This window comes from the organism of the source record quoted next, unplaced genomic scaffold (genome assembly GCF_019419815.1).
Source record: "Pyrus x bretschneideri cultivar Hongxiangsu unplaced genomic scaffold, Pyrus_bretschneideri_v1 Contig60, whole genome shotgun sequence".
NCBI classification, from domain to species: domain Eukaryota; kingdom Viridiplantae; phylum Streptophyta; class Magnoliopsida; order Rosales; family Rosaceae; genus Pyrus; species Pyrus x bretschneideri.
Window position 1 is genome coordinate 1,883,278 of NW_025999799.1, and position 72,089 is coordinate 1,955,366.

The window sequence follows — 72,089 nt, forward strand, 5'->3', positions numbered from 1 at the left end:
GGTTAGCCGGTCATTCTTTTTATTGTTTTCTTGATGGATATTCGAGATATAATCAAATTGTCATAGCTCCGGACGACCAAGAAAAGACCACTTTCACGTGCCCTTTTGGTACTTTTGCTTATCGTCGCATGCCATTCGGTTTATGCAATGCACCGGCCACCTTTCAAAGATGCATGGTAAGTATATTTTCAGATTTTGTGGAGAAAATAATTGAAGTTTTTATGGATGATTTTAGTGAATTTGGAGATTCGTTTGATGATTGCTTACATAATCTCACTTTAATCTTAGAACGATGCATTGAAACTAACCTTGTTTTAAATTGGGAAAAATGTCATTTCATGGTAAAACAAGGCATAGTTTTAGGGCATATAATTTCGCCCAAAGGGATTGAAGTTGACAAATCAAAAATAGATCTTGTACGCTACTTACCCTCTCCTACTTCGGTTAGAGAGGTTCGTTCTTTTCTTGGACATGCAGGATTCTATAGGCGATTCATCAAGGACTTTATAAAAATCTCCAACCCCCTTTGTCGACTTCTCCAAAAGGATGTGCCATTCAAGTTCGATGAGGAGTGTGAGAAGGCCTTCAAATATCTCAAGGAAATGCTCACTTCGGCCCCCATAATTATTCCACCAGATTGGAGCCTTCCTTTTGAGCTTATGTGCGATGCCTCAGATTATGCATTAGGAGCCGTTTTAGGCCAAAGAAAGAACAAGCAGCCTCATGTCATCTATTATGCATCCCGAACCTTGAATGATGCCCAATTGAACTACTCCACAACGGAAAAAGAACTTCTTGCTGTTGTTTTTGCTTTAGATAAATTTCGTTCTTATTTACTTGGTACTAAAGTTATCATTTACACTGATCATGCAGCTTTGAAGTACTTACTCACCAAAAAGGAGGCTAAACCAAGGCTTATTCGATGGATGCTTCTACTTCAAGAGTTCGATATCGAAATCCGGGACAAGAAAGGAAGTGAAAATGTGGTGGCTGACCACTTGAGCCGCATGGTACATGAAGAAGAAGCCGTACCTATCCCAAAGACATTCCCAGATGAGCAATTGATGTCCGTCGAGGTAAGTGAGCCATGGTATGCCGATTTAGTGAATTATTTGGTGTCTAAACAAATTCCAAGCAACCTAAATAAACACCAACGTGATAAACTTAAAAGGGAGGCTCGGTTTTATGTGTGGGGTGATCCTTATTTGTGGAAATATTGTGCGGATCAAATCATTCGTAGGTGTGTGCATGAATCGGAGTTTAATTCAATTTTAACGTTTTGTCACACTTATGCATGTGGAGGTCACTTTGGCACTCAAAGGACGGCACGTAAAGTACTTGAATGTGGTTTTTATTGGCCTACTATATTTAAAGATGCAAGAACTTTTTGTATAACATGTGATCGATGCCAAAGAACCGGAAATATAGGTCCAAATGACCAAATGCCGCAGACACCTATCCATGGTGTCGAAATGTTTGATGTTTGGGGTATTGATTTTATGGGTCCTTTTCCTTCATCTCATGGTTTCCTTTATATTTTACTTGCGGTTGATTATGTGTCGAAATGGGTGGAAGCAAAAGCCACCCGTACTAATGATTCCAAAATGGTTGCAGATTTTGTCAAAACTAACATATTTGCTAGGTTTGGAATGCCAAGAGTTCTTATAAGTGATGGAGGATCACATTTTTGCAATCGAACCATTGAAGCTTTGCTCAAGAGATATAATGTCACACATAAGGTGGCAAAACCTTACCATCCTCAAACAAGTGGGCAAGCCGAGGTTTCTAATCGGGAAATCAAGCAAATTTTGGAGAAGACCGTTGGGCCAAACCGGAAGGATTGGAGCTTGCGTTTGAATGATGCATTGTGGGCATATCGTACGGCCTACAAAACACCAATTGGAATGTCCCCATTTCGGCTCATCTATGGGAAACCATGTCATCTTCCCGTGGAGTTGGAGCACAAAGCACATTGGGCCGTCAGAACATTCAACATGGACATTGATGCCGCTGGAATCCATAGGAAGCTTCAACTAAACGAGCTTGAGAAGATAAGGCATGAAGCATACGAGAACGCGTTGATTTACAAGGAAAAGTCAAAAGCATTCCATAACAAGATGATTTGTAGCAAGACATTTGTTTTAGGGCAGAAAGTGCTACTCTTCAATTCCCGCCTTCGCTTGTTTCCAGGTAAGTTACGTTCTAAGTGGATTGGCCCGTTTGTTGTTATTAATGTATTTCCTTATGGTGCAGTCCAAATTCAAAGCTTAAAGATCGGCCAAGAGTTCACAGTTAACGGACATCGCTTGAAGCCATACTATGAGAACTTTGAAGAGCATGTCGTGGATGGAGAAAGCTTCCATGCCATGGGCCCAATTGAAGTTTAAGAGGAAGGATCGTCCGGCTGGAAGACGTTAAAGTAAGCGCTTCTTGGGAGGCAACCCATGCAAATAAAGAAGAACTAGGAAGCTCTAGCACTCCATAACCTGATTTGCGTTCCTAAACCCTACTCTTTATTGTTTTTATTTTTCCATGATTGTCGTGTTTGTTAGTTGTGTTATGTGTTTGTTTGTTTGTGAGTCTATACTTAAAACATTGAGGACAATATTTGGTTTAAGTGTGGGGGGGGTAAACAAAGTATTCTTTTATGCAAATTCGTGGGATTTTATCACCTATCATTTCTAAAGTTGTTTTTCACTGTTTTTAAGAGTTTTTAATGTGTTTTGAAGTGTTTTTATGTGTCTTAAACAGAAAATCCGAAAATTTGAAAAAAAAAATCGAAAAATAGTGTTTTAAAAACCCAAAAAGAGTTTTTTTTCGAGTCGTTTTGTTTTTGTGTTTGTGTCTTAGGGTACCTTCCAACACAATGATGAGGATTTGGTTTTTAATTGCATGACTATTAAAGAAAGTTACAAACATAGATGGAAGTTTGATATGCTCCTTGGTTTATGCTTGGTTATAGTTGACATGTATGAATTCACATGTAATCACAAATAAAAAAAATCAGTTTTTGTAACATGCTTGAAGGAAGAAACTCAAACTAACGCTACAACCCTGAGAGATTTGAGCCTAAACATTCTTTGGAGAGTTATTAATCGTGATTCCTTGTTTTCTAAAGTCGTTGCATGATCTCATCATTCTTTCCTTGGTTACTACTTAGAATGCGTTTCATCACTATAGTTCCAAATACTAGAACTCACACCCATTTCATTCAAAGCATAAAATTGATTAGCATATGATAGGAGCATATTCATGCGACTTAAATGGCTTGTTCTCGTGCATTTACGTTATGTTTCTTTAGTTATTTTAGTACTTTAAGCTATTTTCGTGTGTTTGTAGGTCCAAAGGGCTAAAGGAGCAAAAAGATGCATTTTGGAGACTTTTGGAGCACTTTTGGGCTAAGGATGGATAGCTTATGCTTGGCGCCAAAGTGTTGGACGAAATTGAAGATTTAATTGAAGACCAAAGTGTTGAAACCTTGTTCTCTTTAGTTATAGGACATTTAAACCTTTCCTATATCCATTGCACATAATCCACATTCATCACCACTTCAACACATGCATCCATAATCATCTCTCCTACCCATGCCGTGCATCCCCTCACCAAATAATCATTCAACATTTCAGAAATGAAGCCATTTCACATGCATATTCAACCTAGCTATCATTCCACTTTATTGCACATGCATCTTCATAAATCTACACATGCATTCACATGCATTCATCAACATATCTAGTTGTCACTCACATGCATTTCCTTCATCATTAGTCACATGCATTCATCATAACCATGCCGTGCACTCCTATCCCATTTCAGATTGCATTTCATTCATTTCACATGCATTCCATCCTTTAATTCACTCACATACACTCATAATCATTCACATTTTGCAATCACATGCACTTCCTTTAATTAATTCATCCTAGCTGTCAAAGCACATGCACACTCACCCTAATCATTCACTTTAGTTTTAATTCACATGCATTTCAGATTTCATTCCATTCATTCCACCCTTTAATCACATGCATCTTGGCAGATTTCACATGCACACACATGCATTTTCAGCACCAACAACACTCATTGCCGTGCACATTCACTCACCATACCATTCCAGCATTAGCACATGCAACCTAGCTGTCATGTTCCCCCCCATTTCACCTATAAATACTCATTCATTCATCTCATTTCAAACACAATTCATTTCACAACAGAAATTGGTCCCTTGGGGCCGTGCCCTTCACAAAGTCCATCCATTCCATTCATAAACTCATCCATTGCAGAAATGTAGACCATCAAACCATCTTTGTGCCGTGCTCTCCCTTACAATCCAAACACCATCCTTCCATTTCCACCACTCCCCAAACCATTCACACCATCAAACTATCCCTAGACCTTGTGCTACAACGAAGAGGAAGAGAAGAGTGCCTAAACGTTCATACAATTCAAGTTTGAGTTGTTGGAATGTTTAGGTGTTTCTTTGATTTCAACGTTTAATTTCAATACTCTTTGTTTTGTACGAATGAGGAATGGAAGATAAGAGGGCCTAAACGTTCATACAATTCAAGTTTGAGTTGTTGGAATGTTTAGGTGTTTCTTTGATTCTCTTTGTTTTGTACCATGAGGAACTTTCTCTTTCGATGTAGCCTTGCAAGAGTGCAATGTAGTTAATTCAGAATTCTCATTTAATCTATCTATTTCTTGTTTCATTCTCCGATTTAATTGTGACTTAGTGTGTTGATTTTAGTGCTTGATCATCATTTGAATTAACCACAGGTTGTTTAGCCAAGATTAAAGCACACATCATGCATAATCTTGGTGGATATGTGAATGAATGAAGGGAATGTTTTGCAAACATCCTGCCGAGTGTTCCCTTTGGTTTTGTGAAAGTTTCTTATGCACTACGTATTCTTGATTAGGAACCAAAGTTGCACATCACAATTAGGTTCATGATTAGGGACATTTGATCAAATCCACACATCATATGGCTGATCATATCTAAGTGAAACAAACCCAAGAAATAAGTAGAGGGTCGAGTATAATCTGACTTAACATGCATGGACTTGGCTTAGCAATGGTGAAATCGAATCTCTAGCTTCATCTCCATTTGTGCTATCTCTTTTCATTAGTTGTTGATTCATTCATTTTGTGTTTACTTCATTCCCTTATGCTTTAATTTACAATCTGTCATTTAGTTTAATCAAAACATAAATCTCCCTTTACTTTATTGTCCAATTTAGTTAGAAAGTGTCTTAGTTTATGTTTCTAAGTGTTTTGATTCATTTTATTTCCCAAATTCGTCCAAAGTAGTCAAAATGCTCAAAACTGCCCAGATTGTGTTTTTAAGGCAGTTTTGAGTGTTTTGGTGCTGTTTTGAGTCTTTTGGTTTGTTTTAGTGTTTTAAGTGTTTAGTTTTACATTCTTTGAGTCTAGTTTAGTGTTTTATATTGTGTTTTTACATTTGAATCAAGCCATAATCTTAAATTCGTCCAACATTGGATTTAAGGTCAGAAACTGCCTAATTAGTGTTTTTAGGCAGTTTTGAGTCTTTTTAACTTTGTTTTTACGTTTTTGAGTCAAATCCAAGTGATTAACAATCCCTCCTAATCCCCGGTCCAGAACGATCCCTACTTACATATATACTACAATTTGACGAAAAGAGGGTTTAATTTATGCGCGTATAATTCTCGCATCAAATTTTGGCGCCGTTGCCGGGGATTAGAAAATTTGCTAATTCCTTGGATTGTTCGTTTTTATTATGTATTTTAGTTTTAGTTTCTGATTTGTGTTTTGTTTCTTGTTCTAGGTACTAGTTTATGACTCGGAGTTCTCATCCGATTCGTGAACATGTCCTGGAGTGATTGGGTTCTTCGTCCGGCTGCAAGACATAAAAGAAAGCGCTACTTGGGAGGCAACCCAATGCACTGAATAAAAACAAAGCATGTTCAGTAAAAAAAAAAAAAAAAAAAAAAAAAGATACTAAACATGGAGAAAGTTGGAGCTTCACAAAGGTTGTTTACGTGAAGCCCCACTACGAGGCGTCGGAGCGGAAGGCATAGGAGCGGAAGGCATAGAAGCGGGAGGCATAGAAGCGGGAGGCATCGGAGCGGAAGCCATCGGAGCTAGAGCATTCCAGGCCTCAATACTTGGCCAAGCGCTGGATGACCCAGGAAAAATATGCCTCTGGAAGTAAGCCGCAAGCCTTTGACGGTCACTTTGCATACGACCATTGGATTCTTGCAGCTCATCAAGCTTCCTCTTCATGCCCGTCGAATAGTTGTTTGCAAGCACATGCAAACTTCTATTCTCGTACTTAAGCAGTTTGACCTCTTGCTTAAGACTTTCCACCTCTGCCATCAATGATTCCACCTGACGGGAGCGGGCAAGCAGGCGTTGGCCCATGTTGGACACAGAACTCGCACACTGAACACTAAGTGCGAGGGACTCTTGAACGGCCAACTCATCGGACCGTCCTGACAGCAGCCTACTATCTTTTGGAGTAAGGAGGTTTCTAGCTACTATTGTAGCTGTTGTGGCGTCCTGCATCACGGAGTCTTCACCTGTAAGAAGACCGTTAGAAGATAAAAAAGAAGGACGCCATACATTACGTTGACAGGGCGCAACCGGATCGCTGCTGAGACTCAAATCTAAGCTAAGGTTCGATGGGTTTGCCATTTTTCAAAAGTGTTCAAAGAGATGGGGTGGATGGAGTTAATTCTCAAAGGGCCGGAGTCGATTTTCAAAGAATGGGAAATCTTCAGAGTGTGTTTGTTGTGGTGATCGATAGCTCTATAAGAAGCCAAGGCGACGCGTCCATCGATTCAAAAAGCCGGAATTTCCGGCGTAAGTTAGGCGACGCGTTCTCGGCTTTTCAGAAACGCGTTCAACTTTGTCAAAAGTTCACGTGGAGGTCATCATCGCAGCTACACTTTTGCCGACAAGCGTAAATTTCGGCGACGCTTTCTCTGCTTTTCAGAAAACGCGTGCGACTTTGTCAAAAGAGCTCTGACAGAGCCGCGTACGCACTACTACGTGTCGTGCAGAAATCGAAGGGGTGTCGTGCAGAAATCGAAGAGGCGTCCGTTCAGAAATCGAAGAGACGTTTGTCGACACGGGTAAAAGAACAATACCACTTGATATTATCTCTATATATGTCGACCTTCATCTTTTATGGCAAGGCAAACCTGAAGAAAATGCCCAACTCTTCCTCACCTCTGAAGGCGCACTCCCAGCGAAGCCTCTTGAAATACTCAATTTTTTCTCCCCCAAAGAAGATACCAGAAACCTGGAGTACAAATGAGGCAGAAGGAAACGGTCGATCGAAGCATGTGGAGACAACCACAACAAATACATGTGCTGCTTCATTCGCCGTTTCTTCAAAAGCAAAGGTATCTCATATCATCAAGGTCTAAAGCAAAAGTATCTCATATCATGCTCTTTCCCTGTCCTTTTCTTTGTCCTTGTTATTACTCACATGGCAAAGTAAACAAAAGCAATCAGAGGCACTTGGAGCCAGTCTTCTGTTCTGGAACCGACTGCCTGGAATCCATTCCTGATTGCTTACCTAGAGTTGCTCTCGAGTAGTCATCTTCAACGGTTGACACACTTCCGGAGAAGGGACCACTTCTGCAAGGGGAGCAAGCAAGGCAAGTGAAAATGATACATTGAAGCATGTGGAGACAAACATAGGCTGAGTTATCCTCCAACCCTTTTCAATACGAATTGGAAAGATTGAACAAAGAAACAGACCAAAGGAGTAAGCTCAGACCTTCGGGGGAGACCAAAAGAAGCCTGCTGCCCAGTTCAAGAGTAGCACAAAGGAAAATCAACGATGGGAGCAGCGCAGTTCAAGAGTAAGCCTGTGGAATCACAAAGATCAAAGCCTCAATGCAATTACCAAGGAGAAGATGGAATTTACACTCTATAACCAGATTTGCGTCTCTAAACTCTTCTCTTTGTTTAATTACATTCTGCCATGTTTAGTATGTTTAAATGCTTTTTGTGTGTTTACTTATGCTTTGTGTGAATCTATGCTTAAAACATTGAGGACAATGTTTGATTTAAGTGTGGGGGGGTAACTAATGTTGTTAATGCAAATTCGTGGGATTTTATCACCCATAACTTTAAATGTTGTTCCTTGCTGTTTTAAGGTGTTTTTAAGATGTTTTAGAGTGTTTTATTATGTTTTGTTTTTATAACTCCGAAAAACACATAAAAATTTGAAAATTATGTTTTGAAAAGCCTAAAAATAGTGTTTTGAGTCGTTTTTGTGTGTTTGTGTCTTAGGGTACCTTCCAACACAATGATAAGGATTTGGTTTGTAATTGCATGACTGTTAAAAAGAGTTATAAACATAGAGAAAAGTTTGATTTACTCTTGGTATATGCTTGGTTATGGTTATAATTTATGACTTCACATGCAATCATAAAAGAAAAATTCGTTTTTGTAACATGCTTGAAGGAAGGAACTCAAACAAACGCTACAACCCTGTGAGACTCGAGCCATTACCTTCTTTGGAGAGTTATTTTCTGTGATTTCTTGTTTTCTAAAGTCGTTGCATGATCTCATTATTCTTGCTTGGTTGCTAATTAGAAGGCGTTTCATCACTTAGTTCCAAATGCTAGAACTTGCATCCATTCCATTCAAAGCATGATTGCATAATATATATCAAGATGAAGTGTGTAGTGAAGCCATCAACCAAACAGCCAACCCATGCACTATATATTGTAGGTCATAATCCCCATTGAGCCATTGTTAGCCTTTGTTATTCGTTTATCCATATCATCCCTACCTAGCCTAGATTAGGAACACCCATACCCTTGTTCTTGAAGCGTAGTAAGCATGATTTAGAGGGAATCCTTTCGATTTTGCAAAACAAGTGTGGGGGAATTTGTGTGTGTGTGTTGATATGCCATAAAAAAAAAAAAAGAAATAAGGCATGAGTGAGAATAAAAAGAAAAAAAAAAATTCGTGGAAAAAGAAAAAGAAAAGAAAAAGTTGTGAAAAGAAAGAAAAAGAGTATGAAATAAGTGAAAATAAGCTCACATGTTTGTGGTAGTTGAAGAAAGGGTCCAAAACGTTGAATATGGCCCTAAGAGTTGTGTGAATATTCCCCTTGTGTGTCTAAGTGAGTTTCTGCAATCACGAGTGATTCTAAGTGTCAAATTTCATTACTTTGCTTGTTATTGCCTAAAGAACGTTTGTTATCCTTACCTTTCATTGTTAGCCAATGTTGATGTAATATTCCTTCCTAATGCTAGAATATGTTTAATATAATGGCACAAGTAAGGGTGTCGAATCCACAGGGACTAATTGGACCTATGTAATCACTTGTTTTGCAAGAACTTCTATGAAATGAACCAAACTAATCAAATTGAGCAGATTTGTTGTTGTTACTTGAAAGCATAAATAAAAGAAGTAAACACAACTAAATGAATCAACAACTAATAGAATAGGATAATATCAATGGAAATGAAGCTAGGGATTCGGTTTCACCATTGCTCAACTAAGTCCATGTTTGTCAAGTTAGTTTGTACCCATTCATCTACCTATTTCTTGAGTTTGTTTCACTTGGATATGATCAACCATATGATGTGTGGATTTGATCAAATGTCTCTAATCATGAACCTGATTGTGATGTGCAACTTTGGTTCATAATCAAGATTATGTAATGTACAAGAAACTTTCATAAAACTAAAGGGAATAACTCGGCAGGATGTGTGCTAAACACTCCCTTCATTCATTCACATATCTACCAAGATTATGCATGATGTGTGTTCTAATCTTGGCTACACAACTTTGTGATTAATTCAAATGATGATCAAGCATTAAAATCAACACACAAAGTTACCATTAAAACAGAAAATGAAACAAGAAGTAGATGGACAAACTTAGCATTCTAACTTAATTACATGGCAAGCTTTGCAAGGTTACATCGAATCCCTAGAGGAGGATTAGTTACAATTCATGTTTACAAAAGATTTAACATAAACATACACAACATGAATGAACATAGAATGAAGTAGAAGGAACCCTTGAAGCAAAACTGAGGTTGAATTCCTTGAAGAGTGCCTTCGGTGTTGGAGCTCCCAAATGTGTTTGTAAATGAGGGTGGAGAAACTAATGTTGAATGGTTTCTGTGAGTGGTGCATAAATGTAGAGAAATGGACAGTTTCTGTGAAAGAGAGAGAGTGTCGAATGAAAATGGAATGGAGAGGGGGGATGAGAGTGAATGGTGGACAGAAATTAGAGCAAGAATGGTGTGTGTGATCCCCCTCAATCCGAGAGAGCAATCTATCCCCCTTGGTGAATTTCTGAATGAGTCTAATGATGGGGGGGACAATCAGATTGGATCTTAGCTTTGTTTAACTCAGATGGCAGAGCTTAAGTGATGGAAATGATTGTGTTTCTGAGATGGAAGACTCACGGCATGGGCAATGTCCAAGGAAATGTTAATGTATTCAAAGAAGCACATGCTCTTGCTGCCACAAGTGAGTGGAATCTGCCACAAGTGAATTGTTAGTACAAATTCTGGAAAGGGGAATGGAAATGCACGGAATGGACTTGAAGGAGTGCTGAAATGGCATGGAATGTTTAATTGAGATGCATGTGGATTTCTGCCTTGGAATCACATGGGAGTGCACGGTATGATGATGTTTGTTGGTGTAAATATGGCTGAAAGGTTTAGTTAATGGGAATGGGTGTGGAAGTGCACGGGATGGACTTGAATGAATTGGAAATGCATGTGAGTACTTGGCAAGGTATTTGAACATGCATGTGAATGCATGTTTTGGTGTTGGAACCACCCAATCTGACTTCAAGCTTTTTGACTTGTTTAGATTCACCCCAAAATGGCCGAAATGCACTACATTCCTTCATTTGCCTTCCAATTGATTTTATTACACACTTGGCTGCACACTAACACCAAACAATGTAAAATGCAACTAGTTTAATCCAAAAACAATACAAAAACGCCAAATAAGAAAGATATACATGCATGCAAAATATGACTTATCAGCCAATCACCCTTAACCCGTTACAACCCTTATGCTTCTATCTTGATCATTATGTTTTCAATAATGTGGAGTTTAGATTTGATGTAAGCTTATGGTGTCCCTGGTTCTCGCATCTAATTAGTAGCATTCCTTTCATGAGATCATATTCATATACATTCCAGAAAATGCTTTCTTTGATATAACATATGTGAGTGTTAGAATTCATATTTACATCAATCTTCTCACATATAACTAGTGTAGGGTGTGTAGTCAGAAAATCTGTGTGAAAATAGAGTGCATTCTTGTAAGGATTTGAGCAAATTCTCTAAGGCATGTTACTACATTCAAATCATGGTTTTAAATGCTTAATTGTGAACTAGTATGTGGTGACTGTGATTCAGAATGTACTTAAGTGTAAAGATGGCTAAAATCTGTGGGAATAATGATTTTTAACTTGTCATGTGCATTGGAAATCCGTGAGACGATTGTTGGAAGGTGTAGGTTGTGTTTTGTTCGTTTTGTCTAGTTTCGTGTTCTTTTGTTGTTTTGTTTTGCTCGAGGACTAGCAAAAGATAAGTGTGGGGGTATTTGATAGGAGCATATTCATGCGACTTAAATGGCTTGTTCTCGTGCATTTACGTTATGTTTCTTTAGTTATTTTAGTACTTTAAGCTATTTTCGTGTGTTTGTAGGTCCAAAGGGCTAAAGGAGCAAAAAGATGCATTTTGGAGACTTTTGGAGCACTTTTGGGCTAAGGATGGATAGCTTATGCTTGGCGCCAAAGTGTTGGACGAAATTGAAGATTTAATTGAAGACCAAAGTGTTGAAACCTTGTTCTCTTTAGTTATAGGACATTTAAACCTTTCCTATATCCATTGCACATAATCCACATTCATCACCACTTCAACACATGCATCCATAATCATCTCTCCTACCCATGCCGTGCATCCCCTCACCAAATAATCATTCAACATTTCAGAAATGAAGCCATTTCACATGCATATTCAACCTAGCTATCATTCAACTTCATTGCACATGCATCTTCATAAATCTACACATGCATTCACATGCATTCATCAACATATCTAGTTGTCACTCACATGCATTTCCTTCATCATTAGTCACATGCATTCATCATAACCATGCCGTGCACTCCTATCCCATTTCAGATTGCATTTCATTCATTTCACATGCATTCCATCCTTTAATTCACTCACATACACTCATAATCATTCACATTTTGCAATCACATGCACTTCCTTTAATTAATTCATCCTAGCTGTCAAAGCACATGCACACTCACCCTAATCATTCACTTTAGTTTTAATTCACATGCATTTCAGATTTCATTCCATTCATTCCACCCTTTAATCACATGCATCTTGGCAGATTTCACATGCACACACATGCATTTTCAGCACCAACAACACTCATTGCCGTGCACATTCACTCACCATACCATTCCAGCATTAGTACATGCAACCTAGCTGTCATGTTCCCCCCCATTTCACCTATAAATACTCATTCATTCATCTCATTTCAAACACAATTCATTTCACAACAGAAATTGGTCCCTTGGGGCCGTGCCCTTCACAAAGTCCATCCATTCCATTCATAAACTCATCCATTGCAGAAATGTAGACCATCAAACCATCTTTGTGCCGTGCTCTCCCTTACAATCCAAACACCATCCTTCCATTTCCACCACTCCCCAAACCATTCACACCATCAAACTATCCCTAGACCTTGTGCTACAACGAAGAGGAAGAGAAGAGTGCCTAAACGTTCATACAATTCAAGTTTGAGTTGTTGGAATGTTTAGGTGTTTCTTTGATTTCAACGTTTAATTTCAATACTCTTTGTTTTGTACGAATGAGGAATGGAAGATAAGAGGGCCTAAACGTTCATACAATTCAAGTTTGAGTTGTTGGAATGTTTAGGTGTTTCTTTGATTCTCTTTGTTTTGTACCATGAGGAACTTTCTCTTTCGATGTAGCCTTGCAAGAGTGCAATGTAGTTAATTCAGAATTCTCATTTAATCTATCTATTTCTTGTTTCATTCTCCGATTTAATTGTGACTTAGTGTGTTGATTTTAGTGCTTGATCATCATTTGAATTAACCACAGGTTGTTTAGCCAAGATTAAAGCACACATCATGCATAATCTTGGTGGATATGTGAATGAATGAAGGGAATGTTTTGCAAACATCCTGCCGAGTGATCCCTTTGGTTTTGTGAAAGTTTCTTATGCACTACGTATTCTTGATTAGGAACCAAAGTTGCACATCACAATTAGGTTCATGATTAGGGACATTTGATCAAATCCACACATCATATGGCTGATCATATCTAAGTGAAACAAACCCAAGAAATAAGTAGAGGGTCGAGTATAATCTGACTTAACATGCATGGACTTGGCTTAGCAATGGTGAAATCGAATCTCTAGCTTCATCTCCATTTGTGCTATCTCTTTTCATTAGTTGTTGATTCATTCATTTTGTGTTTACTTCATTTCCTTATGCTTTAATTTACAATCTGTCATTTAGTTTAATCAAAACATAAATCTCCCTTTACTTTATTGTCCAATTTAGTTAGAAAGTGTCTTAGTTTATGTTTCTAAGTGTTTTGATTCATTTTATTTCCCAAATTCGTCCAAAGTAGTCAAAATGCTCAAAACTGCCCAGATTGTGTTTTTAAGGCAGTTTTGAGTGTTTTGGTGCTGTTTTGAGTCTTTTGGTTTGTTTTAGTGTTTTAAGTGTTTAGTTTTACATTCTTTGAGTCTAGTTTAGTGTTTTATATTGTGTTTTTACATTTGAATCAAGCCATAATCTTAAATTCGTCCAACATTGGATTTAAGGTCAGAAACTGCCTAGTTAGTGTTTTTAGGCAGTTTTGAGTCTTTTTAACTTTGTTTTTACGTTTTTGAGTCAAATCCAAGTGATTAACAATCCCTCCTAATCCCCGGTCCAGAACGATCCCTACTTACATATATACTACAATTTGACGAAAAGAGGGTTTAATTTATGCGCGTATAATTCTCGCATCAGCATAACAAATAATAAGATGAAGTTGGTTAGTTTAAACCCAGAGCCAAAAAGCCTTACCCCTTTACATATGTATTGTAGGTTTAAACCCCTTTGAGCCTTATTTAGCCTATTTTCTTTGTTAACCACATAATCCTTACCTAGCCTAGATTAGGATTATCCAAACCCTTATTCTTAAAGGATAGTAAAGCATGACTTAGAGGGAATTCCTTTCGATCTAAAAGTTGCAGAAAAACAAGTGTGGGGGAAGGGATTTTCGTAGGAATTCATGAAGTAGTATGTTTGTGTGCCAAAGAAAAGAATAGGGCACGAAAGAAAAAAAAGAAAAAAAAAAATCGTGAAAAAGAAGAAAGAAAAGGAAAAAAAAGAGTGAAAATAAGTGAGAATGAACTCACAAGTGTTGATTGTTGAAGAAAGGGTCCAAAAGTGTGAATTTGACCTAAGTTTTGTGTGATTCTTCCCTTGGTATTCAAAGTTGGTTTTTGCATTCAAAAGAGAATTCTGAAGTGTTTATTTCATTACTTTGCTTACTATTGCTTTAAGAACTTTTGTTTATCCTTACCTTCCTTTGTTAGCCAACACCTTAGCCCCATTTCAAACCCTTTGACTTCAATCTTGGTTGTTATGTGTTTCAATATGTGGAGTTTAAAATTGGTTCGAGCATATGGTATCCCTGGTTCTCGCGTCTAAGTAGTGGCATTCCATTCATGAGATCATATACATGTTAATAATTCCGAAAATTGCCTTCTTTGTTATGACATATGTGAGTATTAGTTTACATGTTTACATCAATCTTCTCACATATACCTAGTGTAGGGAGTGTAGTCAGAAAATCTGGGTGACAATCGAGAGTATATCCAGTGAGGAATTGAGGGAATTCTCTAAGGCATGTTACTACATTCAAAATCATGTTTTAATTGATTAAATGCGAGCTAGTGTGTGGTAACTATGGTTAAGTATGTGCTCAAGGGTGGGGATAACTAAAATCTATGTATGTGGTGTTCTTTAATGTGTCGTGTTCATTGGAAATCCCTGAGGTACATGTTGGAAGGTCTAGAATGTGTTTTGTTTATTTCGTTTTGCTCGAGGACTAGCAAAAGCTAAGTGTGGGGGAATTTGATAGGAGCATATTTATGCTACTTAGTTATGTTGTTTCCTTGCATTTAGTGAGTTAATTACTATTTATTTCAGTCTTTTAAGTTATTTTCGTATGTTTTTAGGTCCTAATGGCAAAAGGAGCAAGAAAGTGCATTTTGAGGCTATTTGGAGCATTTTTGGGCATGGATTGGATAGCTTAACCATGGAGTAAAGAGGATGGACGAAATTGAAGTCAAGATGGGCTAGGAAAGGCTACAAATCTGGTGGAAGAAGTCCTAATGCAATGAAGATAAGGAAGAAGCAAGAAACAAGGAACCTTATCCAACCTTATCTTATCCTATCCTAGAAACCTTATCCTATCCTAACTCTAACATTATCCTATTCTATCCTATCCAAATCAGGTTAGGACTTAAACCTAGCTAATTAAAGGGAATTAATTACACATTTAAACACCTAATTCAGTTTCTAGAAGCTTTATCCACTCACACATTCATTCAATCATACTTTCATCCATCAAACACCACAATCCATTCTACAACACCCTAGTGCTGCAAGCAAGGAAGCAAGGAAATGAGGACTTGTGCAATCTGCCATCCAAGGGAGTGCCGTGCATGCCATTGGAGTGTGGAGCGTTTTTCTTGGTTCTTTCTATCCTTAGTCTTAGTTCAATGTTTAAATTTAATTATCTTTGTTTTGCGAACATGAGGAACTAACTTCTTTTTAGTTAGAGGAGAATTTGAAGCCATGATTATATGTTTTATATGAATTAATTACGTCCGGTTATTATTACTTAAGGCATGAATGTGATTTGCTTATCTAAGTTATTAAAACTGGTTTATTATGTGGGTTGGGGGTTAGCACTTAATTTGCATGCATAAACTTGATGCTAGAGTATAGGAGGGTTTCACGTAATTGTTATTCACTTATATTCACAAGTAGTGGAGGTTGCTAGTCACAATCGCGTTAAGTAAATCCTTGGTACGAATCTCATGCGTTTCATAGTGATGAGTGCCTTGTCAACGCTTATAGTTTTCACAAAGCTTAATGACTTTTGATATGTATCTTTGTTATGCATCTCATATAAAGAACTTGAAAAAGATAATTTGGTTGTAATGCGTTTTCATTCAATTCAATGAGATAAGGAAAACTTGAGGGTTAGTTGTGCGATGCAACTATTTTGGGGCGTTGTCATTCATAGTCTAAAGGAGTAATAACTGGACATTGGTTCGTATGCATATATCATGTGTGGAGAAGGACCCTCTAACTAGTCTTTTACCCATTTATTTTACCTAAATTCGTTTTTCAAAAGTGTTTTCTACTAAGTTTTTGTTTAAAGTTTTATTTTCGTCAAAAACAATCCCCATGTTATTTAGTCTTCATATTTGAGTCAAAACTTGTTTTCCTTGAGTCTTTTGAGTCAAGTCAAGTCCTATTTTCGTCCAAAACCTTTATTGAGTCTAAAAGTGAGTCTTTTTGAGTATTGGTTGCTGTTTTAAGTGTCTAAAGTTAGTTTTGAGTACATAGAGTCTAGTTTAGTGTTTTTGAGTCTTATTTACATAGATTAGCATCCCTAGTTAATCCCCGGTCTAGAACGATCCCTACTTACATATCTACTACAATTGTCACAAATAGGGTTTAATTTGTGTGTCAAGTTAATTTTCACATCATCCACATAGTGTCCAAAATAGCTCCAAAATGCACTTTCTTGATACTTTAACCCATAGGACCTACAAACACACGAAATTGAGTTGTAATACGACATTAACTAAGAAATAATAGCACAAATGCACAAGAATAAGCTAGTTAAGTCGCCTAACTATGCTCCTATCATTGCCGTGCAAGGAAGGGCCTTGTTTCCTGTTTTAAACCATTTAAACACATTCCTTTTTCATACCAAGCTCAGCCATAACTCACATACCCTTTTCTATTCCAAAATTCTTGCCTAATTTCAGAAATAAAGAGCATTCCTTTTCTTACAAACCCTTGCCGCAAATCACTTCCCCTTTCCTTCAATTTCTGAGTTTGTGTTCCTATTCTTGAAGGATTTAGAGTTAATTTCTTTCCTAAACTAAGTAATAAAGATTTAGGATTTTTTCTCCCTTATATAAACCCTTATGCCGCACCTTTAGAAGGGCTAATCCCTCTTCCATACAACCTGCCTTCATTCACAGACACATCCATCGTTTGCCGCAGCTTCCCATCCAAATTTCCACCATTCCCTTACTTCCAAACCTTCATCCCAACCTCCATACACCCCCATCAACCCTTGCCGCACCACCATACCTTCCTAAATCCATTCAAAACCCATAAAATCATCCATAAAACCACCCTAGATCTTGTGCCGTGACTTAGCAAGGAGAAGGAGAAAGAAGACGAAGCCTTGGACGTTTATGCATTCAAGTTGGAGTGTTGGAACGTTTTAGGTGTAATCTATCTTTTGTTTTCAATGTTTAATTCTAAATTCCTTTGTTTTGTTATGAACATGAGAGGCTAAACTCGTTTTAGCTGATAGGAGCATATTTATGCGACTTAATTGGCTTGTTCTCATGCATTTATGTTGTGTTTCCTTAGTTATTTTAGTGTTTAAAGTCACTTTTGTGTGTTTTCAGATTATAAAGCCAAAGTGTGCAAGAAAATGCAAATTGGAGTCTTTTGGAGCAAAAGAGGAATGAATGAGTTGAAGACTTGAAGAAATATGAATTCCTAATTGAAGATCGATTCCTACTCACATGAGGATTCCTAGAAGAACATGGATTCCTACTCCAACAAGGATTCCTACTTGAAGTAGGAAAGTTAAGCCAAGGTTTCCCATTTTGGTAACCTTTCCTAATCTTAAAGGTCCTTATTTTCTAGCCACTTTGAAGGCCTTGTATGCACTTTAGGACACAAAACAAAGGCCCTAGACCCCTTAGGGACCTTTGCCGCACCTTTCCCTTTCTCCCCATCCCTTGCCGTGCAAGGGGGGTCCTCACTTCCTATTTTTCTGCACTTAAACACATTCCCCTTTCAAATAAAAACCCTAGCCACATATTTTAGCCAATTTCCTTTTAATTTCTGATTTGATTTCCTAATTCTAGAAGCCTTTGACTTAATTTGAGTTAACCAAAATAAGCTAGGGTTTTAATTTTGGAAAACCCTTTATATATTTGGACTTTAGTCGAACCCTAGATCATTCATTCATCATTCCACCTCTTTGCCGCAGCCACCATCATCCTTCTACCTCTCTGCCGCAACCTTCCATCCATTCCAGCCACCATTCTACACCTCCATACACTTACACACCATTGCAGCCACCTTCCTCAACCCTTGCCGCACCACCATGCCATCCTAAATCCCTTCCAAAAACCAAAATCACATCCAAAATCACCCTAAAACCTCTCTGCCGCAGCAAGGAGAAGAAGAAAGAGGAGCTTGAACGTGCAGAAATTCAAAGTGGAATCGTTGGGCGTTTTAGGTGTAATCAATCTTTTGTTCTCTATGTTTAATTTCAATTTTGTTTCTCTTTCTGTGAACATGAGAGGCTAAACCCCTAGTTAGCTAGGGGGTGATTCAAAACCATGTTTATGCTTGCAATATAAATTGATTACCTTTGGTTGGAATTTCATGAGTTGTGGATTCAATTTGTTTAATTGCTTGATTGATAACTTATTCGTGTATGTTTATTGAGAGTGCACGCTTAGTTTTCATGCATGAATATGATGCTAGAATATAAGGGAGTTTCACCTAATAGTTACAAACTTATATTCACAAGTAGTGGAGGTCGCTTATAAACGATCGCGTTAAATGAATTCTTGGCACTAGTTTCATGCTCATCATAGTAACGAATGCCTCGTCAACACTTATAGTTTTCATGTTGCTTAATGATCTTTCATTGTATCTTTATTGTGTTTTTCACATAAAGGACTTTTGGAGAATGTTTTGAATTGTTGTATGCGCTGTCCCATCCAATTCATTAACTTAAGGAGAACTTGAAAGTTAATTTAAGCGAACCTAATTAACCTGGGGTGTTGAGTTTCATGATTCATCGAAAGACCAATTGAAAATCATCTTGTATGCAAGTGTGACATGTGTGGAGAAGAACCTTCTAGCTAGCATTCCATCCATATTTTCATCAAATTCGTTTTTACAATCTGTTTTTGATAGGAGCATATTTAGGCGACTTACTTAGCTTGTTTTCGTGCATTTATGTTGTTAGTTCATAGTTGTTTTAGTAGTTTAAGCCATTTTCGTGTGTTTTTAGGTTCATATGGCTAAGGAAGCAAAAAGGTGAATTTTGGAGCATTTTGGAGCAAAATTGAGCTTGGAATGGATAGCTTATGTTTGGAGCAAAAGCAATGGACGAAATTGAAGACCTAATGAAGTTAGGATTCCTAATCACAAGAGGATTCCTAATCAAATGAGGAATCCTAGTCAAAGAAGGTTTCCTACTTGAAGTAGGAAAGTTAAGCCAAGGTTTCCTATTTTGGTTTAATCTTTCCTAAATCCTTAAAGACTCCATATTTCAGCAAGATCAAAGGCTCCTACCTATTCTAGGTCACAAAAACAACATCCCTTGCAACCTTAGGACATTGCCGTGTGTTCCCTTGTGTTTCCCTTCCTTGCCGTGCAAGGAAGGGCCTTGTTCCCTATTTTAACTACTTAAACACCTTCCTTTTTCATACCAATCTCAGCCATAACTCACATACCCTTTTATATTCCTAAATCCTTGCCTAAATTCAGAAATAAATGACATTCCCTTTCTCTCTAACCTTTGCCGCAAGTCACCTTCCTATTCCTTTCAATTTCTGATTTTGTGTTTCCTATTCTTCAAAGATTTAGAATTAATTCCTTTCCTAAACTAAGTAATAAAGCCTTTAGGTCTTTTCTTCCTTATAAATACCCTTGTGCCGTAACCTTATGGACCTAATCCCCCCTTCTACACAAACTGCCTTCATTCACAACCACATCCAGCCTTGCCGCAGCTTTCTCATGGCTAAGGAAGCAAAAAGATGCATTTTGGAGCATTTTGGAGCAAAATTGGACTTGGAATGGATAGCTTATGCTTGGAGCAAAAGGAATGGACGAAATTGAAGACCTAAAAGAGTTAGGATTCCTAATCACAAGAGGATTCCTAATCACAAAAGGATTCCTAATCACAAGAGGATTCCTAATCAAATGAGGAATCCTAGTCAAAGAAGGTTTCCTACTTGAAGTAGGAAAGTTAAGCCAAGGTTTCCTATTTTGGTTTAATCTTTCCTAATCCTTAAAGACTCCATGTTTCAGCAATATCAATGACTTCTACCTATTCTAGGACACAAGACAATGTTTCCTTGCAAACCAAAATCCTTGCCGTGCAATGGAGGGCTTTCTTTCCTATTTTAAAGCATTCAAACACCTTCCTTTTTCATACCAAACTCAGCCATAACTCACATACCCTTTTCTATTCCAAAGTTCTTGCCTACATTCAGAAATAAATGACATTCTCTTTCTCACAATTGAATGCCGCAAGTCACTTCCCTTTTCCTTCAATTTCTGACTTTGTGTTTCCTATTCTTGAAGGATTTGGAGTTATTTCTTTCCCTAAACTAAGTAATAAAGCCTTAGGATTCTTTCTTCCATATAAATACCCTATGCCGCACCCTTAGAGACCCTAATCACCCCTCCATACAACCTGCCTTCATTCACTCAGAAACATATTCCTTGCCGCAGCCTTCCATCCAACTTTCCACCATTCCCATACTTCCAAACCTTCATCCAAGCCTCCATACACCACCCATAACCCTTTCCGCACTAACCTACCTTCCTAAATCCATTCAAAACCCAGAAAATCATCCACAAAACTACCCTAGACTCTTGTGCCGTGACTTAGCAAGGAGGAGGAGAAGGAAGACGAAGCCTTGGACGTTTATGCATTCGAGTTTGAGTGTTGGAACGTTTTTAGGTGTAATCTATCTTTTATTTTCAATGTTTAATTCTATTCTCCTTTGTTTTGTTATGAATATGAGAGGCTAAACTCATTTTAGCCTAGGGATGCTTTGAAACCATGATTACGTTTATAATATGAGTTGATAAATTCCAGTTGTGATTTCATAAATTGTGAATGCAATTTACTTAACCGTTTGATGGATAACTTATTCTTGTATGTTGATTAGGGAGGCCTACTTAATTTGCATGCTTGAATTTGGTGCTCGAATATAAGGGTGTTTCACATAATCGTTACAAACTTATCTTCACAAGTAGTTACGGTTGTTTTCACAATCATGTTAAGTAAATTCCTAGCATGAATATCATGATGTCATAGTTACAAGTGCTTTGTCAATACTTATGATTTCCATTGAACGTAATGATCTTTGATTGTATCTCTATTATGATGTCATGTAGGGGACTTTTGAAGAATGCTTTGGGTTGTCGTATGATGTCATCCAATCCAATAACTTAAGGGAAATCTGAGGGTTATTTCGTGATGTCATGGTTAATCTGGGGTGTTGAGGTTCATGGTTTATCGGAAAAGCAACTGGAAATCAATTTATGTTTGAATATATCATGTGTGGAGAAGTATCCCTTGGCTAGTTCATCATCCATTGGTTTTTCTTAAATTCGTCCAAAATCTGTTTTAAAGTTTTAAGTTACTTGTTTTTCTTTTCAATTCGTCCAAAATCAAACCCCCTTTTCTTACTTGTTCTAAATCTGTCCAAAAGTGTCTTTTTAAGTCTTTTGAGTCAAAACTAATTGTATTTTCGTCCAAATTGAGTCTTAGAGTCTAAATTGAGTCTTTTTTATTGTTTTGAGTTGTTTTGAGTCTTTAAAGATTGTTTTGAGCCATACAAGTTTAGTTAGAGTCTTTTGAGTGTGTTTAAGTGTTTTAAAGCATATGTTTACATCTTTGAGTCGATTTTCATTAGATTAGCAATCCCTCCTAATCCCCGGCCTGAAACGATCCCTACTTATATCTATACTACAATTGTCAAAAAGAGGGTTTAATTTGAATGCTATCTTTTATCACATCACAAAGCCACGGCAAGGGTGGAACAAACCTTGCCGCAGGCCCCTTGTGCACAAAAACCATCCCAAACCACCAAGGTAAGTCCAAATTCGAATTTGTCTAGTTCTATTCCACTAAATGTGTCGTTTCCTAGTAGGTTTATGCAATCTAAAACAGAGGAGGTGCCGTTTCCTAGTAGGTTTATGCAATCTAAAACAGAGGAGGATGAAAAAGACATCCTAGAGACATTTAGGAAGGTGCATGTCAATATCCCGCTCCTTGATGCAATAAAGCAAATTCTGAAGTATGCGAAGTTTTTGAAGAAGATTTGTACAACAAGGAAACAGATTCGCGAGAAAGAGGTGGTACATGTAAGTGAGAATGTCTTTGCAATTTTGCAAAGAAAGCTGCCACCTAAATGCAAAGATCCAGGTAGTTTCACTATCCCTTGTGTAATTGGTAATACAAGGTTTGAACATGCTATGCTAGATTTAGGTGCATCAATTAATGTCATGCCATATTCTGTTTATGCATCTATGAATCTAGGAGAGCTTAAAAATGATGGTGTTATTATTCAATTAGCCGATCGATCTAATGCATACCTAAGAGGAGTTTTGGAAGATGTTTTGGTGCAGGTAGACCACTTGATTTTTCCTGCAGATTTCTATGTGCTTGACATGGAGGATTCAACCCACTCTCCACCATCGCCACTCTTACTTGGACGACCGTTCATGAAAACAGCCCACACCAAGATTGACGTGGCCAAGGGAACCTTAACTATAGAATTTGGTCGTGCCTAGTGATAAAATTGGCGAGATGGTGGCTGCCCTAGGGGCGTTGCCACAACATCCTAGTAAGTCTCCAATCCTAATTCCAATTCCCATTTCAACTAATAGGTTGTTACCTTCTTTGGTGCAGGTACCCAGTCGATTTCAAGGTGGTGGGAGCATTTACATGGACTTTAGGAACCAAAACACAACAATTAGGGAGGATCACTGTCCCCTTCCATTCATAGAGCCATACTATGGGAATTTCAAGAAGCATGTTGTGGATGATGTACCCCTCCATGCCGTGGGTACTAGTGAAGCTTAGCATGGCATATTCGTTTGGCTAGAAGACGTTAAAGCAAGCGCTTCTTGGGAGGCAACCCATGTATTTAACAAGGAGAAGATGGAACTTCCACTCCAAACACAGATTTGCGTTTCTAAACCCTTCTTGCTGTTTAGTTTATCATGCTTAGTTGTTTATTATTTGTTTGCTTTTATGTGAGTCTTTGTGTGAAACATTGAGGACAATGTTTGATTTAAATGTGGGGGGGTAAACAAGTGTTTTTATGCAAAATTCGTGGGATTCTATCACCTATCACTTCTAATGTTGTTTCTCACTGTTTTTAAGTGTTTTTAGTGCGTTTTAAGCTGCTTTGGTGTGTTTTGAAGTAAAAATCCGAAAATTTGAAAAAAATTGAAAAAAGTGTTTTGAAAAGAAAAAAAAGAGTTGTTTTTGTGTGTTTGTTGCGTCGTAGGGTACCTTCCAACACAATGATGAGGATTTGGTTTTTAATGCATGACTATTAAAGAGAGTTACAAACAATGATGGACGTTTGATTTGCTCCTTGGTTTATGCTTGGTTGTACTTATAGTTTACGAATTCACATGTAATCACAAAGGATAAAATCCGTTTTTGTAACATGCTTGAAGGAAGGAACTCAACCAAACGCTACATCCCTGAGAGACTTGAGCCAAAACGTTTATTTGGAGAGTTATTAATCTGTGCATTCTTGTTCTCTAAAGTCGTTGCATGATCTCATTATTCTTTGCTTGGTTGCTACTTAGAATGCGTTTCATCACTATAGTTCCAAATACTAGAACTCATACCCGTTTCATTCAAAGCATGAAATTGATTAGCATAACAAATAACAAGATGAAGTTGTGCAGTAGTCACCACCATAGCCAAATAGCCGAATCCACCCTTGTCATTTGTATTGTAGGTTTAAACCCCTTTGAGCCTTATTTAGCCTATTTTCTTGTTAACCACATCACCCTTACCTAGCCTAGAATAGGACTTCCCATACCCTTGTTCTTGAAGTATAGTGGAGCATAACTTAGAAGGAATTCCTTTTGAGTGACATTCTTGCAGAAAACAAGTGTGGGGGAAGGGATTTTTGTGTGTACGTGTGTGCCACGGGAAAAAGAAGGAAAAAAAAAACAGAGAAAGAAAATGTGAAAAAGAAGAAAAAGAAGAAGAAAAGAAAGAAAAGGAGTTGAAAATAAGTGAGAACGAACTCGCAAGTGTTGGTTGTTGAAGAAAGGGTCCAAAAAGTTGAATATGGCCCTAAGTTTTGTGTGACTTCCCCTTGGGTGTTCAAAGTTGATTTTTGCATTCTAAAGGGAATTCTAAGTGCCTAATTCATTATTTTGCTCACTATTGCTTTAAGAACGTTTGTTTCCTTTACCTTTCTTTGTTAGCCAATGCCCTAGCCCCGTTACAACTCTTTGACTTCTATCTTGATTGTTATATGTTTCAATATGTGGAGTTTAAAATTGGTTTGAGCATATGGTATCCCTGGTTCTCGCGTCTACGTAGTAGCATTCCATTCATGAGAACATATACATGTCATTGTCATAATTCCAGAAAATGCTTTCCTTGTTATAACATATGTGAGTGTTCGTCTATATGTTTACATCAATCTTCTCACATATACCTAGTGTAGGAAGTGTAGTCAGAAAATCTGTGTGAAAATTGAGAGTACATCTAGTAAGGAATTGAGGGAATTTTGTAAGGCATGTTACTACATTCAAAATGTGTTTTAATTGATGAAATGTGAGCTAGTAAATGGTGACTATGATTAAGTATGCTCGAGGGTAAGGATTGCTTAAATCTATGTGAGTGGTGATCTTTGACATGTTACGTTTCATTGAAAATCCCTGAGGCGAATGTTGGAAGGTTTAGATTGTTGTTTTGTTACTTTTGTTTGTTTGTTTTGCTCGAGGACTAGCAAAAGATAAGCGTGGGAGAATTTGATAGGAGCATATTTAGGCGGCTTAGCTAGCTTATTCTTGTGCATTTGTGCTATTATTTCCTAGTTAATGTCGTAATACAACTCATTTTCGTGTGTTTGTAGGTCCAAAGGGTTAAAGTACCAAGGAAGTGCATTTTGATGCATTTTGGAGCAGTTTTGGACACTATGTGGATAGCTTGCATATGGGCCAACATGGATGGACGAATTTGGAGTTCAAGAGGCTAGAAATATGATGAGAAGAGGAAGGAACTAAGCTCAAGACAAAGTGGATAAGGAAGTAGATCAAAAGAGGAAACCCTATCCAAAACCTTATCTAAAACCTTATCCAACATTATCCAAAACCTTATCTCATCGTATCTTATCCTAACCTAATCTTGTTCCACCTTAATCCTAGCTGCAAGTGGACCTAAAAACCTAATTTCTAGAAGCCTTATCTGACCCTAAAAGGGTGCCACACCCTTCGCCCTTTTATTTCTTCTAGAAAACCCAAAATCAGCCACAAAACACCTAGTTTCTAGAAGGCCCAATTTTGGACGAATTTCCTAAACCTTTTTCCTTTTGGATTCTGATTTGTTAGGCCTCATTCCTCGTGGATTTGGGTTACACAAATCCTTTTATGAAACTAATTGGGCCAAACCCTCTCCTAAGTGGATTTAACTTACTTGTGCCGAACCCTAGGGCCTTAATCCATAAAATCTGCTAAGTGTAACCCTAATCTAATTAACCCTAGGACTATATAAACGTATTTTGAGCCACAAATTCGTACCACCCTTTATGCTATACAAAAAACACCTTGCCGCAACACCCTAGCCTCCATTCTTCATCCTCCGTCCACTCCATACACCTCCATACAACCTGCCGCACCCTACCACCATAATCAGCCATCATCCATCCCTCTAAACAAGAGCACACCATCCAAAACCCCCAAATCCACCACACATACCTTGTGCTGCAGCAAGGAGGAGGAGAGGAGCCAAGCCGTGTGATGCGTTACGAATGTGACACACAAATTAAACCCTATTTGTGACAATTGTAGTAATGATGTAAGTAGGGATTGTTCTAACCGGGGATTAACTAGGGGTGCTAATCTAATATAGATTGACTTAAAAACACAAAAACTAAACTTGAAGACTCTAACAAGACTACTATGACTCAAAACAGATTTGAAACACTCAAAACTGCCTAAAACAATCAAATTGACTCAAACAGAAACTAAAACTTGAATTGGACGAATTTGGAAGTGCTTGTGACTCCAAATACTTAAAAACACAAAATAAGACAGATTTGAATGACTAAGACTCAACAAAATATGGGGGGATTGTGTTTGGACGAAATTAAACTTAATGGGCAGATTGTAAAGAAAACAAATTGTAAGATAAATTCGTGATGAATCAATGGATGAGGGGATAGCTAAGGGGTTCTTCTCCACACATGAAATATATGCAACGTAAATCAATTTCCAGTTATCAATTCAATAAGTTATGAACCTCGACACTCCAAGTTAATTAGGTCCGCTTAAATTAACCTTCAGATTTCCCTAGAATCATTGAATTGGATGAATATGCATCGCAACAAAATTATTCCTAACAAGTTCTCTACATGAACAGCATGATAAAGACACAAGTTAGAATCATTACGTTCTTTGGAAATCATAAGCACCGACAAAGCATTTGTAACTATGAAAAGCATGATACTCCTGCCAGGAATCTACTTAACACGATCGTGACTAGCGACCTTCACTACTTGCGAATATAAACTCATAACGATTAGGTGAAACAAACTTATACCCTAGCACCATATTCAAGCATGCAAATTAAGCGTGCACTCTCAATTAACATACAAGAATAAGTTCTAAATCAAACGGTTAAGCAAATTGTATTCATGACTTATGCAACGATAACTGGAAGTAATCAACTTATTTCACATATATAATCATGGTTTCAAATACACCCTTAGCCAAAACGAATTTAGCCAATCATACTCAAAGCAAAACAAAGATTACATGAATTAGACATTGAAATATAAGATAGAATACACCTAAAATTGTTCAACAACTCAGAATGAAAAGCCAAACAATTGCGTGAAACTGTCTCCTTTCCCTTGCTTGCGGCAGATTGGATGGGATGATTTCTGGGCTGTTTTGATGATGTAGAATGGATTTTGGGGGGTGTAGAGGCACGGCAAGGGGTGTAGGTTGAGTGTGGATGAGTGTTTGATGGTTGGAAGGTGGTGGAGAACTCGGCAAAGAGGGTGGAAGAAGGTGGAACGACTGCTTGTATTTCTGGGCTCTAGAATGGTGTTTTTGGGATGAATCGATGTGTGTGGAATTGAATGGACGAATTTCTGTGGTGAATGATGAATGGCTGCCTAGGGTGTGTGTGTTAGGGGGTGCGGCACACTAATAGATATATATATAGCATGGCCGAAACCCTAGCAATCAGATTTAGGGTTAACCTAGCTGATACAAGTGTTTTTGGGCCCCTAAGTTGCGGCATGGGTTTGAGAATTAAGTCCTAGCCCAATCAATCTCAGATATGGACTTATACAATCCAAATCCAAGAGAAAAAGGGCCAAATAAACTCATAATCCAATCAGAAATAGGTTTAAGAATTTTCGTCCAAAATTGGGCCTTCTAGAAACTAAGTGTCTTATGGCTGATTTTGGGTATTCTAGAAGGCATAAAAAGGGGGGAAAGGTGTGGCACCCTTTTAGGGTCAGATAGGGCTTCTAGAAATTAGGTTTTTAGGTCCACTTGTAGCTAGGATTAAGGGGGAACAAGATTAGGTTAGGATAAGATAAGATAAGGTTGGATAAGGTTTTGGATAATGTTTCCTCTTTTCTTGCACTTTCCTTATCTTCTTTGTCATGAACTTTCCTTTTCTGATTTGTAGCATGTTTCTAACCTCTTTTGACTCCAAATTCGTCCATCCACCTTGCTTCATATACAAGCTATCCATAATAAGCCCAAAACTGCTCTAAAAGGCTCCAAAATAAATCCTTTCGCCAAATACGTCTTATGAACCTGAAAACACACAAAAGAAGCTTAAAGAACTAAATAACTAAGAACTAATAACATAAATGCACGAAAACAAGCAACTAAGTCGCATAAATATGCTCCTATCACCGTGCATCAAATCCATCTTGGAATTGCTGAAACATTTAGGTGTAATCTTTCTTATGATTTCAATGTTTAAATTCAATAATCTTTGTTTTGCAAGCATGAGGAACTAATCCCCTTTCGGCTAGGGGGAATTTCGAAACCATGGCTATATTTGCATTATGATTTGATTACTTTCACTTGTGATTTCATGAATGGTAATTCAATTTACTTATCTGTTTTAATTAAAACTTGTTTATGTATATGAATTGAGAGTGCACACTTAATTTGCATGCATAAATATGATGCTAGGGTATAAGGAAACTTCACCTAATCGTTGGGAACTTATATGCATGAGTAGTTAAGATTGTTGGTCACAATTATGTTAAGTAAATTCTTGGCATAAGTATCATGCGCTTTCATAGTTACGAATGCCTCGTCAACACCTATGATCCCCATAGAATCTAATGATCTTTGATTGTCTTTCTATTATGCGCTTTCGTATAGAAAACTTTTAAGGAATAATTTGATTGCAATGCGCTAATTCCATTCAATTCAATGACCTAAGGGAAATCTGAGAGTTAATTTAAGCGTACCTAATTAACTTGGGGTGTTGAGGTTCATAATTCATTGAATAAGCAACTGAAGATTGTGTTGTATGCAAGTATGTCATGTGTGGAGAAAAACCTCCTAGCCATCTCACCATTGATAGGAGCGTATTTATGTTACTTAGTTGTGTTGTTTCCTTGCATTTAGTTACTTAACTACTATCTATTTTAGTCTTTTAAGCTATTTTCGTATGTTTTTAGGTCCTAATGGCAAAAGGAGCAAGAAAGTGCATTTTGAGGCTATTTGGAGCAGTTTTGGGCATGGATTGGATAGCTTAACTATGGAGCAATGTGGATGGACGAAATTGAAGTCACGAGATGCTAGGAAAGGATAAAAATCTGGAGAAAGAAGTTCAAATGCAATGAAGATAAGGAAATAGCAAGAAATAAGGAACCTTATCCAAATTTCCTTGTCTTATCCAAACCTTATCCAACCTTATCTTATCTTATCCTATCCTAATCTTTTCCTACCTTAATTCCAACTTCAAAGAGGACTCCTTTTCACATTAAATCACCTAAATATCAAGTTCTAGAAGCCCTATTTTCGTGCATTAAGTTTATGCCACATGTAACCCTTCTAGAAGTTCTAGAATCTGCCACAAGGACCATTCCTTGTCCTCCTTGGAATCTAATTGAAAGTATCCTTGTTCTTTGGTGATTTGGAGTCCTAATTCCTCTCCTTTTCAGCCCAAATTTGTGCCCCCCCTTCACCCTATAAATACTTGATGCCACAACACTCAAAAACCACCACCCTCTACCACAAATTCACACCACACCATCCACCACACCTCAAGAGCCTAAATTCACACAAATCCCCATTGTTGGCAGCAAGGAAGGAAGGAGGAGCCACCTGGAGTGTTTCTAGGTGTATTCTATCTTTGTTTCTAATGTTTAAGTTTAGTTATCTTTGTTTTGCGAATATGTGGAACTAACTTCTTTTTAGTTAGAGGTGAATTCGAAGCTATGATTATATGTTTTATATGAATTGATTACGTCCAGTTATTGTTTCTTAAGGCATGAATGTGATTTGCTTATCTAAGTTATTAAAACTTGTTTATGTATGTGGGTTGGGGGTCGACACTTAATTTGCATGCATGAATTTGATGCTAGAGTATAAGAGGGTTTCACGTAAGAGTTATTCACTTATATTCACAAGTAGTGGAGGTTGCTAGTCACAATCATGTTAAGTAAATCCTTGGTACGAGTCTCATGCGTTTCATAGTGATGAATGCCTTGTCAATGCTTATGATTTTCATAGAACTTAATGACTTTTGACATGTATCTCTATCATGCGTTTCATATAGGGAACTTGAGAAAGATAATTTGGTTTAGATGCGTATTCCATCTAATTCGATGAAATAAGGAAAATCTGATGGTTAGTTGTGCGATGCAACTATCTTGGGGTATTGTCATTCATAGTCTAAAGGAATAATAACTGGAAATTGGTTTTTATGCATATATCATGTGTGGAGAAAGACCCTCTAACTAGACTTTCACCCATTTATTTCACTTAAATTCGTTTTTCCAAAGTATTTTCTACAAAGTTTTTGTTTTAAGTTTTAAAATTCGTCAAACATAATCCCCCTTTTATTTAGTCTTGTTATTTGAGTCAAAATCTGTTTTCTTTGAGTCTTTTGAGTCTAGTGAAGGTTTATTTTCGTCCAAAACACTAGTTAGGTCTAAAATTGAGTCTTTTTGAGTGTTTGTCGCTGTTTTGAGTGTTTTAAGTTAGTTTAGAGTCTATAGAGTCTATTTTAGTGTTTTTTTGAGTCTTAATTGTGTTGATTAGCATCCCTTCTAATCCCCGGCCTAAAACGATCCCTACTTTCATATACTACAATCATAGGGTTTTAATTTGAGTGTTAGAATATTTCACATCAACCATCCACTTAATTCTATCAATTTCGCCCAAATCTGCCTAGTTTACATTATTGTTTTGTTTGTTTGAGTTTCGTCCAAAACCAAATCCCCAATTGTCTTAGAGTGTCTAACTGGTTCAAATATGTTTTAGATTGTGTTTTTAAGAGTTTTGAGTCAAGTTAGAACCAATTTTCGTCCAAGTTTGTGTTTAGGCTCAAAACTGCCCAGTTTGTGTTTTTAGGCAGTTTTGAGTGCTTTTAGCCTATTTTGAGTCTTGTGAACTTGTTTGAGTCTTTTTAAGTGAGTTAAGTGTTTACAGGTCAGATTTATTTATTTGAGTCAGTTTAGAGTGTTTAGCAATCCCTCCTAATCCCCGGTGTAAGAACAATCCCTACTTATTTATATGCTACAATTGTCAAAAGAGGGTTAATTTGTGTGTTAAGTTAATTTTCGCATCAAAAAGCCAAAAAGAGTTGTTTTTGTGTGTTTGTTTGTGTCTTTGGGTACCTTCCAACACAATGATGAGGATTTGGTTTTTAATGCATGACTGTTAAAGAGAGTTACAAACAATCATGGAAGTTTGATTTGCTCCTTGGTTTATGCTTGGTTGTAGTTATAGTTTACGAATTCACATGTAATCACAAAGGATAAAATCAGTTTTTGTAACATGCTTGAAGGAAGGAACTCAAACAAACGCTACATCCCTGAGGGACTTGAGCCAAAATGTTTATTTGGAGAGTTATTAATCTGTGCATTCTTGTTTTCTAAGTCGTTGCATGATCTCATTATTCTTTGCTTGGTTGTTACTTAGAATGCGTTTCATCACTATAGTTCCAAATACTAGAACTCATACCCGTTTTATTCAAAGCATGAAATTGATTTGCATAACAAATAACAAGATGAAGTTGTGTAGTAGTCACCACCATAGCCAAATAGCCGAATCCACCCTTGTCATTTGTAGTGTAGGTTTAAACCCCCTTTGAGCCTTATTTAGCCTATTTTCTTGTTAACCACATCACCCTTACCTAGCCTAGAATAGGACTTTCCATACCCTTGTTCTTGAAATATAGTGGAGCGTAACTTATAAGGAATTCCTTTTGAGTGACATTTGTGCAGAAAACAAGTGTGGGGGAAGGGATTTTGTGAGTGTGTGTGTGTGCCGAAGTCTTAAAAGAGGCATGGGAAAAAGAAAAAAAAACGAAAGAAAAAATTGTGAAAAGAAGAAAAGAGAAGAAAAGAAAGAAAAGGAGTGAAAATAAGTGAGAATGAACTCACAAGCGTTGATTGTGAAGAAAGGGTCCAAAAAGTTTGAATATGGCCCTAAGTTTTGTGTGATTCTCCCTTGGGTGTTCAAAGTTGACTTCTGCGTTCTAAAGGGAATTCTAAGTGCCTAATTCAATACTTTGCTCACTATTGCTTTAAGAATGTTTGTTTATCCTTAACCTTTCGTTGTTAGCCAATACCCTCGCCCCGTTACAACCCTTTGACTTCTATCTTGATTGTTATGTGTTTCAATATGTGGAGTTTAAAATTGGTTTGAGCATATGGTTGATGCGAAATATATAAGCACACAAATTAAAACCCTCTTTTGACAATTGTAGTATATGTATAAGTAGGGATCGTTCTAAACCGGGGATTAGGAGGGATTGCTAAATCACTTGAAAACTAACTCAAAAACATAAAACAAAGGTTTAAAACACTAAACTAGATTCAAAGAATGCAAAACTAACCACTAAAACACTAAAACAAACCAAAAGACTCAAAACTGCCTTAAAAACACAATCTGGGCAGTTTTGAACACCTAACCTAATTTGGACGAAATTGGGTTATAACTTGAATCAAAACACTTAGAAACACAAACTAAGACACTTTCTAACTAAATTGAACACTAAAGTAAAGGGGGATTTAGTTTTGACGAAATTAAAACAAAGAGCACAGATTGTAATTAAAACAGATTGTAAATACGAATTTGATGAAAATATGGATGGAATGCTAGCTAGAAGATTCTTCTCCACACATGTCACACTTGCATACAAGATGATTTTCAGTTGGTCTTCCGATGAATCATGAAACTCAACACCCCGGGTTAATTAGGTTCGCTTAAATTAACCTTCAAGTTCTCCTTAAGTTAATGAATTGGATGGGACAGCGCATACAACAATTCAAAACATTATCCAAAAGTCCTTTACGTGAAAAGCACAATAAAGATACAATCAAAGATCATTAAGCAACATGAAAACTATAAGTGTTGACGAGGCATTCGTTACTATGATGAGCATGAAACTAGTGCCAAGAATTCATTTAACGCGATTGTTTATAAGCGACCTCCACTACTTGTGAATATAAGTTTGTAACTATTAGGTGAAACTCACTTATATTCTAGCATCATATTCATGCATGAAAACTAAGCGTGCACTCTCGATAAACATACACAAATAAGTTATCAATCAAGTAGTTAAACAAATTGAATCCACAACTCATGAAATTCCAACCGAAGGTAATCAATTTATATTGCAAGCATAAACATGGTTTTGAATCACCCCCTAGCTAACCAGGGATTTAGCCTCTCATGTTCACAAAAAGAGAAACAAAATTGAAATTAAATATAGAGAACAAAAGATTGATTATACCTAAAACCCCCAACAATTCCACTTTGAATTTCTGCACGTCAAGCTCCTCTTTCTTCTTCTCCTTTCTGCGGCAGAGAGGTTCTTGGGGATTTTTGGATGTTATTTTGGTTTAGGAATGGATTTAGGGTGGTAAAGGGTTGCGGCAAGGGTTGTGGGTGGTGTATGGAGGTGTAGAATGGTGGCTAGAGTAGAGGAATGGTTGCGGTAGAGATGGAAGGTGGCTGGAGTGGATGGAGAAATGGCGGATTGAAGGAAGAAGAGGGATGGTGGCTGCGGCAGAGATGTGAATGATGAAAGAATGAATGAAAAAGGATCCCTAGGGTGCGGCTAAGTGCAAGAATATATAGGGTTTCAGAAATTAAAACCCTAGCCTATTTTTATTAACTAAAATTAAGTCAAAGGCTGCTAGAATTAGGAAATCAAATCAGAAATTAAAAGGAAATTGGCTAAAACATGTGGCTAGGGTTTTATTTTGAAAGGGGAATGTGTTTAAGTGCAGAAATTAGGACCTAAATACCCCCCCTTGCACGGCAAGGGAAGGAGAGAAAGGGAGAGGTGCGACAAAGGTGTGTAAGTGGTCTAGGGCCTTTGTTTTGTGTCCTAAAGTGCATACAAAGCCTTCAAAGTGGCTGGAAAATAAGGATTTTTAAGATTAGGAAAGGTTACCAAAATGGGAAACCTAGGCTTAACTTTCCTACTTCAAGTAGGAATCCTTGTTGGAGTAGGAATCCTCGTTGGAGTAGGAATCCTCGTTGGATTAGGAATTCATATTTCTTCAAGTCTTCAAGATTTGTGGCAGATTTTGTGAAAACTAATATCTTTCCAAGATTTGGGATGCCTAGGGTGCTAATCAGTGATGGGGGGTCTCACTTTTGCAATCGTACCATTGAAGCCTTACTCAAGAAGTACCATGTGACGCATAAGGTTTCCACACCTTACCACCCCCAAACCAATGGCCAAGCCGAAGTGTCCAATAGAGAGATCAAACAGATTTTGGAGAAGACCGTTGGGCCAAATAGAAAAGATTGGAGCTTGCGTTTGGATGATGCTCTTTGGGCATATCGAACAGCGTACAAAACTCCCATTGGTATGTCTCCTTTTCGTCTTGTTTATGGTAAACCATGTCATCTCCCTGTGGAATTAGAACATAAAGCTCATTAGGCTATCAAAACATTCAATTTGAATGTGGACCAAGCTGGAATTCATAGGAAGCTTCAATTCTGTGAACTTGACAAAATAAGGCATGAAGCTTATGAGAATGCTAGAATTTACAAAGAGAAGACCACGGCATTCCATGATAAGATGATTAGAGGCAAGACTTTTACAATAGGGCAGAAAGTGTTGTTGTTCAACTCCCGTCTTCGTCTCTTCCCTGGTAAGTTACGTTCCAAGTGGGTTGGTCCTTTTGTTATTACTAATCTTTTTGTGCATGGTGTAGTCCAAATTAAGAGTTTGAGAACAGGGCAAGAATTCATGGTGAACGGACATAGATTGAAGCCCTACAATGAGAACTTTGTGAAGCATGTTGTGGAAGAGATTCCCTTGCATGCCGCGGGTTCCAAATTGGAGTGAAGGTGTTCTTCGTCCGGCTGTACGACGTTAAAGCAAGCGCTATGTGGGAGGCAACCCATCCATTCAACAAAGGAAGCCCTAGGAATCCCCCAAATTCCAGATTTGCATCCCTCCAACCCTTCTCTTTGTTGTTGTTTCTAATCGGCCATGTTATGTTGTTTAGTTGCTGTTTGTGTGTTTACTTGTGTTTTGTGTGAATTTATGTTTAAAACATTGAGGACAATGTTTGATTTAAGTGTGGGGGGGTAACTAAGTATATTTGATGCAAATTCGTGGGATTTTATCACCCATAACTTCAAGTGTTGTTCCTTGCTGTTTTAAAGTGTTTTTAAGCTGTTTTGGAGTGTTTTAGTGTGTTTTGTTTTATAACTCCGAAAATCACATAAAAATTTGAAAAACATGTTTTGAAAAGCCTAAAAAGAGTGTTTTGAGTCGTTTTTGTGTGTTTGTGTCTTAGGGTACCTTCCAACACAATGATGAGGATTTGGTTTTTAATTGCATGACTGTTAAAAAGAGTTATAAACATGGAGAAAAGTTTGATTTACTCTTGGTATATGCTTGGTTATGGTTATAATGTATGACTTCACATGCAATCATAAAAGAAAAATTAGTTTTTGTAACATGCTTGAAGGAACTCAAACAAACACTACAACCTTGTGAGACTTGAGCCTAAACGTTATTTGGAGAGTTAAAATCTGTGCATTATTGTTTTCTAAAGTCGTTGCATGATCTCATTATTCTTTGCTTGGTTACTACTTAAAAGGCGTTTCATCATATAGTTCCAAATGCTAGAACTCATGCCCATTTCATTCGAAGCATGTTATTGATTTGCATAACACATATTCAAGAAGAAGTTGTGTAGTGACCACCACCAAAGCCAAATTGCCGTGTATCCTACTTCATTATATGTCTAAGTTAACCCCATTGAACCTTGTTAAGCTTACATTCTTTGTTAACCCACATGATCCTCACCTAGCCTAGATTAGAACCATCCATACCCTTATTCTTGAAGCATAGCAAAGCATGATTTGAATTGAACTCCTTTTGATTAATGTATGGCAGAAAACAAGTGTGGGGGAAGTATTTCTCATGTGAGTTAGTGTGCCATAGGCATGGGTGGAAAAAAAAAAAAATTTCGTGGAAAAAGAAAAAGAAAAGAAAAAGTTGTGAAAAGAAAGAAAAAAGAGTATGAAACAAATGAAAATAAGTTCACATGTTTATGGTAATTGAAGAAAGGGTCCAAAATGTTGAATATGGCCCTGAGTGTTGCTTAGATCTTCCCTTTGTGTTAAAAGTTGATTTCTGTGTCTTAAAGTGAATTCTAAGTCTCAATTTCATCACTTTGCTTGCTATTGCTTTAAGAATGTTTGTTATCCCTATCCTTCCATTGTTAACCAATACCCCAAGCCCCATTACAACCCTTGACTTCAATCTTGAGTGTTATGTGTTTCAATTTGTGGAGTTTGAATTTGGTATGAGCATATGGTGTCACTGGTTCTCGCGTCTAAGTAGTAGCATTCCATTCATGAGATCATATCTAAACATGCTTATTAACTCCAGAAATTGCTTTCTTTGTGATACATATATGTGAGTGTTCATTTTCATGTTTACATCAATCTTCTCACATATATAACTAGACTAGGGTGTGTAGTTAGAAAATCTGAGTGAAAATTGAGTGCATATCTTGTAAGGAATTGAGCAAATTCTCTAAGGCATGTTACTACATTCAAAACATGGTTTTAAATGCTTAATTGTGAACTAGTATGTGGTGACAATGATTAAGAATGTACTTAAGTGTGAAGATGACTAAAATCTATGGAGATAATGAATTTTAAGATGTCATGTGCATTGGAAATCCCTGAGGCAACGTTGGAAGGTTTAGATTGTCTTTTGTTTGTTTTGTTTTGTTTCGTTTTGTTTAGTTTGTTTGTTTTGCTCAAGGACTAGCAAAAGCTAAGTGTGGGGGAATTTGATAGGAGCATATTTATGCGATTTAATTGGCTTGTTCTCGTGCATTTACGTTGTGTTTCCTTAGTTATTTTAGTCCTTTATGCTTCTTTTGTGTGTTTTCAGGTTCATATGATGGAGTTGGTGAAAAGATGCATTTTGGTGCTTTTTGGAGCAAAATTGGGCTTGGAATGATCATCACATGCTTGGAGCACAAGGATTGGACATAATTGAAGACTTGAAGTCGACAAGGGTTCCTATCTGATGCTAAAATTACTTAACACACAAATTAAACCCTCTTGTTGACAATTGTAGTAGATATGTAAGTAGGGATCGTTCTTAAACCGGGGATTAGGAGGGATTGCTAAACACTCTAAACTGACTCAAAATCGTAAAAACAAAGTTTAAACACTAAACTAGACTCAAAGAATGCAAAACTAAACTATAAAACACCAAAACAAACCAAAAGACTCAAAACAGCAAACAAACACTCAAAACTGCCTTAAAAACACTTTCTGGGAATTTTTGAACACTAGACTCAAATCTGGACGAAATTAAGTTATCACTTGACTCAAAACACTTAAAAACATCAACTAAATTGATTTCTAACTAATCTAACACTTTAAATTAATGGGGGAATTGGTTTTGACGAAAATTAAGTAAATTAAGACAAGGACAAAGAAAACAGATTCTCTAGACTAAATTAGGTGAATTGATGAATGATGGGCTAACTAGAGGGTTCTTCTCCACACATGACACACTTGCATTCAAATTGATTTCCAATTGCTTCTTTCAATAAATCATGAAACTCAATACCCCAAGTTAACCGTGAACAACACTTTTTTAACTTTCAAGTTTTCCTTAAGTTATTGAATTGGATGGGAATGCGCATACAACAACTCAAAACATTCTTTAAAAGTCCCTTACGTGAAAAGCACAATAAAGGTACAATCAAAGATCATTAAGTTTCATGAAAACTATAAGTATTGACGAGGCAATTGTTACTATGAAAAACATGAAACTTTTGCCAAGAATTCACTTAACGCGATCATCGATAAACGACCTCCACTACTAGCAAATATAAGGTTATAACTATTAGGTGAAATTCCCTTATATTTTAGCTTCAAATCCCTGCATGAAAAACTAAGTGGCCACCTTAATCAACACACAAGAATGAGTTATCAATCAAACAGTTAAGCAAATTGAATTCACAACTTATGAAATAACAATTGGATGTAATCAATTCATCTTGCAAGCATAATCATGGTATTGAATAGCCCCCTAGCCAAAAGGCTTAGTTCCTCATGTTCACAAAACAAAGGAAAACAGATTTATACATTGTAAATATAAGAAAGAGAACACCTAAATACTCCAACGATCCAATGTTGAATAGCTAGAATCTTCAAGCAATCTTCTTCCTCTCCTTTGCTACGGCACAAGAGGTTCTGGTGAGTTTAGGGGGTTATGGATGGTGTAGAATGATGGATTTAGGTTTGGGATGGATGTAGGGGACGGCAAGGGTTGGTTTTGGGCAGAAATTATGGAGAATGGTGAAGTATGGATGTGTTAGAGGGATGGGATGATTTTCTATCGTGAATGGTGAATGAATCCCACTTTGTGGCTGCAACAAGGATGTTTATTTATAGGATTTCAAAAGTTAAAACCCTAGGTTATTTAGGTAAACAGAAATTAAGTCAAAAGCTTCTGGAAATAGGAAATCAAATCAGAAATTTAAAGGAAACTAATTAAAAGTTGCAGCAATGGCATAAAACACAAAAGGAATGTGTTTTAATGCAAGGAAATAGGAAAGAATCATCTCCCTTGCACGGCAAGGTTTTGTAAGAAAAGGAATGCTTTTTATTTCTGAAATTAGGCAAGAATTTTGGAATAGAAAAGGGTATGTGAGTTATGGCTGAAATTGGTATGAAAAAGGAAGGTGTTTAAGTATTTAAAATAGGGAACAAGGCCCTTCCTTGCACGGCAAGGAAGGGAGACACAAGGAAACACACGGCATTGTCCTAAGGTTGCAAGGGATGTTGTTTTTGTGACCTAGAATAGATAGGAGCCTTTGATCTTGCTGAAATATGGAGTCTTTAAGGATTAGGAAAGATTAAACCAAAATAGGAAACCTTGGCTTAACTTTCCTACTTCAAGTAGGAAACCTTCTTTGACTAGGATTCCTCATTTGATTAGGAATCCTCTTGTGATTAGGAATCCTCCTGTGATTAGGAATCCTAACTCAATTTAATCTTCAATTTCGTCCATTTCTTTTGCTCCAAACATAAGCTATCCATTCCAAGTCCAATTTTGCTCCAAAATGCTCCAAAATGCACCATTTTGCTTCCTTAGCCATGTGAACCTAAAAACACACAAAAGAAGCATAAAGGACTAAAATAACTAAGGAAACACAACGTAAATGCACGAGAACAAGCCAATTAAGTCGCATAAATATGCTCCTATCACTATCATGAGAAGGTTTCCAAATTGAAGGAGGTTTCCCACTCACATGAGGATTCCTAATCACACAAGGATTCCTACTTGAAGTAGGAAAGTTAAGCCCAGGGTTTCCTATCTTGGTTTGACATTTCCTAAATTCTAAATTGTCCTTATGTCCCAAACACTTTGAAGACTTCATATGCATTCTAGGACACAAAACAAAGGTCTCTTGCATTTTTCCTTCCCTTGCCGTGCACCATCTCAACTTCCCATTTCTCATCATCCCTTGCCGTGCAAGGGAACCCTGTTTCCTTTAGTTTTAGGACATTTAAAACTTTCCTATATCACATCCGCACCTCCCTTGACCTTTCCTCTTCCTTGCCGTGCAAGGGAGATGGTTCTTTCCTATTTCCTTGCATTAAAACACATTCCTTTTGTGTTATATGCCATTGCCGCAACTTTTAATTAGTTTCCTTTAAATTTCTGATTTGATTTCCTATTTCTAGAAGCTTTTGACTTAATTTCTGTTTACCTAAATAACCTAGGGTTTTAACTTCTGAAAACCTATAAATAAACATCCTTGTTGCAGCCACAAAGTTTCATTCATTCACCATTCGCGCCAGAAAATCATCCCATCCCTCTAACACATCCATACTTCACCATTCTCCATATTTTCTGCCCAAAACCAACCCTTGTCGTCCCCTACATCCATCCCAAACCTAAATCCATCATTCTACATCATCCATAACCCCCTAAACTCACCAGAACCTCTTGTGCCGTAGCAAAGGAGAGGAAGAAGATTGCTTGAAGATTCTAGCTATTCAACATTGGATCGTTGGAGTATTTAGGTGTTCTCTTTCTTATATTTACAATGTATAAATCTGTTTTCCTTCGTTTTGTGAACATGAGGAACTAAGCCTTTTGGCTAGGGGGCTATTCAATACCATGATTATGCTTGCAAGATGAATTGATTACATCCAATTGTTATTTCATAAGTTGTAAATTCAATTTGCTTAACTGTTTGATTGATAACTCATTCTTGTGTGTTGATTAAGGTGGCCACTTAGTTTTTCATGCAGGGATTTGAAGCTAAAATATAAGGGAATTTCACCTATTAGTTATAACCTTATATTTGCTAGTAGTGGAGGTCGTTTATCGACGATCGCGTTAAGTGAATTCTTGGCAAAAGTTTCATGCTTTTCATAGTAACAATTGCCTCGTCAATACTTATAGTTTTCATGAAACTTAATGATCTTTGATTGTACCTTTATTGTGCTTTTCACGTAAGGGACTTTTAGAGAATGTTTTGAGTTGTTGTATGCGCTTTCCCATCCAATTCAATAACTTAAGGAAAACTTGAAAGTTAAAAAAGTGTTGTTCACGGTTAACTTGGGGTATTGAGTTTCATGATTTATTGAAAGAAGCAATTGGAAATCAATTTGAATGCAAGTGTGTCATGTGTGGAGAAGAACCCTCTAGTTAGCCCATCATTCATCAATTCACCTAATTTAGTCTAAAGAATCTGTTTTCTTTGTCCTTGTCTTAATTTACTTAATTTTCGTCAAAACCAATTCCCCCATTAATTTAAAGTGTTAGATTAGTTAGAAATCAATTTAGTTGATGTTTTTAAGTGTTTTGAGTCAAGTGATAACTTAATTTCGTCCAGATTTGAGTATAGTGTTCAAAACTGCCCAGAAAGTGTTTTTAAGGCAGTTTTGAGTGTTTGTTTGCTGTTTTGAGTCTTTTGGTTTGTTTTGGTGTTTTATAGTTTAGTTTTGCATTCTTTGAGTCTAGTTTAGTGTTTAAACATTGTTTTTACGATTTTGAGTCAGTTTAGAGTGTTTAGCAATCCCTCCTAATCCCCGGTTTAAGAACGATCCCTACTTACATATCTACTACAATTGTCAACAAGAGGGTTTAATTTGTGTGTTAAGTAATTTTCGCATCAGATTTTTATGTGCATGGCTGTGAAAGAGAGTTATAAACATGGATGGAAGTTTGATATATTATTGGTTTATACTTGGTTATAGTTGCTGTTTATGAATTCATGTTTAATCCCAAAGAAAAAAATAAAATAAGTTTTTGTAATATGCTTGAAGGAAGGAATTTAGAATAACATTACAACCCTGAGAGACTTGAGCTTTAAACATTCTTTGGTGAGTATTAATCTGTGATTCTTGTTTTCAAACTCGTTGCATGATCTCATTATTCTTGCTTGGTTGCTAATTAGAAGGCATGTCATCACTTAGTTCCAAATGCTAGAACTTGCATCTATTCCATTCAAAGCATGATATTGATTGCATAATATATATCAAGATGAAGTGTGTAGTGAAGCCATCAACCAAACAGCCAACCCATGCACTATATATTGTAGGTCATAACCCCCATTGAGCCATTGTTAGCCTTTGTTCATTGTTTACCCATATCATCCCTACCTAGCCTAGATTAGGACCACCCATACCCTTGTTCTTGAAGCATAGTAAGCATGACTTAGAGGGAATCCTTTCGATTATGCAAACCAACAAGTGTGGGGGGAATTTTTGTGTGTGTGTTGATATGCCATGAAAAGAAATAAGGCATGAATGAAAATTAAAGAAAGAAAAAAAAAATTCGTGGAAAAAGAAAAAGAAAAGAAAAAGTTGTGAAAAGAAAGAAAAAGAGTTTGAAATATGTGAAAATAAGCTCACATGTTTGTGGTAGTTGAAGAAAGGGTCCAAAACGTTGAATATGGCCCTAAGAGTTGTGTGAATTTTCCCCTTGTGTGTCTAAGTGAGTTTCTGCAATCATAAGTGATTCTAAGTGTCAAATTTCATTACTTTGCTTGCTATTGCTTAAAGAACGTTTGTTATCCTTTCCTTTCATTGTTAGCCAATCACCCTTAACCCGTTACAATCCTTATGCTTCAATCTTGATCATTATGTTTTCAATAATGTGGAGTTTGGAATTGATGTAAGCATATGGTGTCCCTGGTTCTCGCATCTAATTAGTAGCATTCCTTTCATGAGATCATATTCATATACATTCCAGAAAAGTGCTTTCCTTGTTATAAACATATGCGAGTGTTTAGTTTCATATTTACATCAATCTTCTCACATATACTTAGTGTAGGGTGTGTAATAAAAAATTCTATGTGAAAATAGAGAGTATCTTGTAAGGAATTAAGTGAATTCTTTAAGGCATGTTACTACACTCAAATGTTGTTTTAAATTGATTAAATGAGAACTAGTAAGTAGTGATTATGATTACGTATGTGCCTAAGCGTAAGGATGACTAAAATCTATGTGAGTAATGATCTTGAACATGTCATGTGCATTAAGAATCCCTGAGACCATTGTTGGAAGGTTTAGGTTTTGTTTTGTTTTTCCGTTTCGCTTGAGGACTAGCAAAAGCTAAGTGTGGGGGAATTTGATAGGAGCATATTTATGCAACTTAGTTTGCTTGTTTTCGTGCATTTATGTTATTAGTTCTTAGTTATTTTAGTTCTTTAAGCTTCTTTTGTGTGTTTTCAGGTTCCTAAGACGTATTTGGCGAAAGGATGCATTTTGGAGCCTTTTGGAGCACTTTTGGGCACAAATTGGATAGCTTATGCTTGGAGCAAAAGGAATGGACGAAATTGAAGAGTTGATGTCGCAAGGATTCCTACTACGACAAGGATTCCTACTACGACGAGGATTCCGATTACGAGAAGGTTTCCAAATTGAAGGAGGTTTCCCACTCACATGAGGATTCCTAGTTGGACGAGGATTCCTAATCACACAAGGATTCCTACTTGAAGTAGGAAAATTAAGCCAAAGTTTCCTATTTTGGTTGACCTTTCCTAAATCAAGAACACTCTAAGTTTTAGCAACTAAGATGGCTCCTGAGCACCCTTGGACAACAAACAAAGGTTCTTTGCAACTTTCCCTTCCTTGCCGTGCAAGGAAGGTTGTCTCCCTTGCTTTGTGTAAACTTCCCTATTTTCCATCTGTGTTAGGACCTTTCCATTATTCTAATACCTCTTGCTTTGTGTCTTACCTTTCCCTAAACTATGTGCCGCACCCTTCCCTTGTGTTTCCTGATTTCAATTTCCTATTTCCTAGTTTAATTCACTTTCCTAGTTCTAAAACTTTCCCTAAAGTCCTAATTTCTGATTTCTTGCAAGGAATGGACTTTTCCTTCCTTCTTTTGCACCAATTTCGTACCTTACCTTAAATTCCCTTTCCTTGTTGTGCAAGAGGTTTAATTTCTGACTCCTTGCAAGGCAAGGACATTCCTTACTTGTTTTAAATTCGTGCATTCCCCTTTTCTGACCTTATTTGAACTTTATTCACTTACCTTTTCTATTTAGACTAGGAAATCTGAATCATAACTCAATTAGGTATGTTATTAACTTCCGAAAACACTTATAATCAGCCCTTGGCCGAACCCTAGAGGGGGATTCACCACCAGAACTCGTCCATTCACTCCCACACACATCCATCCATCCCAAAACACCATTCTGCAACCCAGAAACACAATCAGCCATTCCACCTTCTTCCACCATCATTGCCGAGTCCTCCACCACCTTCCAACCATCAAAGACTCATCCACACTCAACCTACATCCCTTGCCGTGCCTCTAAACACCCCAAATCCATTCTACATCATCACAACAACTCAGAAACCATCATCACCCAATATGCCGCAAGCAAGGGAAATGAGACAGATTCACTCAATTGTTTGGCTCTTCATTTTGAGTTGTTGAACAATTTTGGGTGTATTCTATCTTATATTTCAATATCTAATTCATGTGATCTTTGTTTTGCTTTGAGTATGATTGGCTAAATTCGTTTTGGCTAAGGGTGTATTCGAAACCATGAGTATATATGTGAAATAAGTTGATTACTTCCAGTTATCGTTGCATAAGTCGTGAATACAATTTGCTTAACCGTTTGATTTAGAACTTATTCTTGTTTGTTGGTTGACAGTGCACGCTTAATTTGCATGCTTGAATCTGGTGCTAGGGTATAAGTTTGTTTCACCTAATCGTTATGAATTTATATTCGCAAGTAGTGAAGGTCGCTAGTCATGATCGTGTTAAGTAGATTCCTGGCAGGAGTATCATGCTTTTCATAGTTACAAATGCCTTGTCGATGCTTATGATTTCCAAAGAACATAATGATTCTAACTTGTGTCTTTATCATACTGTTCATATAGAGAACTTGTTAGGAATAATTTGGTTGCGATGCATATCCATCTAATTCAATGATTCTAGGGAGATCTGAAGGTTAATTTAAGCGGACCTAATTAACTTGGAGTGTTAAGATTCATAACTTATTGAATTGATAACTGGAAATTGATTTACGTTGCATATATTTCATGTGTGGAGAAGAACCCCTTAGCTATTCCATCATCCATTGGTTCATCATAAATTGTCTTACAATCTGTTTTTCTTTACAATTTGTCCATTAAATTTAATTTCGCTCAAACACAATCCCCCCATATTTTGTTAAGTCTTAGTCATTATAATATGTCTTATTTTGTGTTTTTAAGTATTTTGAGTCACAAGCAATTTCAAATTCGTCCAAATCAAGTTTTAGTTTCTATTTGAGTCAATTTGATTGTTTTAGGCAATTTTGAGTCATAGTAATCTAGTTAGAGTCTTTAAGTTTAGTTTTTGTGTTTTTAAGTCAATTTATATTAGATTAGCACCCCTAGTTAATCCCCGGTTAGAACGATCCCTACTTACATCATTACTACAATTGTCACAAATAGGGTTTAATTTGTGTGTCACATTCGTAACGCATTAGGATTCCTCTTGTGATTAGGAATCCTAACACCTTTAGGTCTTCAATTTCGTCCATTCCTTCTGCTCCAAGCATAGGCTATCCATTCCAAGTCCAATTTTGCTCCAAAATGCACCTTTTTGCTTCCTTAGCCATATGAACCTAAAAACACACGAAAATAGCTTAAACTACTAAAACAACTATGAACTAACAACATAAATATACGAAAACAAGCTAACTAAGTCGCCTAAATGTGCTCCTATCAAATTTCCCCACACTTATGTCATATCCCGGCCCGGGACGGATCACTTCCCGGACCCGACTCCACTACCGTAGCACGATATTGTCCGCTTTGGGCTTACCATTCCCTCACGGTTTTGTTTTTGGGAAATCACGAGCAACTTCCCAGTGGGTCACCCATCATGGGATTGCTCTAGCCCCCTTCTCGCTTAACTTCGGAGTTCCTACGGAACCCGAAGCCAGTGAGCTCCCAAAAGGCCTCGTGCTAGGTAGGGATGGGAATATACATTTAAGGATCACTCCCCTAGGCGATGTGGGATGTCACAACTTAGCTTTTGCTAGTCCTCGAGCAAAACAAAATAAAAGAAACAACAAACAAAACAAAACACATTCTAAACCTTCCAACATGTACCTCAGGGATTTCCAACGAACATGACACATTAAAGAACATCATTCCCATGGTTTTTGGCTTTCTTTACACTTTAGCAAACACTTGACCATAGTTACCACTTACTAGTTCACATTTAATCAATTAAAACAACATTTTGAATGAAGTAACATGCCTTAGAGAATTCCCTCAATTCCTCACTAGAATGCTCTCTATTTTCACAAATTTTCTAACTGCACACCCTACACTAGGTATATGTGAGAAGATTGATGCGAAATATATAAGCACACAAATTAAAACCCTCTTTTGACAATTGTAGTATATGTATAAGTAGGGATCGTTCTAAACCGGGGATTAGGAGGGATTGCTAAATCACTTGGAAACTGACTCAAAAACGTAAAACAAAGGTTAAAACACTAAACTAGACTCAAAGAATGCAAAACTAAACAATAAAAACACTAAAACAAACCAAAAGACTCAAAACTGCCCCAAAACACTCAAAACTGCCTTAAAAACACTTTCTGGGCAATTTTGAGCACTTTCACTAATTTGGACGAATTTGGGTAATTACTTGAATCAAAACACTTAGAAACACAAACTAAGACACTTTCTAACTAAATTAGACACTAAAGGAAAGGGGGATTTAGTTTTTGACGAAATTAAATAAAATGCACAGATTGTAATTAAAACAGATTGTAAAGATGAATTTGATGAAAGTATGGATGGAATGCTAGCTAGAAGGTTCTTCTCCACACATGTCACACTTGCATACAAGATGATTTTTAGTTGGTCTTTCGATGAATTATGAAACTCAACACTCCGGGTTAATTAGGTCCGCTTAAATTAACCTTCAAGTTTTCCTTAAGTTAATGAATTGGATGGGACAGCGCATACACAATTCAAAACATTCTCCAAAAGTCCTTTACGTGAAAAGCACAATAAAGATACAATCAAAGATCACTAAGCAACATGAAAACTATAAGTGTTGACGAGGCATTCGTTACTATGATGAGCATGAAACTAGTGCCAAGAATTCATTTAACGCGATTGTTTATAAGCAACCTCCACTACTTGTGAATATAAGTTTGTAACTATTAGGTGAAACTCACTTATATTCTAGCATCATATTCATGCATGAAAATTAAGCGTGCACTCTCAATAAACATACACAAATAAGTTATCAATCAAGCAGTTAAACGAATTGAATCCAAAACTCATGAAATTCCAACCAAAGGTAATCAATTCATATTGCAAGCATAAACATAGTTTCGAATCACCCCCTAGCTAACTAGGTATTTAGCCTCTCATGTTCACAGAAAGAGAAATAAAATTGAAATTAAACATAAAGAACAAAAGATTGATTACACCTAGAACGCCCAACGAATCCACTTGAATTTCTGCGCGTTTAAGCTCCTCTTTCTCCTTTCTTCTTGTTGCGGCAGAGAGGTTTTATGGTGTTTTTGGATGGTTTTCTGGGTTATAGATGGGTTTAGGGTGATATGGTGGTGCGGCAAGGAGGTGGGAAGGTGTATGGAGGTGTGGATGGTGGCTGGAATGGAGGGAGTGGCTGCGACAAGGTTGGGAAGTGGCTGGAATGGAGGGAATAGGCTGCGGCAGAGAAGAATAAATGGGATGGTGGCTGCGGCTTAGGGTTTTTTGAATGAATGGCTGAATTATAATTTTTCTAGGGTGCGGCATTAGATGTAGAATATATAGGGTTTCAGAAAATAAAACCCTAAGTTATTTTTGTTAATTAAAATTAAGTTAAAAGCTTCTAGAATTAGGAAATAAAATCAGAAATTAAAAGGGACATGGCTACAAGGTGCGGCTAGGGTTTAGTTTAGGAAGGGAAATAGGGTTTAAGTGCATAACTTTGGACCTAAATACCCCCCCTTGCACGGCAAGGGAAGGAAAGAAGGGGAAAGGCACGGCAAGGGCTTTAAAGTGGGCTAGGGCCTTTGTTTTGCGTCCTAAAGTGCATACAAGGCCTTCAAAGTGGCTAGAAAATACGGACGTTTAAGATTAGGAAAGGTTACCAAAACGGGAAACCTAGGGTTAACTTTCCTACTTCAAGTAGGAAACCTTGTTTGAGTAGGAATCCTCGTTGGAGTAGGAATTCATCGTTTCTTCAAGTCTTCAACTCATTCATTCCTCTTTTGCTCCAAAAGGCTCCAATTTGCATCTTCTTGCACACTTTGGCTTTATAATCTGAAAATGCACAAAAGTGACTTTAAACACTAAAATAGCTAAGGAAACACAACATAAATGCACGAGAACAAGCTAATTAAGTCGCATGAATATGCTCCTATCAAAGATTGATTCAAACATGAAGACTAACACTCACATATTTTATAACAAAGAAAGCAATTTCTGGATTTATGATAATGACATGAATATGATCTCATGAATGGAATGCTACTACTTAGAACGAGAACCAGTGATTCCATATGCTCATACCAAATTCAAACTCCACATATTGAACACATAACATCAAGATAGAAGTTGAGGGTTGTAACAAGGCTAAGGGTATTGGCTAACAAAGAAAGGTAAATGATAAACAAAGGTTCTTAAAGCAATAGGAAGCAAAGTAATGAAATTGACACTTAAACTCACTTTTGATGGCAGAAATGAACTTTTAAACACGAGGGAAGACTCATGCAACACTTAGGGTCAAATTCAAACTTTTGGACCCTTCCTTCAATGACCAACACTTGTGAGATCATTCTCACTTATTTTTTCAACTCTTTTTCTTTCTTTGCACCACTTTTCTATTTTTTTCAACTCTTTTTCTTTCTTTGCCGTGCCCTCTTATCTTCCCCCACACTTGTTTTCTACAATATGTTAATCAAAAGGAATTCATTCTAAGTCACGCTTCACTATCCTTTAAGAACAAGGGTATGGAAAGTCCTAATCTAGGCTAGGTAAGGATGATGTAGTTAACAAAGAAAATAGGCTTGAAAAGGCTCAAAAGGGGTAATCCTACAATACATATGCAAGAGGGTTAGGCTTTTTGGTTTGGCTTAACTAAACAACTTCATCTTATTGTATGTTATGCAATCAATATCATGCTTTGAATGAAATGGGCATGAGTTCTAGTATTTGGAACTATAATGAAATGCATTCCAAGTAGCAACCAAGCAAAGAATGATGAGATCATGCAACGACTTTAGAAAACAAGAAATCACAGATTTATACTCTCCAAAGAACGTTATAGGCTCAAGTCTCTCATGGATGTAGCGTTAGTTTGAGATCCTTCCTTCAAGCATGTTACAAAAACTGATTTTCTCTTTGTGATTACATGTGAATTCATAAGCTATAACCATAACTAAGCATAAACCAAAGCGTAAATCAAACTTCCATCCATGTTTACAACATTCTTTAATAGTCATGCAATTAAAAACCAAATCCTCATCATTGTGTTGGAAGGTACCCTAAGACACAAACGAGCACACAAAAACAACTTTAAAACAACTCTTTTTTTTATTTTGGGTTTTTCAAAACTCTTTTGCAATCTTTTTGTAAATTTTCGGATTTTCTGAATCAAACACATGAAAACACTTCAAAAACACACTAAAAACACTTAAAAACAGTGAGAAACAACATTATAAGTGATAGGTGATAAAATCCCACGAAAATCATGCAAAATCATGCAAAAACAACTTGTTTACCCCCCCCCCCCCCCCCCCCACACTTAAATCAAACATTGTCCTCAATGTTTCAAACAAAGACTCACATTCAAACAACATAAACTAACTAGCATGATGAAATAAAAGCAATAAAGAGAGAGATAGAGAGGTAGGAACGCAAATCTGATTGTTTGGAATGAATTGTTGAATTGCCCAAATCCTCTCTAGTTGAATGCATGGGTTGCCTCCCAAGAAGCGCTTGCTTTAACATCGTGCAGCCGGACGAACATTCTTCTTAGCATCAATTGGACCTCATGGCATGGAGGGTGACATCCTCCACAACCTGCCCTTTTACACTTGCATAATATGGCTTCAAATGATGCCCATTCACCTTGAATTCTTGGTCATTCCTCAAGCTTTGGATTTGAACTGCACCATATGGAAAAAGATGAGTAACAACAAATGGCCCAATCCACTTAGAATGTAACTTACCAGGAAATAAATGAAGGCGAGAATTAAAAAGTAAAACTTTTTGCCCTATGGAGAATGTTTTGCTTCGGATCATCTTGTCATGGAAAGCCTTGGTCTTTTCCTTGTAAATGCAAGCATTTTCATATGCTTCAAGCCTAATCTCCTCAAGTTCATTCAATTGCAACTTCCTATGAATTCCAGCCGCATCTATGTCCATGTTGAATGTCTTGATCGCCCAATGAGCCTTGTGTTCTAACTCCACGGGGAGATGGCATGGCTTGCCATAGACTAGCCGAAAAGGTGACATCCCTATGGGTGTTTTGTATGCCATTCGATAAGCCCACAATGCATCCACCAAACGCAAGCTCCAATCTTTTCTTGATGGCCCAACGGTTTTCTCCAAGATTTGCTTGATTTCTCTATTAGATACCTTGGCTCGGCCATTGGTTTGAGGATGATAAGGTGTTGAAACCTTATGTGTGACTTGATACTTCTTGAGCAATGCCTTAATGGTACAATTGCAAAAATGTGACCCTCCATCACTAATAAGCACTCTAGGCATCCCAAATCTAGCAAAGATGTTAGTTTTGATAAAATCTGCAACAACTCTTGAATCATTAGTACGGGTGGCCTTGGCTTCCACCCATTTTGAGACATAATCAACTGCAAGCAAAATATAAGTGAAACCAAACGAAGAAGGAAAATGACCCATGAAATCAATGCCCCAAACATAAAAAATTTCAACATTAAAGATGGGTGTTTGCGGCATTTGGTCCCTTGCACCTATAGTTCCCATGCATTGACAACGATCACAAGTTAAACAAAAAGTTCTAGCATCTTTAAAGATTGTAGGCCAATAAAAACCACATTCTAACACCTTAAAGGCAGTGCGTTGTGTGCCAAAGTGCCCTCCACATGCATAAGTGTGACAAAAGGTTATATTTGAATTAAATTCACAATCATGCACACAACGACGAACAATCTGATGCGCACAAAATTTCCACAAATATGGGTCATCCCATACATAAAACCGTGCCTCCTTCTTAAGTTTATCACATTGGTGCTTGGTTATGGTGTTTGGAACATGTTTTGACACCCAAAAGTTCACCAAATCGGCATATCAAGGTTCACTTACCTTAATGGACAACAATTGCTCATCAGGGAATTCCTTCAAGAATTTGGCATATTTGGCCACTTGCTTTATGGCATCTAGGAGCGGGATATTGACTTGAACTTTCCTAAATGTCTCAAGAATGTCTTTCTCATGCTCCTCCTTCTTTGTTTGCAAGAATCTGTGAGGAAAAGGGACATTGGGTGGAACGGGGTTATAACTAATCGAATTTGAACCCAACTTACCTCTAGTGGCCGAATTGGATGAATTGGATGCATTAGGGTCCCTAGGTGGTTGCGACAAGGGTGTTTCTACCCTTGTCGTGGCCTTGCTTGACTCCTCCTCCAATTGCAGCTTCCCCTCTTCATTAGGACCTGTTTTGGATGGCTTGGATGTAGTGCCAACTTCTTTTCCACTTCTTAAGGTGATTGCTTTGGCAGATTCGAAGGGTCCCTTTGGATTGATAATGGTTGAGCTTGAGAGCTTGCCTTGGTCTCGGAATTGCCCTACAAACTCCGCAATCTGCCCAATTTGCTTCTCCAAGTGGTGTCCACCCTTTTGTCTTGGTTTTGCATTGCTTTTTCTTGATTTTTCAATGCTTTGTTTCAATTCTCTTGCCCCTGAGACAAATTGGTAAGTAACTTAAGAAGTGTAGCATTGTCCAAAAATGTACCTTGATTGTTTTGGGCAGATTGGGATTGGTTTGGATTAGTGCCGCAAGGTTTGGTGTGGAACCCCAGGGGTTGTTGCCTAAAGCCTCCTTGTTGTTGAGGTTGTTGGGGCTCCCTCAACTTAAAGTTTGGATGGTCTCTCCAACCCGAATTGTATGTGTTGGAAAATGGATCATTCCTTGGCTGATTTTGGCTTGGAAATCCAATGGCATTTGCACTCTCCCATCCCCCATTCTCAATCAATTGAGGGCACTTTTCCAAAGGGTGTCCTTGGATCGAACATACACCACATACAATTGGTCCATGTATCTTCTTTCCTTTGGCCATCTGAGACACAATAGAAGTAAGATTAGCTAATTGAGTTGGAATGTCGGATTGAGAACTTACCTCATGCACTTGTTGCCGTGGGCGGTCCGTTTGCCCAATTCCTTCATATTGTTGTGCATTGAGAGCACAGTTCGCAATTAGGTTCTTGGTTGCCATGGGAGTTTTGTCCACCAACGCACCTCCCGCCGAGGCATCAAGCATCTGCCTTTCAATGGGAAGAAGGCCTTCATAGAAGTATTGAAGTAGAAGCTCCTCCTTCATTTGATGTTGAGGACATGATGCAACAAGGGCTTTAAAACACTCATAGCACATCGAAAAAGACTCCCCTTGACTTTGTTGGATTCCGCTAATTTTCTTCCTCAAGAGAATGACTCTTGAAGTAGGAAAGAACTTCTCAAGAAACGCCCTCTTCATGCTCTCCCAATAAGTGACCGTTTCGGGTGCTAGCTCGTATAACCAATCCTTGGCCTTTTCCAATAGTGAGAATGGAAATGCCTTCATCTTCAAAATACTACTATCAACATTGATTAGAGTCATGCTTGAACACACCACCTCGAACTCCTTTAAATGCTTGTTGGGATCCTCCATGGACAGTCCATGGAACTTTGGAATGTGGTGCAATAAACTTGACTTCAATTCAAATTCGTCAGTTTTATCTTGAGCCGCCCTTGGGTATTGGATGCATAATGGTGCGGCATTGTCCATTTCCGAGGCGGAAAGCTCCTTGATTGTACGGTTGTCCGCTGCCATGACTTGGACCTGATGTGAAAATTAACTTAACACACAAATTAACCCTCTTTTGACAATTGTAGCATATAAATAAGTAGGGATTGTTCTTACACCGGGGATTAGGAGGGATTGCTAAACACTTTAAACTGACTCAAATAGATAAAACTAACCTTTAAAACACTTAACTCAACTTAAAAAGACTCAAAATAAGCTAATAACACTCAAAACTGCCTAAAAACACAAACTGGGCAGTTTTGAGCCTAAACACAAACTTGGACGAAAATTGGTTCTAACTTGACTTAAAACTCTTAAAGACACAATCTAAAACATATTTGAACCAATTAGACACTCTAAGACAATTGGAGATTTGGTTTTGGACAAAAATCAAACAAACAAAACAATAATTTAAACTAGGCAGATTTGGACGAATTTGATGGAATTAAGTGGATGGTGAGATCGCTAGGAGGTTTTTCTCCACACATGGCATACTTGCATACAACACAATCTCCAGTTGCTTATTCAATGAAGTATGAACCTCAACACCCCAAGTTAATTAGGTACGCTTAAATTAACTCTCAGATTTCCCTTAGGTTATTGAATTGAATGGAGCGCATTGCAATCAAATTATTCCTTAAAAGTTCTCTATATGAAAGCGCATAATAGAAAAACAATCAAAGATCATTAGGTTATATGGAAATCATAGGTGTTGATGAGGCATTCATAACTATGAAAGCGCATGATACTTATGCGAAGAATTTACTTAACATGATTGTGACCAACAATCTTAACTGCTCATGAATATAAATTCCCAACGATTAGGTGAAGTTTCCTTATACCGTAGCATCAGATTTATGCATGCAAATCAAGTGTGCACTCTCAATTCATATACACAAACAAGTTTTAATTAAAACAGATAAGTAAATTGAATTCACCATTCATGAAATCACAACTGAAAGTAATCAAATCATCATGCAAATATAACCATGGTTTCGAAATTCCCCCTAGCCAAAAGGGGATTAGCTCCTCATGCTTGCAAAACAAAGATTATTGAATTTAAACATTGAATTCATAAGAAAGATTACACCTAAACGTTTCAGCAATTCCAGGATGAATGACATGCACGGCTAGGCTCCCCTTCCTCCTGCTTGCTGCGGCATTTGGTGTGTGTGGTGGATTTGTGGGTTTTGAATGGTGTGCTCTTGTTTAGAGGGGTGGAAGATGGCTGATTATGGTGGTAGGGGTACGGCAGATGTGTATGGAGGTGTATGGAGGTTGAAGAATGGAGGCTAGGGGTTGCGGCACAAGGTTTCTGAATAGCATAAAGGGTGGTATGATATTTTGGCTCATTTTGTGTTTATATAGTCCTAGGGTTAAGTAGATTAGGGTACTTAACAAATTTAGTGGACTAAGGCCCTAGGGTTCGGCTATCGGTGATCAAATCCACATAGGAGGGGGTTTGGCCCACTTAGTTTCCTATAAGGCTTGTGTAACCCAAATCCAAAAGGGATTAGGCCCTAGAAATCAGAATCCACTGGGAATTAGGCCTAGGAAGGTGCGGCACAAGTGAGGGAAAGGGTGGAATGGCTTGCAAGGCAAGGCAAGGCCTTCTAGAAGGGTTTGATGCGCCACCTTTCTAGGGTTTCTAGAAAGAATGAGTTTTGTGGCTGATTTGGGCCTTCTAGAAAAGGATGCTTCTAGAAATAGGTTCTAGAATTATCTATTTAGGGCCCCTTGCAACTAGGATTAAGACATGATAAGGTTTGGATAGGATAAGATGAGATAAGGTTTGGATAATGTTTTGGATAATGTTGGATAAGGTTTTGGATAGGGTTTCCTCTTTTGAGCTACTTCCTTATCCACTTTGTCTTTAGCTTAGTTCCTTCCTCTTCTTATCACATTTCTAGCCTCTTGAAGTCCAAATTCGTCCATCCATGTTGGCCCATATGCAAGCTATCCACATAGTGTCCAAAATTGCTCCAAAATGCACCAAAATGCACTTTCTTGGTACTTTAACCCATAGGACCTACAAACACACGAAATTGAGTTGTAATACGACATTAACTAAGAAATAATAGCACAAATGCACAAGAATAAGCTAGCTAAGTCGCCTAAATATGCTCCTATCAGGACCTCTTCTTCCTCTCTTGCCACGGGCTCCTCTATCTCCTCAAAATTAGAAGCCGAACTAGAACTTGATGGGTGAATTTCCGGGTCCTTCTTCTTTCTTCTCAAAGTGCTTAGAAGCCGAACTAGAACTTGATGGGTGAATTTCTGGGTCCTTCTTCTTTCTTCTCAAAGTGCGCTCAAAATCGTCGTCAAAATCCAAGATGTTTGCACGAATAGGTTGAGAACTATGAGTCATAAATGATAGGAGCATATTTAGGCGACTTAGTTGGATTGTTTTCGTACATTTATGTGGTTAGTTCATAGTTATTTTAGTGGTTTAAGCTATTTTCGTGTGTTTTTAGGTTCATATGGCTAAGGAAGCAAAAGGTGCATTTTGGAGCAAAATTGGCTTGGAATGGATAGCATATGCTTGGAGCAAAAGGAATGGACGAAATTGAAGACTTAAAGATGTTAGGATTCCTAATCAAAGAAGGATTCCTAGTCAAAGAAGGATTCCTAATGAAAGTAGGAAAGTTAAGCCAAGGTTTCCTATTTTGGTTTAACCTTTCCTAATCCTAAATATCCCTAAGTTCCAGCAACTTTGAAGGTACCTTATGTATTTTCGGACACAAACTAAAGATTCCTTGCACTATCCTAGTCCTTGCTGCATATATCCTTACCCTTTTCTTCCAAAATCTACCATATATCTTCTTTCCCCTTTTCTCAAAGTTGTGCTGCACCTTTTCCTTCCCTTTTTCAATTGGGATTCTGATTTGGACCCTTTTCTTGGAGGATTTGGAGTCTTAAAACCTTCCCAAATTAATTAATTAAGGCCTTAACCTTTCTCCCTCTATATATACATAATCTGCCGCACATATTAGGCTCTCTAGACATCCGTACACATCCATTCGAATTATTCCTCATTCTCCCCATTCATTCAGCCATCATCCACCCTCTACCACCATACAACTATCCATCCATGACCATAATTCATACCCAAACACCCTTGTGCAGCAACAAAGAAGGAGAAAGAAGAGAGGAGAAGCCTTGGACGTTTTGGCCATTCAAACTTGGATTGTTGGAGCGTTTCTAGGTGTATTCAATCTTTGTTTTCAATGTTTAATTTATATTCTATTTGTTTTGTTGTAAACATGAGGAACTAATTTTGTTTTGGCTAGAGGAGACTTTGAAACCATGATTATATTTGCAATATGAATTGATTAATTTCAGTTGTGATTTCATAAATTGTGAATGCAATTTACTTAACCGTTTGATGGATAACTTATTCTTGTTTGTTGATTAAGGGTGCACACTTAATTTGCATGCTTAAATTTGGTGCTAGAATATAAGGGAGTATTACATAATCGTCACAAACTTATATTCACAAGTAGTTAAGGTTGTTTTCACAATCATGTTAAGTAAATTCCTAGCATGAGTATCATGATGTCATAGTTACAAGTGCTTTATCAATGCTTATGATTTTCATAGAACGTAATGATCTTTGATTGTATCTCTATTATGATGTCATGTAAGGAACTTTTGAAGAATCCTTTGGGTTGTCGTATGATGTCATCCAATCCAATAACTAAAGGAAAATCTGAGGGTTAATTAGTGATGTCACGGTTAATCTGGGGTGTTGAGGTTCATGGTTTATCGAAAAAGCAACTGGAAATCAATTTGTGTTCGAATGTATCATGTGTGAAAAAGTATCCTCTGGCTATCTAATCATCCATCGTTTTTCCCATATTCGTCCAAATCGTATTTTAGTCTTTTAGTTACTTGTTTTTATCTTAAATTCGTCAAAAACCCAATCCCCTTTATTTAGTTGTGTCAAATTTGTCCTAATTAGTGTTTTTGAGTGTTTTGAGTCAAAACCAATTCTATTTTCGTCCAAATTGAGTCCTAGAGTCTAGTTTGAGTCTTTTTTTATTGTTTTGTGTTGTTTTGAGTCTTTTGAGTTTGTTTAAGTGTTTTGAAGCGTATTTTTGTATCTTTGAGTCAGTTTTCATTAGATTAGCAATCCCTCATAATCCCCAGCCTAGAACGATCCCTACTTATATCTATACTACAATTGTCAAAAAGAGGGTTTAATTTGTGTGCTATTATATATCACATCAAATTTTTGGCGCCGTTGCCGGGGATTAGCAACTTTGCTAATCCCCCGTTGTTTCCCTTTGTTTCAGTTATGTATTTTAGTTTTAGTTTTTGATTTGTGTTTTGTTTTATTTTGTTGATTTTAGGTACTAGAGAAGCACGATATGGCTCTTGATAATGCTTCTCTTTTGTCACAGCTCATGGAAAGGTCCCAAATGCAAAGAGTTGGTACATTTGATCATAATCAATCAAGGAACGACGTGTTTTCCAATACTTACAATTCGGATTGGAGTGATCATTCAAACTCTATGTGGTGGGAACCTCAAAATGTTCAACAAGAAGGATATTGGCAGCCATATGAGGAGTTCTATTCAAGACCTATGCACCCCCCACAACCTCATATACAATATGCCCAACCAAACTCAGGTTCATCAACAGATTATAATCAAATTCTTAATGAATTAATTTCTTTGGTGCAGGGCTCACAAAATCAAGCGAAGGAGGCTCAACAAGGAGAATATTGGCAACCATATGAGGAGTTTTATACAACACCTATACAGCCACCACAATCTGCCCAAACAAATTTAGGTATGTCTTTGTATAATGATACACTTCTTAAGTTACTTACCAATTTGTCTCAGGGGCAAGAGAATCAAAACAAAGCAATGCAAAATCAAGAAAAAGCAATGCAAAACCAAGACAAAAGGGTGGACCACTTGGAGAAGCAAATTGGGCAGATTGCAGAGTTTGTAGGGCAATTCCGAGACCAAGGCAAGCTCCCTAGTTCAACCACTATCAATCCAAAGGGAGGGTTCAAATCTGCCAAAGCAATCACCTTGAGGAGTGGAAAAGAAGTTGGCATTAATCCAAAACCTTCCACAACAAGTCCAAATGTAGATGAGAGGCTGCAATTGGAAGAGGAGTTAAGCAATGCCACGACAAGGGTAGAAACACCCTTGCCGCAACCACCTAGGGACCCTAATGCATCCAATTCATCCAATTCGGCCACTAGAGGTAAGTTGGGTTCAAATTCAATTAATTCTAACCCCATTCCACCCAATGTCCCTATTTCTTGCAGGTTCATAATTTCCAAGGAAAAAGAAACTGAAAAAGACATCTTGGAAGCCCTTCCAAAGGTGAAAAGTAGGGAATATCAAGAATTCATCAAAGAGGATGTTCTTGAGACAAACAATCCCAAACAAGTTGAATTTTATGACACAGGACAACGAATAATCCTCACACCAAATCTGTCCAAGTACAAAGTTCCTGAAACGTTCAAAGAAGATGTGTTTATCCTTGAGTTCTTGATGGAGGACATAGGTAAGCCATCTCCTCCAATTTCAATTTCGTTTTATACTAACAGGTTTTTGATGATTCAGGCACCCAATCTTGAATTTAAACCATTATCGAATCATTTCAAGTATCACCTTCCATTGAAAGATCAATTCCATGCCGTGGGTTCCAATTGATGCTAAGAAGAGAGTTCGTCCGGCTGCAAGACGTTAAAGCAAGCGCTTCTTGGGAGGCAACCCAGGCATTCAACTAGAGAGGACTTAGGCAATCCAACAATTCATTCAACTAAATCAAATTTGCGTTCCTAAACTTCTCTCTCTATTGTTTTTATTTCGTCATGTTAGTTAGTTTATGTTGTTTGTTTGAATGTGAGTCTTTGTTTGAAACATTGAGGACAATGTTTGATTTAAGTGTTTGGGGGGGGGGGGGGGGGGGGGGGAGTAAACAAGTTGTTTTTGCATGATTTTCGTGGGATTTTATCACCTATCACTTCTAATGTTGTTTCTCACTGTTTTTAAGTGTTTTTATGTGTTTGGATCAGAAAATCTGAAAATTTAGAAAAAGATTGCAAAATAGTTTTGAAAAACCCAAAAAGAGTTGTTTTAAAGTTGTTTTTGTGTGTTTGTTTGTGTCCTAGGGTACCTTCCAACACAATGATGAGGATTTGGTTTTAAATTGCATGACTATTAAAGAATGTTGTAAACATGGATGGAAGTTTGATTTACGCTTTGGTTTATGCTTGGTTATAGTTATAGTTTACGAATTCACATGTATTCACAAAGAGAAAATCAGTTTTTGTAACATGCTTGAAGGAAGGAACTCAAACTAAAGCTACATCCCTGAGAGACTTGAGCCTAAAACGTTCTTTGGAGAGTATAATCTGTGATTTCTTGTTTTCTAAAGTCGTTGCATGATCTCATCATTCTTTGCTTGGTTGCTACTTAGAATGCATTTCATCATTAAAGTTCCAAATACTAGAACTCATGGCCATTTCATTTAAAGCATGATATTGATTGCATAGCATACAATAAGATGAAGTTGTTTAGTTAAACCAAAGCCAAAAAGCCTAACCCTTTTGCATATGTATTGTAGGATTACCCCTTTTGAGCCATTTCAAGCCTATTGTCTTTGTTAGCCACATTAACCTTACCTAGCCTAGATTAGGACTTTCCATACCCTTGTTCTTAAAGGATAGTGAAGCATGACTTAGAATGAATTCCTTTTGATCAACATATTGCAGAAAGCAAGTGTGGGGGAAGGTAATAGGGCACGGCAAAGAAGAAAATAAAAGAAAAAACTCGTGGAAAAATTAAAAGAGAAGAGAAAGATGTAAAAAGAAAGAAAAAGAGTTGAAAAATAAGTGAGAATGAACTCACAAGTGTTGGTTGTTGAAGAAAGAGTCCAAAAGTTTGAATTTGACCCTAAATGTTGCATGAATCTTCCCTTGTGTTTAAAAGTTAATTTCTGCCATCAAAAGTGAGTTTAAGTGTCAATTTCATTACTTTGCTTCCTATTGCTTTAAGAACCTTTGTTTTTCTTTACCTTTCTTTGTGAACCAATAACCTTAGCCTCGTTACAACTTTCAACTTCTATCTTGATGTTATGTGTTCAATATGTGGAGTTTGAATTTGGTATGAGCATATGGAATCCCTGTTTCTCATTCTAAGTAGTAGCATTCTATTCATGAGATCATGTACATATCATTGTCATAATTCCAGAAAATGCTTTCTTTGTTATAACATATGTGAGTGTTAGTCTACATGTTTACATCAATCTTCTCACATATACCTAGTGTAGGGAGTGTAGTTAGAAAATCTGTGTGAAAATAGAGAGAATTCTAGCGAGGAATTGAGGGAATTCTCTAAGGCATGTTATTACATTCAAAATGTTGTTTTAATTGATTAAATGTGAACTAGTAAGTGGTAACTATGGTTAAGTGTTTGCTCAAGTGTAAAGAAAGCTAAAAACCATGGGAGTGGTGTTCTTTATGTGTCATGTTCATTGGAAATCCCTGAGGTACATGTTGGAAGGTCTAGAGTTTGTTTTGTTTGTTTTGTTTTGCTCGAGGACTAGCAAAAGCTAAGTGTGGGGGAATTTGATAGGAGCATATTTAGGCGACTTAGTTGGCTTGTTTTCGTACATTTATGTTGTTAGTTCATAGTTATTTTAGTAGTTTAAGCTATTTTCGTGTGTTTTTAGGTTCATATGGCTAAGGAAGCAAAAAGGTGCATTTTGGAGCATTTTGGAGCAAAATTTGGCTTGGAATGGATAGCATATGCTTGGAGCAAAAGAAATGGACGAAATTGAAGACTTAAAGATGTTAGGATTCCTAATCAAAGAAGGATTCCTAATCAAAGAAGGATTCCTAGTCAAAGAAGGATTCCTAATAAAAGTAGGAAAGTTAAGCCAAGGTTTCCTATTTTGGTTTAACCGTTCCTAATCCTAAATATCCCTAAGTTCCAGCAACTTTGAAGGTACCTTATGTATTTTAGGACACAAACTAAAGATTCCTTGCACTATCCTAGTCCTTGCTGCATATATCTGATAGGAGCATGTTTAGGCGACTTAGTTAGCTTGTTTTCGTACATTTATGTTGTTAGTTCATAGTTATTTTAGTAGTTTAAGCTATTTTCATGTGTTTTTAGGTTCATATGTCTAAGGAAGCAAAAAGGTGCATTTTGGAGCATTTTGGAGCAAAATTGGGCTTGGAATGGATAGCATATGCTTGAAGCAAAAGGAATGGACGAAATTGAAGACTTAAAGATGTTAGGATTCCTAATCAAAGTAGGATTCCTAGTCAAAGAAGGTTTCCTAATTGAAGTAGGAAAGTTAAGCCAAGGTTTCCTATTTTGGTTTAACCTTTCCTAATCCTAAATATCCCTAAGTTCCAGCAACATTGAAGGTATCTTATGCATTTTAGGACACAAACCAAAGATTGCTTGCACTATCCTAGTCTATGCCGCACCTGATAGGAGCATATTTAGGCGACTTAGCTGGCTAATTCTTGTGCATTTGTGCTATTATATCTTAGTTAATGTCGTATTACAACTCAATTTCGTGTGTTTGTAGGTCCAAAGGTTTAAAGTACCAAGAAAGTGCATTTTGGTGCATTTTGGGCACTAAGTGGATAGCTTGTATATGGGCCAACATGAATGGACGAATTTGGAGTTCAAAAGGCTAGGAATCTGATAAGAGGATGAAGAAATTAAATTAAAGACAAAGAGGATAAGGAATCAGCTCAAAAGAAGAAACATTATCCAAAAACTTATCCAACCTTATCTTATCCAAACCTTATCTTATCTTATCCTAACCTAATCTTGTTCCACCTTAATCCTAGCTGCAAGTGGACCTAAAAACATGATTTCTAGAAGCCTTATCTAACCCTAAAAGGGTGCCACACCCTTCCCCCTTTTATCTCTTCTAGAAAACCCAAAATCAGCCACAAAACACCTAGTTTCTAGAAGGCCCAATTTTGGACGAATTTCCTAAACCTTTTTCCTTTTGGATTCTAATTTGTTAGGCCTTAATCCTTGTGGATTTGGGTATACAAATCCTTTTATGAAACTAATTGGGCCGAACCCTCTCCTAAGTGGATTTAACTTGCTTGTGACAAACCCTAGGGCCCTAATCCATAAAATCTATTAAGCCTAACCCTAATCTACTTAACCCTAGGACTATATAAACATATTTTCAGCCAAAATTTCGTACACCCCTTTATGCTATTCAGAAACCCTTGTGCCGCACCTCCATTCTCCATTCTAGACCTCCATACACCTCCCTACACATCCATACACATCTGCCGCACCCTTCCCACCATAATCAACCATCCTCCATCCCTCCAAACAAGAACACACCATTCAAAACCCCCAAAACCACCACCCACAACTTCTGCCGCAGCAAGGAAGAGGAAGGGAAGCCTAGCCGTGCATCAAATTCAACCTGGAATTGCTAGAACGTTTAGGTGTAATCTTTCTTGTGTTTTCAATGTTTAATTTCAAGAATCTTTGCTTTGCGAGTATGAGGAACTAATCCCCTTTTGGCTAGGGGGAATTTCGAAACCATGGCTATATTTGCATTATGATTTGATTACTTTCAGTTGTGATTTCATGAATGGCGAATTCAATTTACTTATCTATTTGAACTAAAACTTGTTTATGTATATGAATTGAGAGTGCACGCTTAATTTGCATGCATAAATCTGATGCTAGGGTATAAGGAAACTTCACCTAATCGTTGGGAACTTATATTCATGAGTAGTTAAGATTGTTGGTCACAATCATGTTAAGTAAATTCTTGGCATAAGTATCATGCGCTTTCATAGTTACGAATGCCTCGTCAACACTTATGATTTCCATAGAATCTAATGATCTTTGATTGTTTTTCTATTATGCGCTTTCATATAGAGAACTTTTGAGGAATAATTTGATTGCAATGCGCTAATTCCATTCAATTCAATGACCTAAGGGAAATCTGAGAGTTAATTTAAGCGTACCTAATTAACTTGGGGTGTTGAGGTTCATAATTCATTGAATAAGCAATTGGAGATTGTTTTGTATGCAAGTATGCCATGTGTGGAGAAAAACCTCCTAGCTAGCCCATCATCCACGTAATTCCATCAATTTCGTCCAAATCTGTCTAGTTTAATTTCTTGTTTTGTTTATTTTATTTTCATCCAAAACCAAATCCCCATTTATTTTAGAGTGTCTAATTAGTTAGAATATGTTTTAGATTGTGTTTTCAAGTGTTTTGAGTCAAGTTAGAATCAAATTTCGTCCAATTTTGTGCTGAGAGTCAAATCTGCCCAGTTTGTGTTTTTAGCTTATCTTGAGTCTTGTGAACTTGTTTTGAGTCTTTTAAGTTGAGTTAAGTGTTTTAAAGGTTAGTTTTATCTATTTGAGTCAGTTTAAAGTGTTTAGCAATCCCTCCTAATCCCCGGTTTAAGAACGATCCCTACTTGCTTATATGCTACAATTGTCAAAAGAGGGTTAATTTGTGTGTTAAGTTAATTTTCACATCAGCACCTTTCTTACCCTTTTCTTCCAAATTCTGCCATATATCTTCTTTCCCTTTTATTCTAGTCAATGCCGCAACTTTCCTTCCCTTTTCCATTAGAATTCTGATTTGTTACCCTTTTCTTGGAGGATTTGGAGTCTTAATACATTCCCAAATTAATTAATTAAGGCCTTAACCTTTCTCCCTCTATATATGCATAATCTGCCGCACATATTGGAGACTCTAGACAGCGATACACATCCATTCGAATTATTCCACATTGATGAGTATATTTTATATTATATATTTAACCCTATTCTTAGTATATTTTGATTAATAATTTGGAAGAATTTTGATACTTTGAATTATATTTCCAATATAGGATTTTCGACTTCCTCTGGAGCAAAAGATGGTCAAATGGACGAATTTTGGAGTAATTCCAATTGGAGGACGTTCGTGAGTCACTTAGCTTGATCGTGTCAAAATATCAGATTTTTCTACCAAGCGAATATTTTCTGGTAATAAAATAAATGAGCAATGTGCAGTGCTGGAATAGTGACGTTTCGGGCTTGAATTGCATTTTTGGAGCCCAAGATGACCTCGGATGGGTTTGTGGCCTTCTGGAGATGTGTTCAGAATGTTCTTATCTTTAAAAAAAGCTATCTGGGGCCGGATTTGGAGGAGATTTGAGGCTAAAACGTGGCTGAACAGTTTCTGTGCAGTTTTTCCTAGGTTAATTAGGAATTTATTTTCTATTTTATTTTATTATTATTTAGTTTCTTAGTGGGAATAAAATACTTGAGGGTTAGGGTTTGTGTGTTAGCTGGAGGGAGACATTAAAAGGGCTTGGCCGTTCTCATTTTAGAGAGGTTTTTCTTTTATGCAACTTTGAGGATACAGAGAACTTGGTTAGGGTTCTTGGAGATTTTCTACTTTAAGGTGTTTTCATTCCTTTTATTCTTAATAATATGTTCTATGATTTCAATTATGAATATGCGTAACTAATTCCTTTTGCTAGGGTGAAGCCGTAAGCCTTAGCATGAATATGTGATTTTTATTTAATTGCTTATGATTGATTGCATGCATACTTTGAATTATTGATCACCGTGATTAAAACTATCTAATTGTCTTAATGCCTGATCACCATTAGGATCTTTAGAAAAGTAATTTGATGCAATTTTGGTCAAAAGGTTCCCTGAAATTGATGTTGGCTTCTTGTGATTAATAATTGTAATTTCACTTAAGATGAACACCACATCTTAAGGGTTGCATGGTTTTTCAAAGGGTTTTCATAAAGCATAATGAGTCTCTCATGTTCAGATTTGATCCGAACGTCCGGACGGGTTGCATGTTAGATATACGTTCTATGTTGGAGGTTCCAAGTAGAACATAAATTAGGAAAACCTAACCTTCAAAGTGGCATGTATAGATCATAAGTAGTTGATAAAAATACATAGGATTGCAAGGTGATGGTGAAACCCTAGTGTTTTCTTAATTTGATTTTTCCAACAGTTTTCTTTTCCCTTCATCTTTAATATTGCAAATTAGTTGATTTTTATTAATTAAATTCGTTTTAATTTAAGTAGGTTATAAAACCAATCATCTCAACTTTCTGCTTTACAATAATTAATTGGAATTAGATTTGGTTTGAATTATTTAATAATCCCTGTGGAGAACGACCTTGCGAGAACCGTTTATACTACAACAACCTTGTCATTCTTGCAAGTAATATAGGAGTTTTTAACCTGTTTGTGTGTGTGGTAAAAACTCTATCACACATTCTCCCCATTCATTCAGCCATCATCCACCCTCTACCACTATCCTACCTATCCATCCATCACCATAATTCATACCTAAACACCCTTGTGCCGCAACAAAGAAGGAGAAACAAGAGAGGAGAAGCCTTTGGCCATTCAAGCTTGGATTGTTGGAGCGTTTCTAGGTGTATTCAATCTTTGTTTTCAATGTTTAATTTATATTCTCTCGCATCTAAGTAGTAGCATTCCATTCATGAGATCATATCTAAACATGTTTAATTACTCCAGAAATTGCTTTCTTTGCTATATCATATGTGAGTACTAGTCTTTCATGTTTACATCAATCTTCTCACATATAACTATTGTAGGGTGTGTAGTCAGAAAATTTGAGTGAAAATTGAGTGCATAACTAGTGAGGAATTGAGGGAGTTCTCTAAGGCATGTTACTACATTCAAAATGTTGTTTTAATTGATTAAATGCGAACTAGTAAATGGTGACTATGATTAAGTATGTGCTCGAGGGGAAGGAAGACTAAAAGCTATGTGAGTAATGATCTTTGACATGTCGTCTTCATTGGAAATCCCTGAGGCAAACGTTGGAAGGTTTAGGTTATGTTTTGTTTGTTTTGTTTCGTCTTGTTTTTTTAAGTTGTTTTGTTTTGCTCGAGAACTAGCAAAAGCTAAGTGTGGGGGAAGTTGATAGGAGCATATTTATGCGACTTAATTGGCTTGTTCTCGTGCATTTAGGTTGTGTTTCCTTAGTTATTTTAGTGTTTAAAGTCACTTTTGTGTGTTTTCAGGTTATAAAGCCAAAGTGTGCAAGAAGATGCAAATTGGAGTCTTTTTGGAGCAAAAGAGGAATGAATGAGTTGAAGACTTGAAGAAATATGAATTCCTAATCGAAGATGGAGTCCTACTCACATGAGGATTCCTAGAACAACAAGGATTCCTACTTGAAGTAGGAAAGTTAACCCTAGGTTTCCCATTTTGGTAACCTTTCCTAATCTTAAATGTCCGTATTTTCCAGCCACTTTGAAGGCTTTGTATGCACTTTAGGACACAAAACAAAGGCCTTAGACCACTTACACACCTTTGCCGCACCTCTCCTTTTCTCTCCTTCCCTTGCCGTGCAAGGGGGGTATTTAGGTCCTATTTTATGCACTTAAACACATTACCCTTTCTAAATTAAACCCTAGCTGCACCTTGCAGCCAATTCCCTTTTAATTTATGATTTAATTTCCTAATTCTAGAAGCCTTTGACTTAATTTTAATTAACCAAAATAAGCTAGGGTTTTATTTTCTGAAACCCTATATATTCTTGCACTTAGCCGCACCCTAGGTCTTCTATTATTCATTCTTTCATCATTCAGCCACAAAACCCTCTCTGCCGCAGCCACCATCCCTCTTCTTCCTTCAATCCGCAGCCACCATCAACCCAAAAACCTCTTTGCCGTAGCCTCTCATCCATTCCAATGATAGGAGCATATTTAGGCGACTTACTTAGCTTGTTTTCGTGCATTTATGTTGTTAGTTCATAGTTGTTTTAGTAGTTTAAGCCATTTTCGTGTGTTTTTAGGTTCATATGGCTAAGGAAGCAAAAAGGTGCATTTTGGAGCATTTTGGAGCAAAATTGGGCTTGGAATGGATAGCTTATGTTTGGAGCAAAAGGAATGGACGAAAATGAAGAGGATTCCTAATCACAAGAGGATTCCTAATCAAATAAGGAATCCTAGTCAAAGAAGGTTTCCTACTTGAAGTAGGAAAGTTAAGCCAAGGTTTCCTATTTTGGTTTAATCTTTCCTAATCCTTAAGGAGTCCATATTTCAGCAATATCAAAGAATCCTACCTATTCTAGGTCACAAAACTTGCAACCTTAAGCCATGCCGTGTGTCCCCTTATGTTTCCCTTCCTTTCTGTGCAAGGAAGGGCTTTGTTTCCTATTCTAACTACTTAAACACCTTCCTTTTTCATACCAATCTCAGCCATAACTCACATACCCTTTTATATTCCTAAATCCTTGCCTAAATTCAGAAATAAAAGACACTCCCTTTCTCTCTAACCTTTGCCGCAAGTCACATTCCTATTCCTTTCAATTTCTGATTTTGTGTTTCCTATTCTTCAAAGATTTAGAATTAATTCCTTTCCTAAACTAAGTAATAAAGCCTTTAGGTCTTTTCTTCCTTATAAATACCCTTGTGCCGCAACCTTATGGAAAAAAATCCCCCCTTCGACACAACCAGCCTTCATTCACAAATACATCCAGCCTTGCCGCAGCTTTCCATCAAAATTTCCACATCCTTCAACCTTCAAACCTTCGTCCAAACCACCCTACACCACCACTAAGCCTTGCCGCACCACCATACCTCCATAAAACCACCTTGGCACTTGTGTCGTGACCTAGCAAAGAAGAGGAGAAAGAAGACGAGGCCTTGGACGTTTATGCATTCGAGTTGGAGTGTTGGAACGCTTCTAGGTGTAATCTATCTTTTGTTTTCAATGTTTAATTCTAATTTCCTTTGTTTTGTTATGAACATGAGAGGCTAAACTCGTTTTAGCCTAGGGATGCTTTAAAGCCATGATTACGTTTATAATATGAGTTGATAAATTCCAGTTGTGATTTCATAAATTGTGAATGCAATTTACTTAACCGTTTGATGGATAACTTATTCTTGTATGTTGATTAGGGAGGCCTACTTAATTTGCATGCTTGAATTTGGTGCTAGAATATAAGGGAGTTTCACATAATCGTTTCAACCTTATATTCACAAGTAGTTAAGGTTGTTTTCACAATCATGTTAAGTAAATTCCTAGCATGCGTATCACGATGTCATAGTTACAAGTGCTTTGTCAATACTTATGATTTCCATTGAACGTAATGATCTTTGATTGTATCTCTATTATGATGTCATGTAGGGGACTTTTGAAGAATGCTTTGGGTTGTCGTATGATGTCATCCAATCCAATAACTTAAGGGAAATCTGAGGGTTAATTAGGGATGTCACGGTTAATCTGGGGTATTGAGGTTCATGGTTTATCGGAAAAGCAACTGGAAATCAACTTATGTTTGAATGTATCATGTGTGGAGAAGTATCCCTTGGCTAGTTCATCATCCATTGGTTTTACTCAAATTCGTCCAAAAATCTGTTTTAAGTTTTAAGTTACTTGTTTTCTTTTAAATTCGTCCAAAAGCAAATGCCCTTTTCTTACTTGTTCCAAATCTGTCCAAAAGTGTGTTTTAGAGTCAAAACTAATTGTATTTTCGTCCAAATTAGTGTTAGGTGTTCAAAACTGCCCAGATTGTGTTTTTAAGGCAGTTTTGAGTGTTTTGTTGCTGTTTTGAGTCTTTTGGTCTGTTTTAGTGTTCTAGTGTTTAGTTTTGCATTCTTTGAGTCTAGTTTAGTGTTTTAACCTTTGTTTTACGTTTTTGAGTCAGTTTTTAAGTGTTTTAGCAACCCCTCCTAATCCCCGGTTTAGAACGATCCCTACTTATACATATACTACAATTGTCAAAAGAGGGTTTTAATTTGTGTGCTCATATAATTCGCATCATCCAGCCACCATTCAAACCTCCCTACACCACCCACACCCCTTGCCGCAACCCTTTACCACCCTAAATCCCTCCCTAAACCAAAATAACATCCCAAATCATCCTAAGAACTCTCTGCCGCAGCAAGGAGAAGAAGAGAGAGGAGCTTAAACATGCAGAAATTCAAGTGGAATCATTGGGCGTTTTAGGTGTAATCAATCTTTTGCTCTCTATGTTTAATTTCAATTGTGTTTCCCTTTCTGTGAACATGAGAGGCTAAATCCCTAGTTAGCTAGGGGGTGATTCAAAACCATGTGTATGCTTGCAATATAAATTGATTACCTTCGGTTGGAATTTCATGAGTTGTGGATTCAATTTGTTTAACTGCTTGATTGATAACTTATTTGTGTATGTTTATTGAGAGTGCACGCTTAGTTTTCATGCATGAAAATGATGCTAGAATATAAGTGAGTTTCACCTAATAGTTACAAACTTATATTCACAAGTAGTGGAGGTCGCTTATAAACGATCGCGTTAAATGAATTCTTGGCACTAGTTTCATGCTCATCATAGTAACGAATGCCTCGTCAACACTTATAGTTTTCATGTTGCTTAATGATCTTTGATTGTATCTTTATTGTGCTTTTCACGGAAAGGACTTTTGGAGAATGTTTTGAATTGTGTATGCGCTGTCCCATCCAATTCATTAACTTAAGGAGAACTTGAAGGTTAATTTAAGCGAACCTAATTAACCCGGGGTGTTGAGTTTCATGATTCATCAAAAGACCAACTGAAAATCATCTTGTATGCAAGTGTGACATGTGTGGAGAAGAACCTTCTAGCTAGCATTCCATCCATATTTTCACCAAATTCGTATTTACAATCTGTTTTAATTACAATATGTGCTCTTTGTTTAATTTCGTCAAAACTAAATCCCCCTTTACTTTAGTGTTCAATTTAGTTAGAAAGTGTCTTAGTTTGTGTTTCTAGGTGTTTTGATTCAAGTTATAACCCAAATTCGTCCAAATTAGGTTAGGTGTTCAAAACTGCCCAGATTGTGTTTTTAAGGCAGTTTTGAGTGTTTTGTTGCTGTTTTGAGTCTTTTGGTTTGTTTTAGTGTTTTAGTGTTTAGTTTTGCATTCTTTGAGTCTAGTTTAGTGTTTTAACCTTTGTTTTACGTTTTTGAGTCAGTTTTCAAGTGATTTAGCAATCCCTCCTAATCCCCGGTTTAGAACGATCCCTACTTATACATATACTACAATTGTCAAAAGAGGGTTTTAATTTGTGTGCTTATATATTTCGCATCAATTTCATAAATTGTGAATGCAATTTACTTAACCGTTTGATGGATAACTTATTCTTGTTTGTTGATTAAGGGAGCACACTTAATTTGCATGCTTGAATTTGGTGCTAGAATATAAGGGAGTTTCACATAATTGTTACAAACTTATATTCACAAGTAGTTACGGTTGTTTTCACAATCATGTTAAGTAAATTCCTAGCATGAATATCATGACGTCATAGTCACAAGTGCTTTGTCAATACTTATGATTTTCATAGAACGTAATGATCTTTGATTGTATCTATATTATGATGTCATGTAGGGAACTTTTGAAGAATGCTTTGGGTTGTCGTATGATGTCATCCAATCCAATAACTTAAGGAAAATCTGAGGGTTAATTAGTGATGTCACGATTAATCTGGGGTGTTGAGGTTCATGGTTTATCGGAAAAGCAACTGGAAATCAATTTGTATGCAAGTGTGTCATGTGTGGAGAAGAATCCTCTAGCTATCTAATCATCCATCGTTTTTCCCAAATTCGTCCAAATCCTATTCAAGTCTTTTAGTTACTTGTTTTTATCTTAAATTCGTCAAAAACCCAATCCCCTTTATTTAGTTGTGTCAAATCTGTCCTAATTAGTGTTTTTGAGTGTTTTGAGTCAAAACCAAACCTATTTTCGTCCAAGTTGAGTCTTCGAGTCTAGTTTGAGTCTATTTGGTTGTTTTGTGTTGTTTTGAGTCTTCTGAGTTTGTTTTGAGTCATATAAGTTTAGTTAAGAGTCTTTTGAGTTTGTTTAAGTGTTTTGAAGCATATTTTTGTATCTTTGAGTCAGTTTTCATTAGATTAGCAATCCCTCTGACAGGAACATATTTATGCGACTTAGTTTGCTTGTTTTCGTGCATTTATGTTATTAGTTCTTAGTTATTTTAGTTCATTGAGCTTCTTTTGTGTGTTTTCAAGTTCATGTGACGTATTTCGCGAAAGGATGCATTTTGGAGCCTTTTGGAGCACTTTTGGGCACAAATTGGATAGCTTATGCTTGGAGCAAAAGGAATGGACGAAATTGAAGAGTTGATGTCGCAAGGATTCCTACTACGACGAGGATTCCAATTACGAGAAGGTTTCCAAATTGAAGGAGGTTTCCCACTCACATGAGGATTCCTAGTTGGACGAGGATTCCTAATCACACAAGGATTCCTACTTGAAGTAGGAAAGTTAAGCCAAAGTTTCCTATTTTGGTTGACATTTCCTAAATCAAGAACGCTCTAAGTTTTAGCAACTAAGATGGCTCCCGAGCATCCTTGGACAACAAACAAAGGTTCTTTGCAACTTTCCCTTCCTTGCCGTGCAAGGAAGGTTGTTTCCCTTTCTTTGTGTAAACTTCCCCATTTTTTTCATATGTGTTAGGACCTTTCCCTTATTCTAATACCTCTTGCCTTGTGCCTTACCTTTCCCTAAGCTTGTGCAGCACCCTTCCCTTGTGTTTCCTGATTTCAAATTCTTATTTCCTAGTTTAATTCACTTTCCTAGTTCTAAAACTTTCCCTAAAGTCCTAATTTCTGATTTCTTGCAAGGAATGGACTTTTCCTTCTTTCTTTTGCACCAATTTCGTTTCTTACCTTAAATTCCCTTTCCTTGCTGTGCAAGAGGTTTAATTTCTGATTCCTTGCAAGGAAAGGACATTCCTTACTTGTTTAAATTCGTGCATCCCCTTTTTCTGATTTTCTTTGGACTTTACTCACTTACCTTTTCTATTTAGACTAGGAAATCTGGATCATAACTCAATTAGGTATGTTATTAACTTCCCAAAACACATATAATCAGCCCTTGGCCGAACCCTAGAGTATCATTGACCACAGAAATTCGTCCATTCACTCCCACACACATCCATTCATCCCAAAACACCATTCTGCAGCCCAGAAATACAACCAGCCGCTCCAACTTCTTCCACCCTCTTTGCCGAGTTCTCCACCACCTTCCAACCATCAAACACTCATCCACACTCAACCTACACCCCTTGCCGTGCCTCTAAACACTCCAAAATCCATTCTACATCATCAAAACAGCCCAGAAACCACCACCACCCAATCTGCCGCAAGCAAAGGAAATGAGACAGATTCACTCAATTGTTTGGCTCTTCATTCTGAGTTGTTGAATAATTTTAGGTGTATTCTATCTTATATTTAATTGTCTAATTCATGTAATCTTTGTTTCGCTTTGAGTATGATTGGCTAAATTCATTTTGGCTAATGGTGTATTCGAAACCATGATTATATATGTGAAATAAGTTGATTACTTCCAGTTATTGTTGCATAAGTCGTGAATACAATTTGCTTAACCGTTTGATTTAGAACTTATTCTTGTATGTTGATTGAGAGTGCACGCTTAATTTGCATGCTTGAATCTGGTGCTAGGGTATAAGTTTGTTTCACCTAATCGTTATGAATTTATATTTGCAAGTAGTGAAGGTC